Source organism: Panthera leo, chromosome F3, assembly GCF_018350215.1.
Source record: "Panthera leo isolate Ple1 chromosome F3, P.leo_Ple1_pat1.1, whole genome shotgun sequence".
Lineage (NCBI taxonomy): Eukaryota > Metazoa > Chordata > Mammalia > Carnivora > Felidae > Panthera > Panthera leo.
Genome location: NC_056696.1, coordinates 64,624,743 through 64,692,648, shown reverse-complemented (window position 1 = coordinate 64,692,648; position 67,906 = coordinate 64,624,743). Strand labels below are relative to the sequence as shown.

Below are 67,906 nucleotides of genomic sequence, written 5' to 3'. Positions count from 1 at the left end.
GCAGAGCTGGGCCGGGCCGGGCCGCCCCCTCCCTCCGCAGCGCCGGAGCCAAACTTTGTGTGAATGGAGGGGCCCGGAGGGGGCCGGCGGGCGGGGGCGGGGGGCTGCGGGCGGGCCAATGGGGACGTGGAGCGCCAGGCCCGCGCCGCCGGGATTGGAGAGGCCGGGGCGGGGGGCGGGGCGCAGGGGGCAAGGAAGCGGAGACCCAGACAGATGGAGGCGCAGGGCCGAGCGCAGCGCCCGAGGAGCGGGACCCAGACAGACTCCGGGAGGAAAAGGGACGCGAGACGATGGGCGAAGCGATAGGGGCTGCGCTGGCACGATGACAGGGGAGAGGCGGCGGCGGCCGTGTCAGCGACGGGGAGCGGGCGCGGGGGGCGGGCCGGGCCGAGTTAATGAGCTGGAAATGAACTCGGGACGGCCCGGTGGCCCTGCGCGCAGCGCCAAGGGGCTGGCTGGGGCTGGGCTCCGGCGCGCTATCCCTCTGCCGGTCACCGGGCCCTAAGCACTGCGTGAGGTCCCGGGGGCCGAGTGCGCGGACCAGCCTCCCCGCCAGCAGCCCGCCGGGTCCCGGAGCCGCGACGCGGCGGGGCGCGCGGCGCAGGTGCGAGGCGCTGGAGACCGCAGAGGGGGCCAGGTCCCTCTACTCAGGGGGTCCTGGCAGATGCGGGGCATCTGATAAGCGCCCTGAAGAGCGCAGAGGATTCAGGTCCTGGGAGATGATGCGCAGGGCATCCGACGCAGAAGGAACGCAGTCACCAAGTCCCCGGGACACATGGAAATACAAGTCTGCTTGGGAAACGGCGGCACACGGGCCCCCTGGAATAGACAGAGAGCAGGTGGCAGTTCTTCTCAACCCCGCCGTCACCAAGGACTGCTCTCAGTATCCGAATCCGTGCTTCCAGGGGTTCCAATCCACAGGCTCCCGCCCTGGGCATTTATTAAGGAAAGAATCAGTTCCCCATTTTGGTTCATCATAGATATTTAGATATTTAACTATTAATCAGTAACCGGCATTATCATATTGAGTTGATATACATCTTGAAGGAAAAAAAAAAAAACAAAAGCAAAGAAACCTGAAACGTTTTAGTTTAGTTCTGCCTCTAAAAGCCGAACGCTGGGTAAATGTACATTTGAACTAGCCCCCCTGGGGGAGGGAGGTGGGCCGCAAGCCAGGCACCACAGGTGAGGTGTCTGTGTTGGGGAAAGAGAGGACGGTGCCAGCTGGGGGTCAGCTCTGGGTTCCGAGGACAGACGAAGCCCTGGCAGAATTTTAGGAAGATAAATCTGGAGGTGAGCGAGATGGTTTGGAGGGAGGGGCCGGCAGACCGCAATGCCAGAGCCTTGATTCTTTTCTCTTTCTCACCTCATCTGAGCTAACCAGAGCCTGCCCCCTCCTCTCTGCCGCATCCTTCAGCTGTGCCCCAGGACACCGCCCCTCTCTGGCCAGGATCTCTGCAGCTGCCCTCTCACGAGCATCCCCACCTCCAGTTTCCGTCACTCGAACAATCCTGCAGATCGTGAACTCCTACGTTTAAGGCTGAACACCTGCAAGGTACCAGCTCTCTGAAACACAAACCTGACTGTGTCCCTTCCCAATGTAAAAGCCTTCAGTGGCTGCCCGTCGGCCGGAAGTAAAATCCAGATTCCTCGCCGTGGGACAGAAGGCCCGCTACGACTTAGACCTGGTGTCCTTCCAGCCCCGTCCGCCTCCACTGGCCCTGCGCGCCCAAACCTACAGCCGCTCGCTCCTCCAATGCCGAAGGGTTGGTCCTGTGTTCTCTTCGTGTCCTTGATCTCTTTCTCTGTCTGAGGTGGAGCCTTCATCACTGACATCGCTCTGCCTCTCATCTTCAAGTTACACTCAGCTCTCTGTGTTCAGCCTTGGGCTTTCTTTAGAGCATCTCAGTTCCAGCTGCTGGCGGGGATTTCCACTCCGCCCGGACAGGCCCCAAACCGAACTTATCTTCTTCCTCCTCAAGGCTGGCAGCCCTCGTGACTTCTTTATTTCTGTGTTTCTCCTGGTCAATCACATTTTTTTTTTAAGTTTATTGGTTTATTTTGAGAAGGGAGAGACACATGAGCAGGGAAGGGGCAGAGAGAGAGGGGATTCCAAGCAGCCTCCATGCTCTCAGTGCAGAGCCCAATGTGGGGCTCGAGCTCTCGACCTGTTAGATCTCGACCTGAGCTGAAATCAAGAGCCAGAGGCTTAACCGACTGAGCCACCCAGGCGCCCCTCCCTGTCGATCAGATTTAAAAACTGAAACTGATCTCCACTCTTCGCCCTTCCCTCTGCTCCACCCCTTGATACGTCAATTAAGCCACCAAATCCTGCCAGGTCTCCCTTTGCTTTGTTTCTCTAGGATGTCCCTTCTCATTTCGTGGCCACAGCCAGGATCAGGAAGATCACTGACAGCCCAGGCCCTGGACCCACTCTTCCCCCTTCTCTCCATCCTCAAAGGAAGAGACAACCTGTTTTCACCATGTCAGTCCCTGCATCCCTCTATCAACCCCCAAACAGGGTGCCCCTTGCTTCCTGGGCACGGTCCAAGCTCCTCAGCTCGACGCTTTTAGGGTATGCCTGAGAGAGGCCAGGGAGGAAAGAGCCAAGGACGGGAGCAGAAGAGATATCTCGTGGTGAAGGAGAGGTCTCTGGAGGAGTTCTTTCCAAATGGCCTGCACCTTCCCTGGAAAGCGGAAGAGCCATTTGCTAAAAATCACGGTGTGGGGCGGGACCGGGCAACTAGAAAGAGCTCAGAAGTTCTAGAACAGCAAGGGTGCAAGACTGTGGAAAAGTACAGATAGCTCAAATGGAACTGTGGTTTTCGAATTTTAAAAGAGTGACTTAAATGGAGTTTTTGTTCTGAAGTCATGTGTTACAACATATATACACATGTACCCATCGCATACATTCCTTTGTACATACTGTCAAACAACAGTTCTCACTTTCTCAAATCTTTTTACGGAAAAGAGGTCCTAAGGGCGCCTGGCTGGCTCAGTCGGTAGACCATGCAACTCTTGATCTCTAAGTTGTGAGTTCAAGCCCCATGCTGGGTGTAAGGCTTACATTAAAAAAAAAGGGGGGGGGGGCGCCTGGGTGGCTCCGTCGGTTGAGCCGTCAACTTCGGCTCAAGTCATGATCTCGCGGTCCGTGAGTTCAAGCCCTGCGTCGGGCTCTGTGCTAACAGCTCAGAGCCTGGAGCCTGTTTCATAGAAGATACGTATATCACTTGAGATGGGGAAACCGAGGCTCCGAGAGGTGAAGTGGCTTGCCTTGCCTGTGGTTACATAGTTAGAAGGTGTTAGTTTCAGAACCTGAATCCACACGTGTTTGGCTCCAAAGCTCCTCTCACTAGAGTGAATTTGCGTAGGTTAAACGTAATCTTGTCAACAGGCACGCAGGTTAGTATGAAAAATTTGCCACGGTTGTGACATCCATGACCACCACCTTCTCCTGGGACCCATCCGTTCCCCGTGAAGTGAGGACTAATTCTGGACCACCCCTCCGTGGTGGGTAGGGGAACCATCTTTCTCTGAAGACCTCCCCTCTTCTCTCAGTGTAGCCAACTGTCTTCTCGATTGCTCCTTTCAGATTCATTCCTTCTGACTTCGGCCTCGTCTCCTCTTTGACCTTGCTCTGGAAAGAGTGGAGATCATTGATTGCATTGCACACTATGGGGCTCCGAGCAACATTTGAGCTCAACGAATTTCCATCAGTAGTGGGCACCTCGTAGCTGGATGATCCAGACCACAGAGAACCGCGAGACGGAGGGACGAGGCTACATCGCCCCGGTCACTAAAGGATTATTGTTTAGGTATACATACCCCCTCCCTCCGTGAAATGCAGTGTACATAAACCCACATTTATAGGACGGAAGTTGAGGGGTGCTTGATCACATTGCTAACGGAGTCTTCCCAGAATTTCTTTACCTAGGTGGCTCCTCTCGTACCTTTCCAGTTGGGTCCCACGGATTAAAATCCCATCAACACCCAATACACTGTGGTAGTGGGGAGACTACAGGGAATAAAGAAACAACCAGGGACCAGGAGCTGGGATGCCTGGTCTTAATCCTGCCTGAGGACCCATCCCAGACCTGGAAGGTGAGGACTAATCCTGGACCACCTCTAAATGCCAGGACTTTTAAATCCCGAGCAATCTGCACCAATCCTATCAAGCAAGATAGACCTGTTGATGAGAAGGCTCTGATCCCCTAGCTGTGCTGGAAAGAGCCAGAAGGCCAGGATGTGCCTCAGCCTGGGGTGCCCAGTGGGGTCCCCCCTGTCCTGGTGCTGTGCTCTGCTCCCCTCCCCCCACTTGCTCTGACCTCCACCCCCATCCATTGCTTCAATCGTATTCTCCCTCTGCTCTGAGTTTTCTCGGGCCCCAGCTCCCTTGAATTTATGACAATTGTTATCGTTTCTGCCAGATTGGCCTCCCTGCTCCACTAAATTCATATCCTCAACCATCTCCTGTTTTCCCATCATACTTCCTCTCCCACCTCCAAGATTTTACCCAAGAAGTCTCATGATCTCGTTCAAGGAAACCTTCCCAGACTGGTTGGTCCCAGGGCTCCCACCTACAGCTGTACAGGCTGTGGACTGCACAAAGGCACTCACTGAGGGGGCAAGCTGAGAACTGAACGGCATTCGGCTTGCCAATCCTTGCACCCTAACTCAGAGCTGTATCTACTAGAAGGATTCCCCTTTTTATTTTTATTTTTGCCCCAAAGTACCACTTAACTCTCCAAGCCACATGCCATAAGGAATGCACCTGCCCAGAGCGGGCTCCTTTTTCTACCTTGAAACGAGGTTCTTTAGGGACCACCTACGTGGCCCCGGCCGTGCCCCTCCCACCCTCCACATTCTCAAGTTCCAAACCCAGTCTCCCACCATCACCACTGTACTGACATGGTTTACCAACTCCTCGTAAAGTTGCTTTCCCTGTCGGGATACCAGAAAGCTGGGATCTTGCACCCTGGAACCTAAGAAAACTTGAGTCCCTCCCTCTGCTCCAGCTCAATGAGAAACAAGGGATTGAAGTTAGAGACCAGGTGAAGTCCAGGCCCTGCACAGGGGAGAGGGGGGAGGCACCTCAGGAGCTGGGTGGTGGTCAGCCGGACTGAGGCAGGGGGCTGGCTGACACCCTCCGGATGGGCCTGCCAGCCCTGTGACGCCCCCGCCCCCCCCCCACCCTCAGGAAATGGGGCCAGTTCTATGCAAATGCTCTCTTGCCCAGGGGTCCGGTTTCCTCCCTCTGAGCTCCTGGCACAGCAGAACCAACGTGAGCAGCTGCTTGGCAGGACAGAGAAGGGCAGGCTAGCAGTCCCAAGGCTCAGGTGACAGGGCCGGGCCCAGGAGACGGGGATGTTGACTGGGGCTTTAACAGCCCTCCTGATGCCAATCTCGGGCTGAAAACTCGGTATTTCCACTTGGAACAAGAAACGTGGGCAGGAGGGCTGGGGAGAGGAGGGCGGTGTACCCGCAGCGCCCCCTGCAGGCCTCACTGGGTGGCACGAAAACAGAGGAAGGCGGCGCAGGGTGGGGGTATCAGGAGATGCCCCGGATGAGGGTAACAAGGAGAAGAGAGTCGTAGCCAGCATCTGCGGAGCATTTACAAGGTTCCAGGCGCTGCCTCATGACAACCCCCAAAAGGAGGATAATCTCTTGGAGATGGATAATTCTCATTTCTCAGGTGAAGAAAGCGATCAGAGAGGTCAAGTGACTTGCTCGACGTCACCCAGCTAGCAGTGGACAGAGCCGGGACTTGAACCCGGGACACTGCCTCCCGAGATTATACTACTCAGTCACCGCCTTTTCCACCTCCCCAGATCATTCCAGCAACTTCTAAGCCTCCAGTGTCCGTTTCTACATCTTCGCGGCCCCGCAGTGAGGTGGGGACACACGTGGAGGACTGTGGCTGCTCTCTCTGCCTCTGTGACGCTTGGCAACTCTCTTCCCCTTTCTGCTTTAGTGTCTCGTCCCTAAACGGAGAACACCATACCCCTCTCGGAGGGTGTCTCCCGGGGTCTTTAGAGGAGGTGTGCGGCCAGCTCATAGCTGGCGCTCAAGGAATTATCGGTAGTGATATTCGCATTCTGTGTCTGCCTGTCTTTCTCCCCCACTGGACCACGTGCTCCCCGTGGGCAGCGACTAAGTGTCATTTCTGTAACCACCCCCACCTAGCACTGTGCCCAGCACCCGGGCTCTGCGGAAGTTGGTCGCACGGAGAGTTTTAAGCCCTCACCTAGGCTTTTCTCTCCGTTGGACGTTTGCGTTGTTTCCAGACTTTTCGCTAGTAACAAAATACACTTTAAAGCCCTTCTATCTGGGTTGCCTCGTGTGATCCGCACACCCCGTGAAGCAGGTTCAAAGGGGAGGTTTGTCCGCGTCCGTACCCTGTGAAAAGTGGATCGCTGGTGGTTCGAGGAAGGAAGCAACTCCTTGGGTCACGCCATAAACCAGGGACAAAGATTAGAGCCCCTGACCCCGCCTCCCTTCCTTGGGTGGACCTCTTTTCTCTCTAGCGATCTCCTCCTGGATCGGGATGGCCTCTCCGAAAGGGGGCGACATGATGGTGCCTGCCTGAGGGTCATGCCTGCACCCAGAGACCCCTGCTGGAGGTGATGAGATGCCAGCTCCCGGGGGGGTGGGGGTGGGGGGCTCGAATCCCCAGGAGATCAAACGCCTTATTCCCAAACACGCCAGGGCCCGTATTTTCGCAGAGCAAAAAGCTTCTCGGGGAGCGTGCCAGCTTTTTCCTCTTCTCTTTTTTTTTTTTTTCCTGAGGGGGTGAGGAGGCGAGCTCTGAGTTGTCCAGGAGGAGGGACTCGGGCTAAAAATAGCTATGGCGTGTGGCTCAGCCTCTAGTGGTACCCAGGACTGGGGAGGGGAGGGGGATGCTCTAGAGCTGTCGCCAGACTGGTTGCTGTGGAAACAGGAGAGGAGCAGGGGAGCCTGGGAAGTGAGGATGACACGGACGGCCAGCCCTAGTCGGAGCTGCCGCTACGTTTAGGAGGAACAGCGGTGTCCTGTGGCTCCCACCCTCCAGGGGGGCCGGGGAAGGGGTGGTGTCAGGGGCATGGACGCTACCCCCAGGGGTCTCTGCTGCCGGCTACTCTCCTCTCCACGCGCTGTGAGTTGAGTTGCGGGGGACTGGGGTTTGGGCCCCTAAATCCAAGGCAAGCGGGGGCTTGGGAACAGCTCGTTCCTGAGGGAGCTTGCACCAGAGCCCCTTCCAAAAAATAAACCCCCCCTGCTGGCCAGCACGCCGCAGGGGGAGAAAGGGAGATCCAGGAAAATGTGGCACTGGGGTCTTCCGGAAAGGGGTCACAGCATGCACAAGAAATAAGGAGTAAGCTGGAGGAACAGGAGTCTCTGGAGGGAAGGTGCAGAAATCAAGTCTATTTCACACCTTTACTTCCCCACTGAGAAATATGCAGCCTCCGCTCAGGAAGACAGGCGAGGGGACACAAAGTAAGGCTCGCCTAGATCCCTGGGGCGGTGGAAAGCAAGAGAATTCTGGGGGTGATCAGGCCCTGGGGTTCCTGCCCACCCCTGTGCAGAGAGATCTGCCTAAGCAGGCAGATGGGGGCTCAGATGACCTAAGACCCCGAGAGAACATCTGGAAGCCTCCCTGGGGCTGACGCTAGGAAAAGTGGGAACCAGGTACTTTTTTGCATGACTTGGGGTCTCTGAGCCAGTCAGAGCTTAGAGAGAACTTCTAGCGGGCGTCCCTGGCTGCAAGGAGGGAAAGGGAAGCCCATTGTGGGGGGAGGGAAAGACCCTGATCTGCACTGGACCCTGTGTCCCCCGACTCCTCTTGGAAAATCAATGTGGGGGAGGTGTCCCTAACTTCCAAGGCGTCTTTTTTTATTTTTCCTCCTGCCCTCTACCCCAAACACACACACACACACACACACACACACACACACACACACACACAGACTCCAGCCGAACACCTCATTCCAGAACTTAAATTCTGGAGCGCCGGGATTGGAGTTGTATATCCGAGCAGTCTCTCCCGGGGGCCTTGGTCAAACATCCAGGCCATCTGTGATCCTTGTCGCCTTCCTCCTGTCCAGCCGCCCCTCCCCCATCCCAGCCAACCCAGGTTTCCCTGGAGTGGGCGGAGAGAACGAGTCCCAGGAAGAAGGGAAGGTTGAACAGGACCACGTCCTTCTTCTAAAGCTTTCCTTGTAGGGGTCTGGGGCCGGGGGAGGGGCTCTGGACCTCTCTCTCAGCACACCGCAGCCCAGATTGCTCCTGGGGGGAAGAATCTGAAGCGAAATCAGGTGGGCTTCCCTTGGACTGTGAGCTCTGGGCCATATGGTGGGGGGGCTGTGCTTAGGGTAGCCAGTGGGAGGCTGCCGCCAAAGAACGGGAGGGAGCGGGGAGGTAAATGTGGGTGCTGAGTGCTGCACTGGATGCGACTGAACAGGGCTCGAGGGGGGACGGGGACTAGAGGGGTATACAAGCCTAACTCCTCGTGAACTTTGTGCTTCCTCTACCCCGGCGGTCCGTGTTGACCTCATACCCTGCAGCCCTGCTGCCCCTTTTCAGGCCGTCCCCACGGTGGAACGAACCCGGGGGACGTGGGGCTGACACCCATCAGCGATGAGCGGGCGCAGTCCTCCGGGAGGACTGCCAGGGGGAACGTCCTAACGTGGGAACGTTCAGCCCCTGCCCCCTGGAGATGCTGCCCTGACCTTCCGCCCCTTCCACGTCTTCTCGGGCAGCAGCGGGGGGTGGGGGTGGGGGGAAGACGACAGATGTGGGAGGGGGCGGAGCGAGCGAGGGGCGCGGGGGCCAAGGAGGAGGGCTGCGTGCGGGGTTGGGAGGGGGGGCGGTGAACTTGGGACGGGACGGTGGGGGTGGAGGGCACGGGGCCCGCGCAGTCTGGGGCGCGCGCGGAGCGGAGTGGGGGAGGGGGGACGGTCCTCGGGGCCGGGGTCCTTGCCCGGTGGGGGGGGGGAAGGGCAGCGGGCCGGCTCAGGGTGTGAGGCAGCCCCCCACCGCGCCCCAAGGTGGGGGCCGCGGGGCGCCCCGGGTTGGGGGTGGGGCTGGGGGTGGGGATGGGGCGGGGGCCGCGGGGCGCCCCGGGCTGGGGGCGGGGCTGGGGCTGGGGGCGGGGCTGGGGCTGTGTCTGAGGGTGGGTCTGGGGGCGGGGCGGGGGCCGCGGGGCGCCCCGGGCTGGGGGCGGGGCTGGGGGTGGGGCTGTGTCTGAGGGTGGGTCTGGGGGCGGGGCGGGGCGGGGGCCGCGGGGCGCCCCGGGCTGGGGGCGGGGCGGGGGCTGGGGGCGGGGCTGGGGCTGTGTCTGAGGGTGGGTCTGGGGGCGGGGCGGGGGCCGCGGGGCGCCCCGGGCTGGGGGCGGGGCTGGGGCTGGGGGCGGGGCTGTGTCTGAGTCTGGGGGCGGGGCGGGGGCCGCGGGGCGCCCCGGGCTGGGGGCGGGGCTGGGGCTGGGGCTGGGGGCGGGGCCGGGGCCGCGCCCCCTAGAGCCGGCCGGCGGGGGCTGAGGCTCGGCGCTCCCGTCCCGCAGGCCCCCTGCGGCCGCCGCCATGGCGCGGGCCGGCGCCCCCCGCTCCCCGGGCCCCGAGCCGCCGCGCCGCCGCGGCCGCCAGCGCTACGTGGAGAAGGACGGCAGGTGCAACGTGCAGCAGGGCAACGTGCGCGAGCCGGGCCGCTACCTGACCGACCTGTTCACCACGCTGGCCGACCTGCAGTGGCGCCTCAGCCTGCTCTTCTTCGTGCTCGCCTACGCGCTCACCTGGCTCTTCTTCGGCGCCATCTGGTGGCTGGTGGCCTACGGCCGCGGCGACCTGGAGCACCTGGGCGACGCGGCGTGGACGCCGTGCGTCAACAACCTCAACGGCTTCGTGGCCGCCTTCCTGTTCTCCATCGAGACGGAGACCACCATCGGCTACGGGCACCGCGTCATCACCGACCAGTGCCCCGAGGGCATCGCGCTGCTGCTGCTGCAGGCCATCCTGGGCTCCATGGTGAACGCCTTCATGGTGGGCTGCATGTTCGTCAAGATCTCGCAGCCCAACAAGCGCGCCGCCACGCTCGTCTTCTCGTCGCACGCCGTGGTGTCGCTGCGCGACGGGCGCCTGTGCCTCATGTTCCGCGTGGGCGACCTGCGCTCGTCGCACATCGTCGAGGCCTCCATCCGCGCCAAGCTCATCCGCTCGCGCCAGACGCTGGAGGGCGAGTTCATCCCGCTGCACCAGACCGACCTGAGCGTGGGCTTCGACACGGGCGACGACCGCCTCTTCCTCGTGTCGCCGCTCGTCATCAGCCACGAGATCGACGCCGCCAGCCCCTTCTGGGAGGCGTCGCGCCGCGCCCTGGAGAGGGACGACTTCGAGATCGTCGTCATCCTCGAGGGCATGGTGGAGGCCACCGGTGCGCGGGCGCGGGGGGGCCGGGGAGGGACCGGGGGTGGTGCGGGGGCGGGCCGGACGGAGGGCCGACCCCCCCCCCCCCGCCGGGGGGCCGCGAGGTCGGGGTCACCGGGAGCGGGGTGGGGGTGGGGGCACGGTCGCGGAGCTCACACTTGCTGCGTGGCCCGCGCGGCCCCGAGGTCCTCTGGTCCCGGCGACGCTCCTGACCCCGGGAGGGCCCGTTCTCTTTACCGTGCCCATTTTTCAGACGGGACATTGCCCAGCGAGGAGAGGTTGAGACGGGTGTCCATAGTCGCGGGTGTAATAAGCGGATAGGGCAGGGGTAGCCCGGCTGCCGGGTTTGGTGGTCCAGAGTTGGAAGGTGGAAGAAGGGGTACCTTCAGGGCTTTTTCCATCGCTGAGAGGGTCCGGGCCCCTGAACTTGGTGGCCAGGGCCTTCCATGGCTTGAGCTATTCCTGGGCTGGAGCTTAGGAACAGGCTGACAGCTGGGCTCACTTCCGCCTCAGCTTCCCCAGCCAGCCGAGGACTCTCAACTTCCACGGACCAAGGAACTAGATGATCTTAGCATTGCTAGCCCCTTTCCAGAAGGAGCTGTCAACACCCCCTGCCTGGGTGATGTCCGGACCTTCGACTCAGGCCTACATAGTGAAGGGTTTGGGAGCAGGTAGGAAGAGGCCAGCACAGGGGCACAGATGAGGTCCTTCCAGGCCTCGGATCTGGAAGCTGGAGGAGGATACGAAAGCCGCAGAAGGCTGCGGGGTATGGCCTGCGCGGCGGCCTCTGCTGGCTTCCCAGGCTGGTGCCCTCAAACCCCTTTCCTGGCCCTTCCTGCCAAGCCTCTATTGCACCACCCTCCGCCCCCGTGCGCCCCATGGCTTCCTCACCGCCCCCTCCCCCCCCCCCATGCTTGCCCTAGCCCTTGCCCCTTCCCCTCCTCACCCGGTCCCGTTCCTTGCCCCCGTGCACCACCCTCCGCCTCCTCCCCCATGGCTTCCTCACCGCCCCCCCCCCCCACCATGCTTGCCCTAGCCCTTGCCCCTTCCCCTCCTCACCCCGGTCCCTTTCCTTGCTGTCCAGCCACTTGTCACTCGCCTGCCGGGCCCTGAGCAACAGCCCTAAGGAGAGAGGTCCCTGCTGCGCCCTCCCTCCCTCCCTCACAGCGGCTCTCCCCCCAGGGTCCCTTCTGCCTCTTCTTCCCCTCCCCCACTGGACACTTCCTATTCCAGCCTTGGCCAGAGGAGTCAGAATGCCAGTGTCCCCAAGGTGTCTCAGGGCAGTGCTTGCAATGTGGAGAGCCGGTCCCTGGCTAGCTAACGCTCCGTCTCCCGTTCCCCCTTGTCCTGAGGTGGTCAGGAGCTGGGGGAGAGACCCTAGGGGAGGGTCGCCTGCCCTGGTGGGTGTGCCAACCCTCCAGGGAAGACGGGACACAGCCCCAGGGCGAGCAGGACTGGGGAGGGTGGCCTGGAGGAGATCGGGAGGGGAGCTCGTCCGACGTTTCTAGAGAGACAGAGCTGGAGAGGACGGTAATATTTTGGGTGAGAGAGTCAGGATTCAAAACGCTTTTGAAAAGCCAAGTAAAATGAGCCAAAGCCCAACGAGATGACATTTAAAAGGAATAAATATAAAATTCTACATTTAGGCTTTAAAAAAATCACTTATGTAAGCACCGCATTGAAGAGCTGGGGTGAAAAAAGAACCGGGGGTTTCAGTTGGCCACAGGCTTAATGTTGCAGCAGTGTGATCCAGCTTCCAAAAACGCTTATGTAACGTAGACTTGGGCCCTATTAGCGAAAGCCTCATGGCCGGGAGAGAGGTGGTGAGCCCTCTCCATGCGTGGCGCGGGCCACAGCCTGACACGTATCACGCTCAAAGGGCCGAAAGGGGTCCCCTCGGCCATTCAGGTTTGCAATCAAGACGGCAAAATGGGGGGGAGCCAGGTCGCATGAGGAAGGATGGAGGGAGCCAGGGACGTGCATCCTGAAGAAAAGACGTGATGGGCCCCGAGGCTCCTGTTTTCAGATACTTGAAGGGGTGTGAAATGGCCAGCGGCAGAGTTTAGCTCTTATTAGAAACAACCTGTTGGGGGCGTCAACGCTTGCGAGGCGGTGAGCGCCCCATCCCGGGTAGTGGGAAGTAGAAGCTCGATGCCCGATGCCCGTCGTCGGGCTCCAGTGGGACGGCCTGTGTGCAGAGGGAAGTTGGATAGATGGCCCCCAAGGTCAGTCTCAAGGTTAAGCTTCTCTGATGGGGCACGTCCCGCAGGGAGGAGGGGAGAGCGTGGGCTGGGGGGTCCAGAGAGCGAGGGCGGATGCAGAAGAGGGGGAGCTGGGCGGGTACAGGGGTGGAGAAGGGGGAGAAGATGGGCTGGGCCAAAGGGGGGTGGGGAGGGACAGAGAGAAGAGTGTGGAATAGGGTCGTGGAATGAGAGGCAGGAGAGGGAAGCCTGGGGCTGGGATCCCCGCCCCTCCCCCACCCCGGCCACGACGCGCGTCCCTCCCCCCCCCCCCGCAGGAATGACGTGCCAAGCTCGGAGCTCCTACCTGGTGGACGAGGTGCTGTGGGGCCACCGGTTCACGTCGGTGCTCACGCTGGAGGACGGCTTCTACGAGGTGGACTATGCCAGCTTCCACCAGACCTTCGAGGTGCCCACACCGTCGTGCAGCGCCCGGGAGCTGGCCGAGGCCGCCGCCCGCCTAGACGCCCATCTTTACTGGTCTGTCCCCAGCCGGCTGGATGAGAAGGTGGAGGAGGAGGGGGCCGGGGAGGGCGCGGGCGGAGGGGCTGGCGCGGACAAGGAGCAGAACGGCTGCCTGCCGCCCCCGGAGAGCGAGTCCAAGGTGTGACCAGTTTTCCTCCAGACCCCTGTGGCAGGGCCAGACACCGGTACCTGGGAGCTGGATGGCGCGGGCGGAGGAGGAGGCAGGCAAGGCCCCCCCCCCGGGGACGCGCTGAGGCCGGAGAGCCCCCTCAGAATGGCAAGCCCAGAATCCAGCGGACGGCGCGGGGCCTGGCTTCGGGAGGACGGACGGTGGGGACGGGTAACGTGCCAGCCTGTCTGTGTTCGGCCCTCACGTCTGTTCACGGGTGGACGGATGGGCAGAAGGATGGATCTATGCGGGGCTGGATGGGGAGACGGGGGCAGACGGACGGACGCTGGCGGGGAGGTAGACGGACGGACAGACGCAGGTGGCGGGCCCGGGGCCGCTGCTCGGCCCTAGGGCATCTCTGTGCGAATTCTGGAAAGGCGCCCTTTCCCTCCGGAACCGGTGCCGTCCCGAACCAGAGGGCATGGCTTGGGGAGCGGAGTGCGGGCTGGGTTTTAGTCCCCACTCACCTCCCCGGCCAGCCTCCCCGTGCTGCGGCCCACCTGTCTCGCTGGACACGGTGGCCTGAGCTGACCCCGAGGAGAGAACGCAGGGCGGACGGAGGTGGGCCGGGCCGAGGGTGCCCGCCCCGCCCCCACCACTGTGGCCGGAGCAGGAGGGCGGAAGGCTGCGGGGGTGGCTCGGCCGGGTGTGAGTGACCTTGCCCCCACGTGCAGGGAGACAGGGCCCGGGGAAGGAGGAGCAGGGACGGCTATTTTCTGACAGCGGGACGAGATCTCATAAATAGCACTGCAGTGGCAGGAGAGGAAGAGGGACGCTCCGGGGAAGAAGAAGGGCCAGGAGAGGTCTGGAAAGTGAGTTCGCTCGAGCTAGGGTACAGGGGGCCCGTGGGAAAGCGGAGTTTGTCCTGGGGCACGGCGAGCCGGGCGCCACTGGCGGGGTTCACCGGGTGCACGTTGGGTACAGGGCACTGACCCAGCACAGGCGGGGCGGGCGTTCGGAGACCTGGTTCCCGTCCTCGGGACACGGTGTCCCTGAGGCAACCGCACCAGGTGTGGCTCAAACGGAACCCGACCATCTCTCGGAGCAGAGGGCGGGAGGGTTCGGTGATGGGAAAGCTGGGGGCTGAGTAAGGCCCAGAGAACGACAGAGAACGAGTAAGCCAGCACTTGCCAACTGGCGTGTCCATCAGAGTCGCCTGCAGACCTTGTGGAAACGCAGACGGCTGGGCCCCGCTCCCGGAGTTTCGGCCTCGACAGGTGTGGGGTAGAGACCAAAAACTTGCATTTCTAGCAAGTTCCCAGGTCATGCCGATGCTGCTGGTATGGGGGCCACACTTTGAGAACCACTGCTCTACGTAGACTTGGAAGTCACGTCAGGAGGTAGGGCATTTGAGCTGAGGAGGAGCTGAAGGGGAATTGTGGAGAAGCTGAGGGGGAGCCGAGAAGAAACTGAGGAGTAGCTCAGGGGAAGCTGAAGGGGAAGCTAAGGAGCAGCTGAGGAGTAGCTGAGGAGAAGCTGAAGGGAAGCTGAGGAGTAGCTGGGCCGAGGGAAAGCTGAGGAGTAGCTTAGGGGTAGCTGAGTAGCTGAGGTGTTGCTGAGGGGAAGCTGAGGAGTAGCTGAGCTGAGGAGTAGCTGAGCAAAAGCTGAGAGTAGCTAAGGAATTGGTGAAGAGAAGCTGAAGGGAAGCTGAGGAGAAGCTGAGGAGTAGCTGAAGAGCAGCTGAGGGGAAGCTAAGGAATAGCTGAGCAGAAGCTGAGGAGAAGCTGAGGGGAAGCTGAGGAGTAGCTGAGATGAGGAGGAGTAGCTGAGCTGAGGAAGCTGAGTAGCTGAGGGTAGCTAAGGAATGCTGAGGAGAAGCTGACGAGTAGCTGAGCTAAGGGGAAGCTGAGCTGAGGAGTAGCTAAGGAGCAGCTGAGCTGAGAAGCTGAGGAGTAGCTGAGATGAGGAGGAGTAGCTGAGCTGAGAGGAAGCTGAGTAGCTGAGGGTAGCTAAGGAGTGCTGAGGAGAAGCTGAGGGGAAGCTGAGCTGAGGAGAAGCTGAGGAGCAGCTGAGGGCAGCTAAGGAATAGCTGAGCAGAAGCTGAGGAAAGCTGAGGAATAGCTGAAGAGTAGCTGAGCTGAGGAGCTGAGGGAAGCGGAGGAGTAGCTGAGCTGAGGGGAAGCTGAGCTGAGAGGAAGCTGAAGAGTAGCTGAGATGAGGAGGAGTAGCTGAGCTGAGGTGAAGCTGAGCGGAACCTGAGGGGAAGCTGAGGAGTAGCTGAGCTGAGGAGGAGTATCTAAGCTGAGGAGTAGCTGAGCTGAGGGGAAGCTGAGCTGAGAGGAAGCTGAAGAGTAGCTGAGATGAGGAGGAGTAGCTGAGCTGAGGCGAAGCTGAGGGGAAGCTGAGGAGTAGCTGAGCTGAGGAGGAGTAGCTAAGCTGAGGAGAAGCTGAGCTGAGAATAAGCTGAGCAGAACCTGAGGGGAAGCTGAGGAGGAGTATCTGAGCTGAGGGGAAGCTGAGCTGAGAAGAAGCTGAAGAGTAGCTGAGATGAGGAGGAGTAGCTGAGATGAGGAGGAGTATCTAAGCTGAGGAGTAGCTGAGCTGAGGGGAAGCTGAGCTGAGAGGAAGCTGAAGAGTAGCTGAGATGAGGAGGAGTAGCTAAGCTGAGGAGAAGCTGAGGGGAAGCTGAGGAGTAGCTGAAGAGTAGCTGAGCTGAGGAGCTGAGGGAAGCAGAGGAGTAGCTGAGCAGAAGCTGAGGAAAGCTGAGGAATAGCTGAAGAGTAAGTAGCTGAGCTGAGGAGCTGAGGGAAGCAGAGGAGTAGCTGAGCTGAGGGGAAGCTGAGGAGTAGCTGAGCTGAGGAGGAGTAGCTGAGCTGAGGAGTAGCTGAGCTGAGGGGAAGCTGAGGAGTAGCTGAGCTGAGGAGGAGTAGCTAAGCTGAGGAGAAGCTGAGGGGAAGCTGAGGAGTAGCTGAGCTGAGGAGGAGTAGCTAAGCTGAGGAGTAGCTGAGCTGAGGGGAAGCTGAGGAGTAGCTGAGCTGAGGAGGAGTAGCTAAGCTGAGGAGAAGGTGAGGAGTAGCTGAGCTGAGGAGGAGTAGCTAAGCTGAGGAGTAGCTGAGGAAAAACTGAAGATCGCAGCAGGAGGAGACTGAATACAAAGGGCGGGCTATCATGACTGGGAAAAGGGACCCTGAAATGCAGGCTGGCAAGTTTAACCCTGGGGCCCGGGAACTCACCTCTCAGTGGAAACGCCGCAGTGATAAGCTGGAGATGGCGTTCGGGGAAGACGAAGCCGTCAGGAGTCCCGGGGGCGGCGGGGGGGGGGGGGGGGGGTGCTGGGGGGAAAGGGCATCAGTGGCCCAAGACTGAATCCCTGTAGGACTGACTTAAGAGGCAGGATGAACGTGGGTGACCGTTGGAGGGAGAAGCGAGAAGGTCAGACAGCGGATGTGTCTGTGGCCTGTTGTCCACCCAGCTGGGCCAGCCGCCCCCGGAAACGCTATTCCCATCCCACCTCCACCCCCTGCCTGGCGTCATCCGAGTCGCCGGGGGCAGCCCAGCAGGACGGCGAGGGGAGAGCAGGGGCAGCTTGGGACGGGGTGGAGGTGGAGGGGACCTGAGGCTGGCCTCCTGGGAGAGGAGTGTTTGTCCAGGCAAGCGTGCGCTCCCACGACACCGGTCCGGCGGTGACCTCCACCCCTTGGTCCTGGCCACACCCTGCTCCTGTCCTTTAATAAAAGACTGAACCCCTCAGAGGAAAGCACCCCAGTCTGTTCCGTTCCAGGCTGGGAAGCAGGATCCCGTGGGCCCCTGTGCCTCCGGAAAGCCGGGAAGGGGGTCGGAGGGAGCTGCCGGTGTGGGTCCGCTCAGAGAAACGTCTGCCTCACGTCACAGGGCCACCTGGGTCACCACGGGTCAAGGATGAGGTCCCTGAGCCCTGGCCTCGGCTGTCCCCTCAAGAACAAAGGTTGGGGTGTGGGATAGGGTCGCTGGGTTTAATTCGGGGAAACGGGGGGGGGGGGTCTGGACCGGAGGGGCGGGCCGTTTGTATCCAGGCCACCCGGTGACCGCTCAGGGCACCACCGTGCACGGCGCAGGGAGTCAGGGGACCTGGACTGTACTCCCGACACGGTCGCTAATTAGCTCTGGGACTCTGGGCAAGTTATACCCCTTCTCTGGGCCTCAGTTTCCCCTCCTGTAAAAATAACACTTAAAAAACTAGTAATGTCGAGAAAACTCGGTAACTGTTTAAACAGCTGCATTAAAAGAGGTAAACTGGGTGCCCCGAAGGTGCAGGGCAGCTAAGAATTTTCAGATCGGAGACTCTTGAAGCAAAGACAAGTTTGAGGGGCCCTTGGGGCACTGGAAGGGAGATGGGCCAAGGCCTGGGGGGTACAGGCAGGCTGTGGGGGACATTATGGGGGTGCTCTGTGGACACAGGCCCTCGCCTGGCTGCCGTCCTCCCCACCCCCCAGGGGGCTGTGCTCTGGGGCATCTGTTGGGCTGCGAGACAGAATAAGGAAGATCCGGAGGGAAAATGGGAGGAGTCAGGTCCGAGACCCTGAGGACCAAGAATGAGAAGGCAGAGGGGTGTGGGGAGTTCAAAAAAGGGCTCATCAGAAGCCCCTACCCTGCAACATGGGAGGAGGCTGGGAGAGGGGGCCCGGCTCGGTGCACTCACCCCCTCTCTGTGCTCCCCTCCCCGAGGAGGAGCCCCGACAGGGATTGGCAGGGCACTGACAGCTCAGGCAGCAGATGGGACCCAGGTGTCCCCTCCTGGGGTGGGTGGCTCGGCCCACAGAGGCCAGATGGTGTTTATGGTGGGAAGGAAGGCCTGAGTCGTCCAGAATAGGCGATCAGCCCCCCAACAGACCGCCTGGCCACACCCCTCGGCCCCAGGGCAGGAAGGCACGCCAGCCCTGGGTTCTATAAAACAAGTTTATTCACATTTTAGAAAAACTAATTCTAGGACAGGGGATGGTCTCCCCGTGGGATGGGCATAAGATCAACGACAGAAGGCCAGAGCGGGGAGCCGGGAAGGGAGGAGTGGGGGCTGGGGGCCACGGCCCCCACTCTGGGTGGGGAGGTCAAATAAATTAAAGGAAGCGGGGACAGAGGGAGAGGGGAGCCAGGCAGCCAGAAGTGCTCTTGGAGCTGGGCTGGAAGACAGTCCACACCTGCGAGAACTGGGGAGAGAGAGCGCGGGGTGCGCTAAGGACGGAGCCCCGGTGCCCGCTTCTCCCCCAGGCGGGGCCGGGGAGGGGCACTCACCCCAGCACGCGGTGGCGGGGAGGCCGGGGCCAGGGGGCGGGGGGGAGGGAGACAGCAAGGTCGGGGGTTCTTTGCCCTCACCTGGGGAGCAACGGGTCACCGTTTTCGAAGCCTCTTCATGAAGCAGCAGGTGATGGTACCAAGGACAGTGGCGCCTGTGACTAAGGCGACCCCAGCGCCCACCAGCAGGGGCACAAACAGGGTGTCCAGGGCTGGGAGAGAGCGGACGGCTCCGTTCAGCCCGGGGTGCCACTACCCTGCCACGCCCGCGTCCCAGTGCCCTCACTGCCGGGTCGCGGGCCCCCTTCCTCCTTCCTCCATTCCCAGACGGCGCCCCCTGCCCTCTCCTCCCAGACCAGGTTCAGCGGGGATGCTGGGGCCAGAATGGGATGAAAGCGGGTTTTCACGCAGGAGAAGGGGGGACGGGAGCATGAGGGGCACATGGGAGGGGCAGAACAAGGGCCCCGGCCGAAGCGGGGACCGGGCAGGGGTCACTCACCGTGCGTGTAGGGGTACACCGTGACGGGCCCCGAGCGAGCGCTGCCGGCCTGGTACCAGCTGTAGTCGGCATGCCGCACCCAGGCGCTGGGGGCGCAGTGGTACACGCCTTCGTCCTCGGGCCCCAGGCCGTGCAGCCTCAGCCGGTGGCTGCGGGGCCCCACCAGCTCCACGCTGACCGGGCCTCCTCCAGGCCGGACGCCCAGCTCTGCCACGCCGTCCTGGCCCACGCCGCCCACCAGCCGGGCAGGTGCAGGGCTCAGCTCCCCTTCCTCGGGTCGCTCCACCCACCAGCTGGCAGCCAGGCGCAGCCCCGGGGGGCCGCCGCGCACAGAGATGTTGCAGAGCAAGGACGCCGTCTCCCCACGGTACACGGTGCCTCCCGCCAGCCAGGCCACAGCCTCCAGCACCACGCCTGCAGGACGAGGACGAGGACGTGGGGTCAGAGGGGTGTGGGGTCGGGACTGCTGTCCGAGCGACACCCCAGTCCTGAAGAAGAGAAGCGGGGAGACCGAGGCATGGCAGCAGCCGGGGCGGAGCAGGGAGGGATGCACAGAAGCAGAAGGAAGAGGTCCCACCAGCCCTGGACCCTGGCCAGGCCCCAGCCACCCCCTTACCTTCCTCCCGCACGTGCACCGGGAGCGGCCGGGAGCGGGCACTGGCCGCTTCTCGAAGCCGAGCCCCAGACCCTCGGACGTAAGCCTTGGCCAGGCAGCGGTAGGTGCCTGCGTCACCTGGCCTGGCAGCCTCCAGCCGGAGCCGGTAGGTTCTGGACGCCACCTTCTCCATGGCGATGTGCCGGCCTTCATAGCCGGGGCCCAGGCTGCCCACACCCTCTGTGTCCAGCTGGGCCACCAGGCGGCCGGGCCCAGGGGCCCCGGCAGGGGCCATCTCCCAGCCCACGGAGTACGCAGCGTGGCGGCCTGGCGGGGGCAGTGCCCCGGACACGTTGCACAGCAGTTCCAAGGGCTCTCCGGGGCCGATCCGCCGTTCCCCGGGCCCCACGGCCACTGCCAGCTGGCTGGCTGCAACACAGGACGGGGAAGGGGCGTCACGGAGGCAGCAGGGGGCACAGAGCTCCTGACTCCCCACCTGTAGTTGTCTCCTGGACAGCGGCACTGTCACAGGGTAGCACCGTGGCGCCCACCCGGGGCCTGACTCTCGGCCCTTGGCCATGGCCCTCCCATCTCCACACCCAACTTTGGAGCAGAGAAAACCCACCACGGGAGGGAAGTGATGCAAACGGGACGGCTCACTGGGGAAGACGGGCTCCCTGGAGTCGGGCAGGGACCGTCCGGTGCCCGCCCTCGGCCACGGGGCCCACTGCGACACCACAGCCCCCAGCTCCCACCGTGGGCCCGTGGCACTCACACAGCGTCTGCACGTCCACGTGGGCCAGGACAGCTCTCTTCTCCGCGATCTGGGCCCAGCTGCCGTCGGGATCCTGAATCCACTCGGCAGCCGTGCAGTGGTAGGTGCCCGCGTCCTCGGCCTGGGCGCCCCCCACCACCATGCGGTAGCGCTCGGCCCCCTCCTTGCCCAGCCGCAGCTCCCCTGCAGCCAGCCGCTCGGCATAGGGAGCCCCAGCCTCCACGGCCAGGTCGGGCCGGAGCCCCACGACTTCCTGCAGCGTCGCTCGCCCTACGGGCGCCTCGGGCACCGCTCTCCCGAAGGACACGGCCAGGTGCGTGTGCTTCTGCGTGCTCGTCCGCGCCAGGCAGCCCAGCGCCAGCTCCTGCCCCTCGTGCACCGTCAGGCGAGGCGGTGAAGTGGGGGCCTGGCGGCCTCGGGGCCCCGGGGGGGTGGCAGACACCTGCAGCGCATCTGGAAGAACTGGAGAGAACGGCCGGAGTGGGGGAGGGGCCGGGAGCCGGTGGCCGTCGTTGCCGTTCCCCGTGTACCACCTGCTTCCTGAAATAGACCGTGGTGAGCTCCTACCGGGCCGGGTGATCTCTTCTCGAACCCAGTGGTGCCAGGGACGGTGCTGGGCACCCCACAGGCGCTCAATAAATACTTGTCAAAGTTCACAGCCCAGCCCGTCGCCTACTCACCCGTATGTGTGGAGCCGACCCCTGTCTGAACTACAGAAAAGTGGCTCTGTCCTCCTTCCCAGAACACAAAGAAATGTAAGAGAGCAAGAATGTCACGTGGCCTCACTCCTCCTACCCTACCTCCACTTCCTCCCCCTCCGCCCCCAGATCTGGACCCTGGAATCTCCAGGAATGGCCTCTATTCACCCCAGCAGGCTCCCCCCACCCGGGAATGGAGGGGACTGGCTCCCCCTTTTCCCCGGAGGTAGCTCCATAGAACAGGAAGAGCCAGCAGCTGGAACGAAGAGACCTCGGTTAGAGGCCCAGACCGGCCACCGGCCTGTGGGCGATGTTGCGCGAGTCCCGTAACCCCTTTGGGCCTCAGTTTCCCCAGCTGCAAAACCTGAGGGGTGGTTAGACAGGTCCCTCCTGGCCCCGACGCTGCGCCTTCTGCGTGGGTGGGCCTCGCCCCCCCCCCCCCAGGGCCGCTACCTCTCAGCTCCACCTTGCCGCTGTAGCTGCCCAGGTAGCGGGTGTCCGTGGACGGGGTGTAGCACTCGTAAATGCCAGCATCCTGGGCCTGTAGGCGGGCGATCCTGAGCACCACGGCGTCCCCCTGGAGACGCTGCACCTGCACCTCACCGGCCGCCACGCGGGGCCCGAAGACAGCGTAGGAGAAACGGGCATCCCTGGTGCTGACGATGCCCAGCGCGGCCTCTGGGGCCTCAGGCCTGTAGAGGAACCACTCGAAGTCCTGCTGGGCAGGGCCCTCGTAGCCACTGACGTTGCAGGGGATGGAGACGGCCGTGCCAGCCACGCGGTACAGGGGCCCCTGTGGGACCAGCACCTCCCGGGCGAAGCACTCGGCTCCTGTAGGGAAGGACGGGAGATGCCGGAGATGCCTGGGTCCCCACCGCATCGCCCACTACCAGCCCCGCTCTTGACCCCTGCCCAATGAAGGACCGGAAACCTGGGGAAGGCTGGGACCCAGCTGGGACCCAGGGAAAGGAGGCCGGGAGGTAAGACACCTGGATCTCGAGTTGGTCACAGACCCGGGTTTGCCTCAGGACCCAGAAACACCCCATTTCCGGCGGGTCAGAAGTAAGGCCCCTACGGGCAGAAAGAAGTCTATCTGCTTCCGCTCCTTGATTCCAGCTGTACCTGGATTCCCTCCCCCATTTCCTCGCTCTCGTGCGTTCTGGGCCCGGTCAGCGGAGCCTTCCAGCTAAGGGACTCAGTCCCCACGTCCCTCTCCTTTGTTAGAGGGGAGCTGGCAAAATCTTGCTTAGAAGGGCGGGTTGGCTCAGCTGTGTCACCTGGACCAGGGGACTCCAGACAATGGAGCCAGTGGCCCAAGCAGGACAGGGCACAGACCCAGTCAGTTCTCACCACACAATGCCCTCCCCGCCCCGTCCAGCTGTGCCATGAGCTCACTGCTTCTCCCATCCCACAGGGCTGCCGAGGCAGCTGAGGCTTATGGGGCAAGAACCAGCCTCTGCCCTGGCCTCTGGGGGCAGAAGATCGCTCCCCCAGCCCCACCCCCAATCTTCTAGGCTGACCCAGTGGATGCACAAAGCCCCCCTCCCAACTCCCTAACAAAAGCCTTCATTTGCATACGGTGTGCATTCATTTACATAAGGTTCCCTCTGTGTTGGGAGGGGCAAACTCTGGCCGCCCCTTCCTGTCTTTCTCTCCTCAGACAGGCCAAAATTCTCTTCTTCCCCATGCTGCCCCCACCTCCGGGCCCTACGCTGCCCCCAGCAGATACTCCTGAGGCCCTTGGAGGGCTCTGCTTCTTCCTTCTCTCCTTGCATCCATCCTTCCGTAGCCCCACTGGATAAGATCACAGAACTCCAGTAAGGAGGGCTGGGCCAGCCCCCTGCCTCCATTTCACACATGAGAAATGTTCAGGCAGAAGTATAATGTCTTGACCAAGACCCTACTATCCTTAGATGGCTTCCACGGGTCCCTGCAGAGCGACAAAGCCAGAGAAGAAAAGGGGGAAATCCTAGCAGAGGCCCGGGGAGACTGACCTCACTAACCAGAATTCCCATCACTCCCAGGGGCATACCCAGGGCCTTTCTGCAGAGGCTGGAGAAAAACACCAAGTTTGTGGTCAAGCTCTGCTCTCTGGCTCCTCCAGAAGCTGGGCTCTTAGCCCTTTCCTGTGGCTGAGTCCAGGGAGGAGGGAGGCACTTGCGGTCGCTTGGGTTCAGCAGGTTGGGTCCCGGCCCCAGCCCCGTGCCCCGTGTCCCGTGCCCAGCTGCATGGACACATCCCTTGTTCTCCCAAGCTGGTTTCCACACTGGAGGAGAGCTAAGAGCTTCCATTCTGACAATGAGTGAGCCTGTGACTCAGGAGGGCCCTACCCTAGGGCATTTCATAATCTAGGTGACGGTGGAGACAGCTGAGCTGACACCTTTGGGCCTCCGGGCAGACTCTGCTCAGAAGGGCCCCCTCCCACCTTCCTGGCTCCACAGCTGCTGATGCTTGGAGATCCCCATGGGAAAGTCAGCCAGCCGCCTTAGGAAACCAGCTGCCAGGCAGCTCCCTTCCCAGCCAGAGCGGGGAGGAGGGGCAGACACCTGCTTTGGGGTCCATCGGATCTGGGTTCGAATCCAAGCCCTAGCGCTCACTAGATGTGTTCTCTGGGGCAAGTCACTTCACTTTCCTCATCTTCGGAATGAATGGAAATACCCGCACGCAGTGGGCAGGCAGATCTCTGTGGTCTCTTCCAAGTCTGTGCCCCACCCCTCCCCACCTCCTCTGGGCCCTTCCACTCCACGCTGCCCACTGGGGACAACGGGCCAACTGCTAGGCAACTGGGCCCCACAGCAACTCCCTCCTGCCTCCCACCCAGGGCTCCAAGGAGAGGCCTCATTCTGTTTCCCCAGGGCCCAGGGACCTATGCAGCCAGGGGCGAGGCTCTGCTTGGCACAGCGGTGGGGCTCTGGTCTGGAAACAGGCTGCTGGGGCTACGTCGTCAGCCTGCGCCTTGACTATGGCAGCTTTGAATCCGGGTGGCAAGGCCACCCCCACGCGGTGCTCTTTCTTGCTTCAAGGGCTTGAGTCTCCCCAACATCTGTACAGGCAGCCTCCCTGTCTGGAAGCCACGCTCCTCCCCAGACAAGCTCCTAAGGGAACCCTCCAGTTCAGGCCAAAAACAACAGCACTGTCAGGGCCCTGATGCATCCACCCAGCGGTGGCCAGAACACCTCGCCATGATCACCCACCCCCACGGATGCAGGGTGCTTGGAGATCCCAGCATCAGTCCACGGAGCCTGCTTTCCCCTGAGGCGGGGAAGGTGGGGGGACTAAGGGGGTGTGACCAGCGGTGGGGGGGCTACAGAGTCAAGTGCGACCTGAGAGAGAGAAAGTGGGCAAAGAGAGACCCAGCCCCGCGCGGAGGCGGCGTAAGAGGCGGAAGTGCCCCAAACATCAGATGATGAAGTGGGGCGGAGGGGAACCATCAGGGGAGACTGAACTTCAAAGATTATGGGCAGAACCGGCCCCTGGGCCTCCAGCCAACTCCGGGCAATTACGAAGACGGGCGAGCACTGCCCACGCAGGGAGGGCACTCAGAGCTGGGCCTGAAGTTCAGGGTGAGGCGGAGGGAGACGTAGCATTTGGGCGCAGAGACCCCAGGACCTGAGTACGCCGACTGAGAGGTGGGGCCGACCCCGCGGCCTGGGGGTGGCACCTCGGTGGGTCCTCAGTGGGCCCCAGCCCGGGGCCTAGAGCTGGGGGTCTGGCTCGGCGGGCAGCTGGGCGCCGAGCTCGGGGAGGCTCGAGGCGCCCCTGACGGAGAAACGGGTGCGAGGAGCCCCGAAACGCTGGGGAGGTGGGCCGGGCCGAGCGCCAGGTGGCAGGCACCTGCCGGCAGGGTTGGGGGCCGGGGCGGGGGCCGGCTTACCCAGCATTAGCAGCAGCAGGAGCAGCAGCAGCGGGAGCCGCGGCGAGAGACCGAGGGCGCCCATCCTGCGCGGCCGGCTTTGGGGAGGCTCCGGGGGTCGGCGCGGGCTCTGAGTGGACGGGGGCTCGGGGGGCGCATGCCCGGGTAGGGGGGCACGAAGCGGAGCAGCGAGGCGCGGGTGCACGCAACGGAGCCGAGCGGCGCGGGCGCTTCCAAGTCCCCTCCCTCCCCCTTCCTCTTCCTACCGCTTTCCCTCCTTCCGCGGAGACCATTCCCGCCCCGCCCCGCCCCGCCCCGCCCCAAGCCCCGCCCCAAGCCCCGCCCCAAGCCCCGCCCCAAGCCCCGCCCCGACCCCGCCTGCCCCTGGCCCCGCCCCGGAGCCCGGGCTCCACCCCGCCCCTAGCCCCGCCCCGCCCCGATCTCGGTCCCAGCCCCACCCCAACCCCTCATCCCGAACTCTCCCAGACCCCGGACCCTGGACCCGTCCCGTCTCCGCTCCGTACCCGGACCCTGGGCCCCCTCAGACCCCGGACCCCGGACCCGCTCAGAGCCTCCCAGACCCCGGTCCCAGAACTAACCTGACTTCTGACCCCGGCCCCGCTCCGCCCTTCTCGGTCCGGGCTCCGCCCCAGCCCCGACTTCAGCCCCGCCCCGACGCCGGGACCCGGGCCCGACCCGCCTACCTGGGTCCGGGCTCCGCCCCGACCCCCGGCCGGCACCAGGGGGCGGCACTTGGGCTCAGCCAAATCCCTACCCCGCATGGTCCCACCGCCCCGCACCTTCCGGCCTCTCCCTGAGAGTTGGGTGAGGGGGCCTTGGGGTCAGTCAGGTGACCGGCCACGCACTTAGGATCCAATCACTTGCCGTGGGCCGTTAGGCCTCGCTGCAAACCCTGCTCAAGTGAGGATGGGCGGGACCCAGGAGTTCCGGAATGCGGAGGGCCGGGGCTGAAGGGCGCAGCGAGGCCGCACAAGGTCGCGGGAGACCTGTTTGCCACCCCCTCGGGGCAGAACCAGAGGGAGTGGGTTAGGAGGGTGCGCCGTCTGGGCGCCATCACTTCCTGGTTGGGGATCCCGTCCAGTTGGTTAACTTCCTTCACCCTGTTTCCCTGGTGGCACACTGGACTGAGACGACATCCACCCCAAGGCGCTTTTGTGACGATTAATTGACATAATGTACACGAGGTTCTTGGCACAGATGACACGGAATAGGAGATAGGGTGTTTATGGGGTTTAGTTTTCGTTTTTGAATGATTATTTAAACCGCTTCCTGAGAGAGGTTTTGCTTAGCGTTTATAGGAGCAGCGAGGCGATTGCATGAAGGAGTCTGTCTCCAGCGAGGAGAGCTGGACTCCGCTGGCACTGGGAACGGTGGGGCCTGCCCAGGAGGCGGGAGGATGGGAAGAGGGTCTCTTCCCAGCCACGGAGCAGGTGGGGCATGGGCAGGTGCAGGAAGGATGGGGCCAGGTAGGAGAAGGGACAGCCAGGTCTGCAAAGCTTAGGCTGTCAAAGGAGGCGTCCCTGGGAAGTGACCCCACAGCCCATGCCCCTCCCAGTCCCCACGCCCTCCCAGTCCTTTTACAGAGGAGGAAACTGAGGCCCCAAGAGGGGAAGTGACAGAGGTCACACCAGATCTTCCCTGGATACAGTCAGTGCCTGGCTCAGAGGAGGTGCTCAGTTGAAGCCACATTCAGAGATCAGAGAAACTCTTTAGCAGAATGCGGATCTCACCAAGGGACAGCCCTCCCTCCCAAGACTTCCAGGACTGGCCCAGGGTGCCTGTTTCCTCCCACTCTGAGATATTCACAGCCTGATTTCTCCAGATCCATTTCACCTAAATCCATCCCTGGGTGGGACTGAGCTATGTGAAAACGGAAAGGCATAGGGAAGCTTTAAAGGAAAACCGCTCTCCCTTTTGGGGGGGGAGCAGAGTGCACTTACTCTGCCTTCCTGATGCTTGAGAGCTGGGAGACGTTGCCCATCCGATCGTCCCAATGCCGTTTATGGGATGCCTACACAGTAGGCCCTCCCGGGTATCGTTTCTAGTCTTTACAGCATATTTTGCCAGATGGTGTCATTTAACAGATGAGAAACTGGAGGTTCAGAGAGGTTAAGCGTTTTCGCCAAGGCCGCACAGCTTTTAAGTGGCCAGTGTCTGATGAGCTCAGGCCTGTCTGTCCCCAGAGCCCCAAATCTTCCCACATCCCACTGTCTCCCTTCTCAAGCTTCTGCAGCCTATAAACTTAGTCAACAAACACTGACTAGGCCAGGCCTGGTGCTGGGCACCGGAGATGCTGCGACAAGCGAGGCAGACCCAGTCGCCTGCCTTCAGGGAACATAGGGCTGTGCCTGGGAGACAGGCCATAAGCAAGGAACAACCCACCCCCAATGTGAGCGTTATGAGAGGGGACACTCGGGTTGCTGAGAACATCCTATGGCTTGGGGCTGGGAGGGAGCCGGCGCAGGTAGATGCTGAGGGCAGGACTGCTGTTCCCGGTGGGGCTGAAGCCAGAACCCGTTTCTTCCGCGAGCCCCTCCCTGGACCGGGAGTTCCGGAGGCCGCCAGCAGGGGGCGCCCAGGGCCCAGGCCCGAGTCCCGCTTATGTAACCGGCAGCGCTGAGGGGGAGGAGAGCAGGCCCAGCACCGGGGCGCGTCGCGCAGCAGACAGACGCCCGCACCCGCCAAAACACAGAAACGCAGCTTCGTACCGAGGCAGACGTCACTCACACGCCGCGACAGAGCGACGCACAGACACATGCACACAACACAGGCGCCCGCGCTGCGGGGGAGGGACACACCCTGTAGGAGGGAGAGTGCCCCTGTACCCTCCCCGGGTGGCCCCTAAAAAGCCACACAGGCCCACCTGACTGACGCCTTGGCTGATGCTTGTGGAGCTGTGAGTGGAGAAAGGAGGAAGGCCGGCTGAGACAGGAGGGAGGGGGCCTGGGATTGCAGAGAGACACGGGGGAGGGGTGCACCGGTGGGCGTGGAGGGGGCCCTCCACCCTGTGGCACCACCTGCTGCCCACGAACCCCACGAACAAGGGGTTGCACTGAGTGTCGTCAGAAAATAGTTGAGATCCGTGATCTGCCTTAAAACGACTTCTAATCCGGGGGCGCCTGGGTGGCTCAGTCCATTAAAGGTCGGACTCTGGCCCAGGTCACGATCTCATAGCTCGTGCCTTGGAGCCCCTGGTGTTGGGCTGTGTGCTGACAGCTCGGAGCCTGGAGGAACCTGCTTCGGATTCTGCGTCTTCCTCTCGCTCTGCCCCTTTCCTGTTCATGCTCTGCCTCTCAAAAATACATAAACGTTAAAAAATTCCTTTTTAAAGACGACTTCTAACCCGACGGAGGTGTCACACATTATGGGCACAACTACGAAGACGTGGTTTTCTGAGAGGCACGCTCAAAGACTGGACGGTTAACGTGTCTTGACCCGTGCCAGGCGCGTGATTTAATCTCACTTAGTCCTGGCCGGAACCTTGGGAGGTTAGTGCTATTATTATCCCTGGGAGGAAACTGAGGCGGACGGAAGTACAGGAACACGTCCAAGGTAAATGGATTGGTTACTGTCCAAACGCAGGTTTGAGCCTAGGATTGTTTGAGGTATGGAACAGCCTGGGCTTCTGACCCCCCGTGACGTGACTTCTTGAAGGCAAACGTGGACCCAGCACTCACAAGCACAGACCCAGCCGTGGACACAGGCAGCGCCTTGAAGATGTGACAAATGCATCAAAGACACAGAGACGCATACCCGGCAGACGTCAGACACAGGGAACGCCACATACACACACACACACACACACACACACGCACACACACACTCGCACACACACGTAGTCCTTAGCTCACACACACTCTCTCTCTCTCTCTCTCTCTCTCTCTCATGTGTACAAATCCCAGCTCCGTGGAGCTAAGGGTCACACAGAGGAATGTCCTATGATCTATGTGTGTTTATAAGGCCGTGACCGTACCGCCTGATGAGCCGTATTTTCCCACCCTCCAAAAAGGGAAACTTCTCTCTGCCGACTTGCTGGAGAGGCTCAGGCAAAGAGACAAGACAGAGCTAGAGCCAAAACGCCCCTTCGCCCCAGCTCGCACCGAAACGAGAGGCTTCCACGCCGGGACCCAGGTGCACGCCCGCAAAACCGGAGTCATCTCCCGCACCCACACACATGCCGACTGGACCCTCTCCCTCCTTCCTCCCCAGCCAGGCACCCCACCCTCATGAGGGACTCCTGCACTAGCCTGTGTGTGTGTGTGTGTGTGTGTGTGTGTGTGTGTTCTCTGAACCTTCCTCTTGTCCTGGCTGAGCCCACACTCCTTCCCCGGCTCTCAAACCCTATGCCAAAGGTGTAGACAGCTGTTCAAGAACAGAGGGGCCCCAGTGCCACTGCTGGCCTCAGCATGACCTGGCCCTGACTCCCAGGGAGGCCCTGCCATTTCTATACCCAGGATTAACGCCAGCTGCCACCCACTCCCGAATGCCAAGGATGGATCCCTTTGAGCTGGAATCCCCTCGCCCGCCCTCCCTGGCTCCCCAGTCCGGGAGTGCTGGTTGCCTGGGCTCCTCCCCCTCCCCAGAGGCTCCCTCTCCCCCTCGCCCAGCCAGCTGATGGCACAGACATCCCGGTGGAGGGTAGCCCAGAGCTGAGGCAGCCCCCGCAATGTGGCAATGTGTCGCTGGTTCCCCAGCCCAGCAGCCTGGGGGTGGGGGAGTGGGGAGCGGATCAAGGGCAGAAGAAGGCAGCGGTTTGCTAGACAGAGATTTGTGGGCTGCGTCTTGTAGATGAGCCTCAGGGGACAGGAGGTGGTGAGCGCCAGGTGGCTGCCTCTGAGTCATTGAGGTTGAGCAAGGGACAGATTTGGAGAACAGGTCATTGATGAGTTTGTGCACACCCAGCTCTGAGCGAGATGGGGAGGAGGCAGCAGTTGTTTGCTAGTACTTCCTGTGCACCTGCTTTGTGCGGGGCTCCCCGCTAAGCACCCTGCGCTCACTCAGTCCTCTGGTCAGTCCTCCCAGCATTCCGCAGGGCGAGTGCTCTCGTGGCCTGTTTTGCAGATGGGAGAGGAGGCCCCGAGAGGTTATGTAAGTGACCCAAGGTCACCTAGCTACATGGCAGCACTGAGATTCAAATGTAAGCTTTTTGACTCTGGAACATTCTTCTTCCTCCTGCTTCCCTAACCTGCACACTTATTCATATTACACACAAGCATCAGTGCATACGTATTGTATAGGCACGCCTCTACAACCTTTTGAAATAGCTTTTCGGGGCGCCTGGGGGGCTGCGTCGGTTAAGCGACCGACTTCAACTCAGGTCATGATCTAATGGTTTGTGAGTTCGAGCCCCGCGTCGGGCTCTGTGCCGACAGCTTGGAGCCTGGAGCCTGCTTCGGATTCTGTGTCTCCCTCTCTCTCTGCCCCTCCCCCCACTTGTGCGTGCGCTCTCTCTCTCTCTCTCTCTCTTTCAAAAAGTAAATAAATAAACATTTGAAATAGCTTTTCCACCAGTGCAATCCCCAGCTCTTAGCGCATAGTGGTGTTCAAGAAATGTTTGCTGAATAAATGGATGTGGCTCAGGAAAAGGGGAAATCAGCAAGAGGGGTGTGTGTGTGTGTGTGTGTGTGTGTGTGTGTGTGTGGCGGTGGCCGAGGTGGCCCTGGGAATACAGGAAGCAGGTGGGTTTCACACACACAGAACCTTCTAGAACTTGAGTGGTATTAGAGGCTCTCTTCTGACTCTGGGCCCCAGCCCTTTAAAGTGCCCTCGGTGGGGAAAGAGAACGGAACCAGGATTCAAGGGTTCTCCGAGGTGGAAGGGGTCTCAACTCTTCCTCTAGCCAGAGGATAGGGAACATGAAGAGAGATCTGGGAAGCGTGTGTGGGAACACACAGCCACCGAGCCCCCCGCTTGTCCCCATCCGCTGCCCAGGTGCCCGTGTTCTTCCCCCTCCCCCCCGCCCCCAGCCCCTCCCTCCTCCGCCAGGCACACCTGGACTCTCCAGGGACCCGGCTGAAGAGAGGACAATTGCCCTTTTCCCGGTCCAACCGAAACAAGGGTGGACTTTTTCCAGAGGCCCTCCGTTGGGAAAGCGGAGAGAAAACAAACCCAGAAATAAAGACTACAAAAACAAAGAAGCAGATGGGCCAGCGGGGCGCCCACAGTCCCCTTGCTGATGGGCCCCCCTCCCCTTGCTCCCAGCACCTCTGCTCTGCGATGCCGGTTCCCACCCGGCCTTGCCGTTCCGGGCCTGTTTCTGTCTACCTCTCCATCTTGGCCGCGAGCTTCTCAAGGCCTCTGCTGTGGCTCTACTTGGCTTTGCCCGTGGGGGAGAGCCCAGCACAGTGGCTCACAAGGAGTCGAAGCCCCAGACATTTACCAAGTAATTGAGCCAGCAGGGCGGGGAGGCGGGGTGGGGGGGGGCAGTATGTGGGACAAGTAGGTGAGTGAGAGAGAGGGAAGCCCGGGCTTCCTCCGGGGTGGCCAGATCGCCTCCAAGGAGGGCACCGCCCCTGCCTCTGGAGTTTGCCTTCCCCGGGTCACTTGCATCCACAGGTTGACGGAAGGCTTCTCCTCCTGTCTCAGAGCCCGAACCTGCCATCCCTCAGGAAACAACCCAGGCGGGCTTCGTGGGCAACCGGGAAGGGCCGGGTTCTGTCCTCTGGGGAGGGAAGGGTGCTGGAGATGGGATTCAGCAGAAGAGGGCACGGCAGTCCCGAGGCCAGGACACGGAAAAGCAAGGCCAGAAAATAACAAGCTACCAGGCACTGAGCATTTGGAGTCTCAACACCACCCTGTACTTAGGGCTGTGAAGGAAACCTAAGCTCAGAGAGGCGGAAAGTTTGTCCAGTGAGCGAAAGCTTTAGGATTCCCTCTCCAGGCATTCTGGACCACGCTGCCCCGCGGCCTCTGCAGGGGACAGACCATCCTCCCACGAGGGAGCTGGTGTTTGGGGTGGGGGGCGGCAGCAAAAAGAGTGCGGGTCCAGCCAGCTGGCAGGACCGGGTGATGGGGTGAAGGCCCCTGCGGGTGGGCACTCGGGCCCTGGGCGTTGGTGCTGAGGATGTCAGCCCCTGAGCTAGATGTCCCAGCGCGAATGTGTGACTTCTCTCCCAAACCAGTGCCTTCCTTCTGGACCCTGATTTGAGTTAACTTTGTGCCAGCGTCCCTCCCCCATCTGCAACCTTCCTCCCTCACGGTGACGTGCCATCAGTCGCCAGATCCCGAAATTCTACCTCCCCAAGATCTTTCTCATCTGCTCTCTCCCCTCGTCATTGCCACTGTCTTGTCGCACACCCTCACCACCTCTTGGCTAAATTATTGCCAGAACCTCCTCCTTGTCTCTCCCTTTCAGGGTAACACCCCCGCCCACGCACACACACATACCCCGCAGTCAAGTGAGCCTTCCCAGACCACTACGCCCCTGCTCAAAATTTGGAAACGGCTCCATATTGCTGGTAGCGATATGTCTCAAACCTGCTGGGTGGTAAAAATACAGATTCCCACTCCCTACTGCCCTCCTGTGTCAGAATTTCCAAGAGATGTGCCTGTTCTTCTGTATTTTTAAAAAGCACCCCAGGTGATTACTACCGTGAGAGCCTTTTAAGAAACACTGGGATTTAGAACTCCCCCCGGGAAATGGCGCCCCCACCCATCTCCGGTGTGGGCTCTCGTGTTTCTTCTTTGTCCCCCCCGGGTGCTCCAGGCCTCGGGGCCTTCGCCCACATGGTTCCCTCTACGGCCCGTGCTCTGTCTGGTTCTCCGAGCCAGATCCTCCCTATCAGCCAAGGCCCAACTAGAAGGCCACCTCCTCCAGAAGGCCTCCTGATTCTGCCGGCTGAGAAGCACCCTCCCCCTTTTCTGAGTTCCCACCGCCCTATAAACCAGTGGCTTCTGCACGAGCCATCCCGGGGATCCTTCTCGGCGCCCTGACAGCCCAGAAGGTCCTCGTGCAGGTTCTGGAACAAGCCTCCCTGAGTTTGAGCCCCAGCTCTCCTAGTTGAGTAAGCTCTACAGGGTCCTTGCGCTTCTGTTTCCCCCTCCAGAAAACAGATTCGTTACGAGGACCCAATTAAGTAACGCATGGAAACCGCCAGAGCAGTAATATGGTGCCTCAGTAGCTGTCACTCTGACGAGCTAGAGAGCCCAGGGACAGGCCGGCTTCCGTGGCTTTCAATCCTGCCGCACACGCAATCATCTGGGGAGCTTTTAGAGGACACTGATGCCTGGGCCCTCCCTCAGACCCGTTTAAATATGACCGCCGGGGGAGAGGGCCAGGCGGGAGACAGTAACACAAGGGTCGGGGTGAGAAGCCCTACCCAGTCAGCCCCTCACTGTATTGGCAGGCCAAGGTCACAGCAGTTAATGGCGGGACCGGTCCTGCGTGGCGAGCCTCTGCCCTCACCCCAGTTCACCCCGAGCTGGAGCAAATGAACAGGAGTCCCCGAGGGCTAGAGGCTGGCCTTGGGCAGAGCCAACTAAGGTGACTAGGTGGCATGAGACTTGGGCAGAAGGGCCGTGGGGGCGGGAGGCTTGTCCACCTCGGCTGGCACAGTATCGGGGCATAGTCTCCACACAGCACCTTGCACGGCACCAGGCAGTCGGCACTCAGCAAACGTTGCTTGAATGTCTGAATGATTCGGTGCCCGGAAAGCCAGCAGGTGCCACCGGCGGGGTCCTGGGGGCCACTCACATCCCCCAAGAGGCAGCGGGTGCTGAGAGCACCCAGGCGGGAGCGCAAGAGTGATCGTGTCCTGGGCTTGCAAGAGAAACCAAGGCACAGAGGAGGCCGGACTCCCGGAAGCCCCCAGGAGGGCGGGCGCCTTATGTGGGAACAAGGCGGTGGCCCCGTGTGCCAGATGTTTGCAGGGCATCCGGTCCTGGCCAGGCCTCCGGAACACCACTGGGGGCAGGCAGACCAACAGAGTTGTATCCTGGGCCAAGCGGAGGGGGCCCTGGTAAAGGAAGAAGGAGGTAGGAAGGAGGGGGCTGGGGGCCGAGCCAGGCTGCCTCTTGATAGGGGGAGCAGGGAGGCGGGGTGCTCTGGGCCAGTGGCCGGGTCAGATCTCGGGCCAAAGCAAACCTGCCTCAGGGGGCTGGAGGGCCTCTCCCTCCCTGTCCGGATGGAATCAAAGGCAAACAGGAACCCTAGAGGGCCCAGCTGTGACCCCTGACCCCCAAACTCAGCAAGGCCCATTAACTCCATGCGCCCCATCACCCCTAACATATTTTTCCAGCACAAAGAATCTCTGGAAACAGACTAATCTGGTATTTGCTGATCAAATGCCAGCCAAGAAATGTCAGGTTGCTGCAACCGCTCCCTGTCCCCACCAGCCCTTCCCTCCTTCTCCCCTTCCCTCCTTCTCCCCAGTCCCACCTCACATGGGGGCTCTTTGTAAGAAACCAGGTAGCCCACGCCCAACCCTGAGCCCTTCCCTGCCTGTGTGCCGGCAGTCAAAGGGATCACCCTCATTTCTGCGGGTCACAAAATAGGGGTACCTACCCCCTCGGTTCCCCCTCTGAACCGGGGTCTCCAGGTGGAGGGTCATCACACAGATATCACTGCAAATAATTTCTCCCGTTCACCTGAGCTGAGCCATGAGCCCAGGAGGAGGGGACCCGGAATTTGGCGACCGTCAGAGCCGGAGAGGGCACCTCAGATTTTCCAGCTCTCCTCGTTATTCAGATAAAGGAGCAAGGCCAGAGTGGGGTCGCCTCTGGAGGGCCGGCACGGACACCCAGAGCTGTCCAAACCCAGACGTCAGTGCAGAGGGCAGAAGGAGGTGGGACAGGGACAGAGGCAGAGGGACAGAGGAACCTTCTGGGTGTTCCTTTCTCCGTTTTCTGAGTTCTGTAGAATAGGATTTTAACAATACAAAGGATCATAAAGATCGTCTGGGGGAAAGATGAAAGACAACAGAAGCAAGGAGACACAGAGAAAGAGGACTGCAGAATCTATTTTGAGTAGATTGGGAAGAAAGACCAGAAGAAAAGAGAGGAGGGGACATCAAGGGAGAGACGGAGGGAAGATCCGACACCGGCCTTGTGGTCCAGCAGGGAAACTGAGGCAGCAGCAGGACTCAGACAGGCGCTCTGTGGCTCTGAGCCCAACCAACCTTCCCGCCACAAGGCCACTACAAGTCGGGGGTGGTGGGGAGAGGGCTGGGGAGGAAGGAGGGTGAGAGGCACCTTTCTGGGACACTTGCCATGACCGCTCCGGGCCTTTCCAGGTCCCCCGTCCCTGCTGTCAGCCCAGGCCAGCCTCCCCCTGGAAGGAGAAGATTCCATCCATTCCCAAGAAGGCCCTGGGGGGGGGGGGGAGTGGGGGACAAGCCCGGTGTGGGGGACAAGAGCACGGGGCCCTGAAGAAGGAGGAGACTTGCAGGGCACGGAGGAGGGAGAGCAGGGGAGGTCCCCGGAGAGGGCTGGACGCTGGGGGAGGACAGCTGAGCTGGGCCCGCATCGGGACTGGGGCAGAGAAGTGGGGTGAGGGGCGGAGGAGGGGCGGTGGGGGTGATAGAGCCTCCCCAGTGTCCCTCCCTCCCCCCTCCCTCCCCCACCCTCTTTCATGATCTTGAAACAACCTTCAAGTCTGGGCTGGAGGCCCCAGGAGGCTAGTCACTTAGGAAACAAAACTGTTTCTGGGAGACCTTGACGGCCCATCTGCAGCTGAGTGGCCTCCCCAGCCCCTCGTGCACGCACACATTCTCCCAGGGACTCTCACGTACACCACGCACTCCTGCTCACACACCCCGGAGGTCAGCACATGCCGGGGCGCAGGCACTCGGGCTGGACTGACCACACAGGCGAACCAGGGCCGGCCTCTCCTGTCCTCTGGGGTTCTTCCTTTGGAATTTCCATGTGCTACGTTCGCGTGGCCCCTTTCCCACACGCGGGGCCCCACACGGTCGTGCCCCTCAGTCACGCACACACATGCACCCCCGCTCCCCACGCTGACCGAACAACTGGTTCAGGACCACCCATCCCCACGGACCTCTGCCCTCCTCCCAAACCCACTCCCCAGCCAGGCCCGCGCCCCCCCGCCCCCCCGCCCCCCACCGCCGCCTACTTTCCAGTCCTTCCTGATCTCTGCTCTGTCCGTCTTACTCCCAAACTGACCGCTGGCTCCCTTCACAGGCACCGCAGCTCAAGGGACCAGGCGTCCGCACCGCACTGGTGTCCCGGAGTCTGAGGCCCGCACTGGAGGAGAAGGAAGTAGGCTCCCAGGGCCGAGGGAGGGTGGGCAGGGACGTCTGAGCAGGAAATGGAGCCGGGGTGTCCTGTCCAGCCTTTCCTCTGTCTGAGCCCCAAATGTGTGAGCAGCACCGCCCTGGGGGCCGCACGCCAGCCCCGGTGCTGGGTATATGGCCCCAGCTGTATGCGCAGAGGGAGGGCACGGTCCTTTCCGGTATGGGCCTGGCCGCAGGGACCGGAGCCAGGCCCTTGGAAGGACTGGGCAGCCCTGGGAGGTGCCAGCAGGGGTGAGTGTGGGGGAGTGAGACTGAGGCCTACGTGTCTGCAGGCTCGGGCCGGTTTTCTCTCCCACCTCACCTTGCGTCCTGGGAGCGCGGGGCAGAGAGAAGGAATTCGGAACCAGCAACTGAGGAACAGGAGCCCCGTGAGCCCCAGGGGGGGGTCCCCTCGTCTCCCCGCAGCCCAGGCCAAGACGGCCCTTCAGCTGCCCCGCTGCCCAGCGACCCCCGCCACCTGTGGGCCACCCTTCCAGGGACTTCTGCCCAGGGCCGTCCCTCCTCATGTCCAACCACCCGCCCTCTTGCTGTGTCTGCAGCTGCCTCCCTCTCTCCCCTTGAACTGGGATCTGCTTTTCGCTTCCTGTTCCCTCCAATGCCTGTTCTCCCCCAGGCCCAACTTCAAGGTCCGCCGAGGGGCCTGAGGACAGAAGGTGTCTGTCCCCATCCTACCCATCCTTCCAGCTGTAACCCAAGAGGAGAAGGACAGCGGAAGCGGGATGTGACCTTCCGGATCCCTGAAATGGAAAATCCCAAGCGCGGGCCCGGAGGGGGCCAGTTATTTGGGGAATTCAGGCATGAGCACTGAGCCCTGAGAGTGGATTTGCTGGCACAGAGGTCCGTAATCCCTCCGGAGGGAGTTCCCTCTGGGGCCAGAGAGGACCCAGCCCAGCGAGCGGGCACATCAGGCCTCTGGAGCCGAGGCCCCATCCTCTCCCTCCTTCCCTCCCGGCTTGTCTGGGCTCGGGGCTCCCAGACCTGCTCTCCCTCCCCCTGCTGGCTTCCCTCCACTCCCTGTCTGTGCCCAGAGAAATGGGGACACTCCAGGAGAATCCCATCCTCTGCTCCCGGATGGCAGGGCCAGGATCGTTTCTTCTCTATCTGCCCCTCGCTCTCTTTGCCCCCCAAGCTTTGGCTCTTCCATTAAAATGTGAGGCAACACCCCCAGACCAGCTGGTCTGGTCCCAGCTCCTCTCTACCCCTGTTTCCTTCTGGTATAAGTTACAGACACCCCTTCCGGCCAGGCCAGGCCCCCTCCCCACCCCCAGGGACTTCTCCCAGCTTCCCCCCCTGCTTCCCTGTGGAGGCCTGTCCTGTGTGCTGCCCACCTGTCCTCCCTCCGTCCCTGGAAGAAGGAAACAGCCACCTCCTTCCTGGTTCTCGAGTCTGGCACGTGTTATTGTGGTGACCTCCAGATGCCTCTGAGAAGCTCAGTCTTTTCCTCTCTTTTGACCCACCTGCCAACCCCAGGCATAGATCCAGCCTAAGGCCTCTCAACTGAGAGTGAGGGAGTCGTGCATCCCTTCGGTAGCAAGGGGTCAACACGACCCAGAGCTATTAGCATGGACATCTGCGTGGCTGGCTCCAGGCCTGTCCCCTCTGCGTCCCTGTCCTTTCCCCAGTCGCTTCCCTGGCCCCTGGAGTCATGATTCTTAAACTCTGGACAGGTTTCACCTGGAGGGCTTGGGGATTGTCTTTCCCCTCGAGGGTCCCCCCGGGTGCCCTGGGTTCCATGGCTGACTACTTTTTCCGATGTCCGTGCCCCTGCAACCTCTCCAGTAGAGGGAACAGTCTCTCTGTTTCTTTCTCTGGGAGGTTGGGTGCAGACTCCAGAGCCCCGGGTTCTGGTTCTGTTTTATGCACTCGAATTGTCTGTGTCTTTGGGCCTCAGTTTCCCCCTCAGGAAAACAAGAGAAAGGGTGGAACCACGTGGTCTCTGGCATCCTGGGATGCTGCAGGGACTGTTCCCCACCCCCCTCCCCGGCCTGTCCCCAAGGGGCACACTTCCAGCCCCAGCCTTGCCTCTCGCCTCTCTCAGTGGAGGCTGCCACAGGCCAGGGGGGGATGGGGGGAGCCGACGGGGGCACACAGCAGGACAGATGGACCGTCCCTGGTCCACCCGCCTGTTGCTTAAGGGGCGGGAGGGGAGGAGTCCTCAGGGATCCTGTTTCAACAAACGTTTCTTTCCCGAGGAGGGGAAGGAGGGGGAGAGGGGGAGAGGGACCTATTTAAAGCTACCCTGTGGCTGACTGCCTGCTCTGTCTGTTTGCCGGGGTCTCTGGCCGTCCCAGACCAGAGGTGTGAGCTTGGAATCCTCTTGGTGACCTCTCCTGTCTAGTCCCCCCAGCCACTCTGCCCCAAGATGGGCCGTGGGGTAAGTATTCCCAAAGAGAGGGGTCACTCTGTAGGGAGAAGGAGGGCTCTGTGGAGGGTAAGGGAGGCTAGAGGGAAAGAAGGATGGGGTGAGGAGGGGTGTGAGGGGAGGAGCAGAGAGAAGCCCAGCTCTGGGGCAGCGTGAACTCGGACTGACAGTCTCTCAGGCTGCCAATGTGTCCACGGGTCCACGGGTCCACGGGTCCACGGCATTCGGGTGCCCAAGTGAACTCCTCTTCACTGCGCCCCCCAGATTAGCCCCGCAGCCCTCCACCCTACCCCCATCTCTATCTCTGAGCCTCCCCACCTTCTAGCCAGACCCTCCTGGCCTCCCGGCCCAACCGAACTTGGCACCGTTAATGCTGCCTGCCTCTGCTACCCCCCGAAAATATCCATGCCTCTGGGAGTCCCGGGCTGAGAGGATGGGGGTCCAGTCTGAGGTTGGAGAGGCCAGGAGGGCTGGCTCCCGAGTCACCAAGCGGCCCCGACACCAGCTCCAGGGTCCCTGAATTGCCAGCAGCTGGGAGGGCCGTGGGGCAGAACAGCGATGCGGGCCCCAGCCCCGGCCCGGCACCCCTCCCGCTGCCCTGGGCTTTGAGCACTTTCCCAGAGCCGCCTGTACCCCCTCAGCCCACCCCTGCCCATGACATTCTGCAGCCCTGGGAATGCCAAGGGGGGAAGATTAACAACCGTGGAGTGGGGTGGGGGGGGGCAGGGACGGGGCCCTGAATTCTTGGAAATGCAATTTCCATATGGAGAGAAGTCACCCAATCCCTTTACACACTGTGCCTGGCTGCTTTCCTTTTGTGGAATCCTGGCTGGAGAGAAGGGGTCTGGGGAGAAACAGAGGAGGGTGGTGAGGAAAGGGGGTGCCTGTGGGGAGAAGTGGGGGAGCTTCTGGGCCCAGGGAGGGGTCAGGGAAGGACATGTTATTGCACTGAGCTTAGCAGCTGGGAAAACTCCGGGCTTGGACGCCAGGGTTCCCGAGCTGGGGTAGGAGCTATAAATAGAACCAGCATGTGCGCGCGCGTGTGTGTGTGTGTGCGGGTGTGTGTACGTGTGCCTGTGGCACACGTGTTCTCCACAGGCCAGAGCGGATGCAGATACTCATGGGCGAGCACCTGGGTTTCCATCTCAACAGGCCAACTTGCAAACAGGCCCGCAAGCATGTGTGAGCGTCGATGTCACGTTGTGTGGATGAGGGAGGGTCTGCGAGGAGCTGCCTGTGAGCTGTGGGGGTCACCGAGCAGGAAGTCACGCCCAGGGGAAGCTACCCGATCTGAGGACCCTCAGCTGCACTGGGGAGAGGGGAAGCTACCCGCCATGCTCCCTCATCCCCCCACCCCACGTGGAGAGAACCAGGGGAGGTGGCCCTCTCCCCAGCTCTACCTTAGAACACGAGGCCCTGCTTGGGAAGCAATTTGACCTTGACTTCTTCAGCTGCCGAGGGTCTGTGCCTCTCCCCCCAGCATCCCTGGAGCCCCCCGCCCCCCGCCCTCCACCCCAGCAATTGTGCACAAGTTGGGGAGCAGATCTGGTTCTGCTCGGAGGGAGAGATTGGGCGAAATCGGGAGTCTTAGGGCTGGAGCTCAGAGTTCAACCTGCCAGGAGACCCCGTGGGAAGGGAAAGCCCCCCCTTACCGCACCCCTGCTACGATTCCTTGTGCCTCCCGTCTCTTCCCCCCCCCCCCCCCCACCGTAGCGCCACTACAGAGCGAGGCCTAACCCTCGCCCTGCGCCCTGTGGCCGTGAAGGGCAGCGTGGGAGCTGGGGGAAGGGACGGAGGGAGGGAGCCCAGCCCGCTCCCGCTGCCACCACGAGGCTGCAGTGGGGGGAGCGTGGCTGATTTCCAGCTGCCCCCACTCTGTCCCAGCCTCTGGCTCTCTCAGAAAGAACTCTCTGTTCTCCTTCAGCATTCAAGACCCAGAGAGGGGGACTTGTCATTGGGGGGGGGGGGGCAGCGGAGAGGGGGGGTCCTCGCTTCCTCTCTTTCTTTCTTGCCTGGGCAGCCCGCTGGCCCCAAATCTCTGCAGGCTCCTGGCTGCAGGGCTGGAGATCCTTGCCAGGACGGGTGGGGGAAGGGGCAGAGTGTCCCAAGCTCTGTGCCTGCCGTGGGTGGGAACCGAGGGGAAGGGGGTGCTGCGTGGAAGAGCCCAGCCCGACCACCGTGCGACACGCCCTCAGGTGCATGGGCACTTTAACCTCACAGATGCCATTTCACGTCTGAATGTACAGAAATTCTCTGGGCTCTGCTCTTCTGCCCCAGCCCCACCCCCACCGCCACTCTGCCCAGGCCCTGTTCCTACCCCTGAAGCTCTGGAGGGTCACCTTGAAGATGGTCTGGCCTCATCTCTTGTCTCTGCTCCCTTTGCTGCCTTTCGTCCATTCCCCAGTTCTGTTCCGCCAAGCGGACCTGGTGAACCCAAAGGACCTCAGTCCATTCAGTTAAATGAGCCCTCTTTGGTCTTCCGGGCCGGGAGACGGAGAACCTTCCGCGAGCCCTTCCCCTCTCCTGTGGGCTGCTTCAGTCTCCCCAAGACGATCAGCCTTCAGGAAGCCCAAAGTGTGCTTGACTCACGGAAACAAACGAATGCAAGGTGGACAAGGGCGTCCACCTCGCCCTGAGCTCGCTGCCCTGCTCCTGATTTCACCGGGCCCTCTGCTACGCCTCCAGGTGTTGGATTCATGAACGCCTGTGATGAGGGCAGCTGTCACATTCCCCAGATGGCTCCTGACTCTTTGATGGGGGGGGGGGGGGCGGGGAATGCATGATCCCAGCAGTGAAACTGCTCTGTGTGAGGCCGTAATAGATACAAGCCTTTACACATTTGTCCAGGACCCGTGGAGCGGACACCGCAGGGGAGCCCTGATGTACACGGTGGACCCCGGGTGATAATGACGTGCCAGCGCAGGTTCACGATTGCGACAAATGCGCCACTCTGGCGGGGGGGGGGGGGGGATGTTGACAGTGAGGACAATAGCACGTGTGGGGGCGGGGGGGATGGGAGAACTCTGTGTACATTCTGCTCAATTTCGCTGTGAGTCTAAAACTGCCTTTTAAAAGAAAAGGCTGCCTTTTAAAAATGCACACTATCCTGCAAAACAGGACAAGTATGCTGGCTCCAGATGCCATCCAGGGGTCCAGTCTTTACGAAAAAATGAATTACACCGTAGCGTAGACAAGCTCACTCCTGAAAGCCTCGCACGGTCTCGGGGGCCAGTGGAGAAGGAGGCAGGGGACAGAAGTCAAGCCTCCCTCTAGGACAAGGACACGTGGCCCTGAGGGATGTGGGGGCAGGGGAGGGGAGGGAGTGGGAAGGCAGTGTCATGGCCCCCCAGCCCCTCCCCCATCATCCCAGCCAGCCCCCCCCACCCCGCCCCCGAAGGAGAATCGCCCAGCTCTTCCCCAGAAGCCCCTGTGAGACCCCGGAAGCCTGGCGGTGGTGAGAACACCACAGACCATGCAGAGGAAGGGGGACACAGGCTCACGAGGCTCCAGTTAAAAATGTTCGTGTGATTTCACGAGGGTGGGGTGGGGGGGGGACCCCAAGAATGCAGGGACCCGAGGGTTACACACGTTTAGTTTTAGATGTAATCTCAGAGACGATTTCCTGTATTTTGGACAACGGGGCCCAGTTCCTTCATACCCGGTTGTGCCTTGGGGCCTCACGTTGCGCGCACTCTTGCTCAGCAGCGGGCAGGCCGCCGCCCAGCCGGATGGAAAGGGTCCCCGGCACACCTCGTGTCCCCGTTCCCCGGGCTCACGCTGACCCTCCAACCGTTGGCTCCTCTCAGCGGGCGCATCAGCCCTGCTCGTACCATTTCCAGCCCCACCCCCTGACCCTATGCTCCCCATCTCCTGCAGACCCTTCCCTGCCCCGACCCCAGCCCTGGCCACTGCCTTCCAGAATCCTAAATAGCTTTAGATGGTAGCTTTTTAAAGTTTCTGTTTTGTTTAGTATCCGGCTGCGGGGTTCGCTCAACAAACAGAACCTTAGCCAAAGCCCAATAGTAAGCAGCTGAGAGCGAGGTCCTGAGTTCTGAGCCCCTCGGCCTGAAATCCCCACATAGAGCCCGCGAGCCCGCCCCTGGTTTGCAAACGGAGCGCCCGGGGTCCCCTCCGCCCTCCACCCTTTCCTCCCCCGGGATCATCACTGCCTTTGGGCCCCCTGCCCCCAGCCCGGTGGGAATAGAGGCTCTCGCCTCTGGCCTCCTTGACTCTCTGGGTTCTCCCCCCGCCCCCCCAGGCCGGCCGTGAGTACTCGCCCGCGGCCACCACGGCGGAGAATGGAGGCGGCAAGAAGAAGCAGAAAGAGAAGGAGCTGGATGAGTTGAAGAAGGAGGTGGCCATGGTGAGGGCCGCGGCCCCCCGAGGGCTGTGGAAAAGGGGTCCCAGCGCACCTGCAGAAGGCTTTGCCGCCCCTCCCGTGCCCCCCGCTTCAGCCCCGAGCCCCTCGGCGCTCACAGGCGTTCTAGACACGATGCTCAGCCTCCTGCCCCCGAGTAACTCGACTTCCCTCCTCAGGACGACCACAAGCTGTCCTTGGATGAGCTGGGCCGCAAATACCAAGTGGACCTCTCCAAGGTGAGCGGCGGGGCTGGGAGTGAGGGCGCCAGGCAGCCCGTGGGTAGGAGGGGCCTCAGAGCTGGAATCCTGTCCTCTGCACCCACGAGGAAACTGAGGCCCGGAGTCCAGTGACCACTGGGGCCCGAGCCAGAGCTAGAACCCGGATTCCCTGCCCTTCTCCTGGGAACCCAGAAGCCAGGCCCCCGGGGGCACCCTCCAGGCGGGGCTCGTCGTCCGCCCCAGGCAGCTCCGATGACACGTGTCTCAGGGGAAGTGACCTCCGTGAAATGCTAACCCCTCACTGCCCTCACGGTAACCTGTGCGCCCCACGGTGCACGCGACGCCTAACGTCCACTTCTCTGATCCTCACAAGACCTAGGGGTTGGGTGCTGTAGACCTGTGTGTGACGGCAAGGGCTCTCGTGGAGGGGGACGAGCTTCCCACCGTCACAGAAAATAGCAAGCGGCGCAGTCAGATTACCAAGCCCACCATTTTGAAAAACAAAGCGTCAGTGAAAACTGTAGTGGGTGCGTACCTCCTCCCGGAGGCCCTCCCTGACTTCCCTTTTGAAAATTCTTCGCCTTTGCCTTTCTTCTTCTTTTTTGTTTATTTTTGAGAGAAAGAGACAGAGAGAGAGAGAGAGAGACAGACAGACAGACAGAGAGAACACGATCGGGGGAGGGGCAGGGAGAGAGAGAGAGGGAGACAGAGACAGAGAGAACACGATCGGGGGAGGGGCAGGGAGAGAGAGAGAGGGAGAGAGAGACAGAGAGAACACGATCGGGGGAGGGGCAGGGAGAGAGAGAGAGAGAGGGAGAGAGAGAATTCCAAGCAGGCTCCACCTGTCAGCACCAAGCCCCACATGGGGCTCGAACCCGCGGACCGTGAGATCGTGACCAGAGCCGAAGTCAGACGCTCAATCAACCAAGCCACCCAGACGCCCCTCTTTATTTTTCTTAAGGGTCTGGCAGTGACGACTATTTATCGTGTATCGCTTCACCAGGTCATAAGCTCCACGGGGCAGGGACTTCACGGGTCACGTCCAGCTCTGGATCCCCAGAGCTGGCGACACAGCCCGGCACGTAGTAGGCATTCAGCTCACACTTAGGAGAGCGATGAGTGCACAGATAGAAAGACAACCACGTGGCCCCTGTCCCCAAGCCGCTCAAAGTCTGGCGGCAGGAAAGAAGGTGATGCAGAATTCCCACGCCCCGTGTGGAGCGCGGTTCTAGAACCGTGTGTGGGCGACACCGGGTGCAGAGAGAGACGTCTGAACCAGCCTGGCGCTCGCGGAGCAGGGCCGGGCGAGCCTCTGGGGGAAGCGACAGATGGCTCAGAGCCGTGTGACGCAGAGGGTCAGCACACCGGCCGTTTCTCCTGGCTGAAAAGGGGAATCTGAAGAAGACAGGTGGTGGGAAGAGCCCGTTCAGAGGCCTCTCCGGGCAGCCTTACCCAGGCTCCCTCCGGAGGAGGTACCACGGCCCTCACCAGCAAGTATCTCAACCCGAGGACGCCCAGAGTGGGGGCCACAGTCTGAATCTTCCTCGGGCTTCGAGGCCTCCAGCGCTCACTGCAAATGCCACCTCCCCGGTGTGACCTCTCCTGATGGTCCCCCACCCCTTCCGACCGGGTGGGATTTTTCTCTCCACCCGGACGTTGTTCCCCTGCCCGGGAGCAGGTGCAGGGAAGCGGTGAGGAGGTGCTCACACGCCTGTCCGTGCCTCCCTCAGGGCCTCACCAACCAGCGGGCCCAGGACATTCTGGCTCGGGATGGGCCCAACGCCCTCACCCCGCCCCCGACCACCCCTGAGTGGGTCAAGTTCTGTCGCCAGCTCTTTGGGGGCTTCTCCATCCTGCTGTGGATCGGGGCCATTCTCTGCTTCCTGGCCTACGGCATCCAGGCCGCCATGGAGGATGAACCATCCAATGACAACGTGAGCCTGCACGCCCGACCCCTGGGCCCACCACCCGTGGCTCTGTCCTTCAGGCCCGAAGCCCAGTAGAAGCGGGGGCAGGGAACAAGGCCCTCACATCACAGCCCCGCGGGCCCCTCTGCCCTTCAGGCTGAAAGGGGGTGAGGCTTCTTTGTATATCTGTAAGCACACACACGCACACACATCCGTGAATGAGACAGCCCCTCCCTGTCCTTCCCACCTCCGTGGGCTTGTCTGCATCCCTGGGCGTCAGGTGGAGAGGCCTGGTCCTGGGAACTCCCTACGACCCTCCCGCCCCTTCCGTTTCTTAGGAAGGAGCCTGGAGGGGGAGGTTGGGGAGAAGGTCTTCTGCCATTCCCACACCCGGTCACGGACAAAGGCGGCCCCGAATGCCCACCTGAGGGGCAGCTGGCCTTCCCGGGCTGGGAGAAGAGCAAGTCCCTCAAACCTCTCTCCTTCCAGCTCTACCTGGGTGTGGTGCTGGCAGCCGTGGTCATCGTCACCGGCTGCTTCTCCTACTACCAGGAGGCCAAGAGCTCCAAGATCATGGATTCCTTCAAGAACATGGTGCCTCAGGTAGACAGCCGGACGGGGCTCCAAGGGGGGCCACGGGCTTTCTGGAAGCGTCCAGCTCCTCCCCCTCAGCAACTTGCGCTCTGAGACGGCGCTGTGGGCGGAAACACCCTCCCGCTCTCCACGCCAGGACCTAGTTTCGCTGCTAAGGGCGCAGGTGCCTTCTCCTCGAGGGGTGGAGGAGAGGGGGGAGGCCAGCACGCAGAGGAAGGTGCTGGCGGGCCGGGCGCGTCGTGAGATGCCTGGGTCCCCCCTCCGCAGCAAGCCCTGGTGGTGCGGGAAGGAGAGAAGGTGCAGATCAACGCCGAGGAGGTGGTGGTGGGAGACCTGGTGGAGGTGAAGGGCGGAGACCGCGTGCCCGCGGACCTCCGGATCATCTCTTCTCACGGCTGCAAGGTGAGGAAGCCGCCAGGTGGCGGCCCGGAGGCGCAGGCCCTACAGAGCTGGGGTGGGGGCGCCCAGTTAGAAGCTGCAGGTTTGGGAGACCCAGGCCCAGTGTCCACCTGCCCCCCGCGCCACCCGGCCGAACCCTGCCTCCCGCGGAGCGTTTGTGGATCGTCTCCTCGTGGCTGTGTGTCAGGCGTTTCTTGGACATCCACTTTATGCAATCATGTCGCGGGCATTATTATGTGTCAGATGCTTTATTTACATCCACTTATGCTACTGTTTTTTTTTAAGTTTTATTTATTTATTTTGAGAGAGAGAGCATGAGCAGGGGAGGGGCAGACAGTGAGAGAGAGAGAGAGAGAGAGAGAGAATCCCAAGCAGCCTCTGCCCAGTCAGCACAGGGCCCGATGCGGGTCTCGAACTCACGAACGGTGAGATCGTGACCTGAGCTGAAATCGGGAGTCGGACGCTCAACCGGCAGAACCCCCCCCAGGTGCCCCTCCCCCACAGCTGCCCCTTTAACTCTGCCAGGCGAGTGTTCTCGTGGCGTGTGGCCGCAAGGGCGACCGTGCACGACCCTAGGCGGTTCCACTTTCTTAGCCTGTGATGTTCGAGGAGGTGCCCCCTACAGTTGTGTAACACAGAGACTCTGGTTACACGCCCCATTTTACAGATGGGTAAATGGAGGAGGTTTTGTTGGTTAGGTAACCAGCCCAAGGTCACGTAAGAAGCGAGAGCCAGGATCCCGAACTGGGGCACGGACAGTAGCTGAGTAAACACGTGATGAGGGCCAGGGTAATGTGCCCATCGTGTCGCGGAGGTTGAGCGTGGTTGGAGTCCGGAGACAGCTGTGTGTGCACACGTGTGTCAGCCCGTCTCGTGCGCACACGCCTGCTTCCTCCGCAGGTGGATAACTCATCTCTAACAGGCGAGTCGGAGCCCCAGACCCGCTCCCCCGAGTTCACCCACGAGAACCCCCTGGAGACTCGTAATATCTGTTTCTTCTCTACCAACTGTGTGGAAGGTGAGAAGCCGGCCCCGTGGGAGCGCCCCCGCCCAGCACCCACGGAAGGGTCCGAATCCCGAACCCCCAGGCAGGGCTGGGGGCTGCGGCCTTACCTAATTCTCGAAAGTCCTGCCTAAGGCAGAGGGAGGAGACCGAGGGGTCAGGGAGCCCTGAAGAGCAGAAGCAGTCCGTTCCAGACCGGTCCCTTCCACACACACCGTTCCACACAGGACACGCACAGACACAAACGCACACGATTCACAGCACGCACCATGCCCCAAACCAGCCTCGACTCCGAGAAGTCTTCGGTTGGACTGACTGGTTCCATTTCTCCTGATTCGGGGACTAGTTGCTTCCCTGTCTCACCCTTGCTCTGACCAGCACGCAGGCTGGGGAGGATCGAGCCAGGTGAACACCAGGCACCCCCCTCAGTTTGCCCCGTGCGCCCCATCTCTGTTCCGGGTTCTGGACATGAACCAGGGCCAACGGGAGCTTCCCGAGGTGCCACCACGTAAAGGCAGGAGCCCAAGCCTACCGGAAACCCCTCCCTCTGTGGCCGTGCCCCCTCGGAGAGAGCCCAACGGCAAGAGCTGGTGGGGACAGAGGCCTGGCCAGACCTGGGGCCTGGGACAGGCCGGAGGTGGCCGTGTGCCCCCCCCCTCCACTCCCTTCCTTCCCGACTCACTTCTCCCCAGGGTATTATGTCTCTCTGAGCCGCTCCCCTCCTTTAGCAAATTGGAACTATAATGCAAATCGCCACACGTTAAATATCTTACATTTTTAATGTCCTGAGATTCTGAAACGTGCTCCACATTTGCCGCAATTGGTAAAAATGCCTAGTAAAATACTCGCGTTGCTTACTCTGAAATGGGCTGTGGAGAAAGGACGAGGAATGAAGGGAGCTGACGTTTGTTGAAGGCCTGCTACGTGCCAGGCCCCCGTCAGGTGCAGCACAGCACCGTCCCTTTTCGTTATGAAGGCAACCCATCCCTGGGCGGGAAGTCAAACGGGAGTGCAAACCCACGCTTGGCCGGCTCCTACCTGCGTGCTCTTTCCTCATAGCGCTCGCCCTCCCTCTCGCTCTCCCTCTCTCTCTCTTCCTCTGGAGAGGCAGACCCAAGGGTCTACCCGTGTCTGCCTAAGGGTCGGTGACCGCCTGGCTCCTTCTGTGTGGTCCCAGGCCCAACGTTGAGAGAGAAAATCTTAAGGCCACACGGAAAACCCGTAACAGGTGCTTTCCTCCGTGCCCGTCGTATACTTCCGGATCATAACAAGCCGGAGACTGATTTTACCGAAATACCGACGCTGTTTTTATTTCATTCATTTCATTCTTCCTCCATTTGAATTCTGGGTTTACCCGCAAGGTCTCCCCTCGGGGCCCAAGGACAAGAGGAAATGAGTTGCGGTTGGCGGGGGCTGGGACGCGTAGTCTGCGAAGGGGGAAGACGGCCACCCACGGGGGGTACGGCCTCCTGGGGGCGGCCCGCGGGACCGGAGTCTGAGGCTCGTTTCCTCTGCAGCGGCCTTCCTTTTCCAGTTCCGGGCTCCCCTCTATGTTGCAGGCACGGCCAGGGGCATCGTGATTGCCACAGGCGACCGGACAGTGATGGGCCGCATAGCCACGCTGGCCTCAGGCCTGGAGGTCGGACGGACACCCATCGCCATGGAGATCGAACACTTCATCCAGCTGATCACGGGGGTGGCCGTGTTCCTGGGGGTCTCCTTCTTCGTGCTCTCCCTCATCCTGGGCTACAGCTGGCTGGAGGCGGTCATCTTCCTCATCGGCATCATCGTGGCCAATGTGCCTGAGGGTCTGCTGGCCACTGTCACCGTGAGTGGGTCAGGCTGAGCGCCACCCGGGGAGGGTCTCGCCACCCTTTTCCTCAAGGGGCTTACCGTTTCTCAGCGATGTTTTCGCTTCCAGCCCCCAAAGTCACTTATCAGATTCCCGTTTAATGGATGGCTCAGAGTTGGAGCCTGAAAAATCTCGGGAAGGACTGCGCCTCGGCTCGCCGTCTCTCTCCCGGGGGCGCGAGGCAGCCACCCTGCTCACCCCCGACGTGCTAGCCGCTGCGGGCTGCGGCTCACCCCGGCCAACCGTGCCATAAAGCCTCCCCCAAAGGTCACCGGTGACTAACTGGCAAGCCCGGTGCCCTTTCCTCAGCTCCCTTCCTTGACTCTGCCGCGGAAACGGGTACCGCTGTCCACACCCTGGAATTCTCCCCTCCACTGAGCACCGCGACGCGTCACTATTCCGGTTCTCCTCTGCCCCCTGCGTGGTCTCCTCCTGCTCCCCCGACCCTGATTCTCAGGCCTCGAGCTCTGCTCTCCACCCCCACCCCAGGCGCCACACCCCATTCTGTGCCAGCGGCTGTCACACCCCTTCGCCCAGCTCTGCGCTGGCCCGCTCTGGACTCCGGCCGCGCAGCCTCGCTTCCCCGAACGCACCCCTTGGTCTCAGCCCGGCACGTCCGAAATCGAATCCATCCGCCACCGGCGTGTAGATCCCACCTGGTGTTGGCGGAGCGGGACCCCTGGTCCGGGGCGAGGTCACCACACGCCGGGCTCCAGGCTCAGCCCCGCTTCCTCCCCTCCCTCTCCCAGGTGTGTCTGACCCTGACCGCCAAGCGCATGGCGCGCAAGAACTGCCTGGTGAAGAACCTGGAGGCGGTGGAGACGCTGGGCTCCACCTCCACCATCTGCTCGGACAAGACGGGGACCCTCACCCAGAACCGCATGACCGTCGCCCACATGTGGTTCGACAACCAGATCCATGAGGCCGACACCACCGAAGATCAGTCCGGTGATTGGGCGCTCCGAGGGGGCGAGGGGCCGGAGGACGTCCAGGGCGCCCGCGTGGCCGCGAGGCGGGGAGGGGGCAGACGAGGGACCTGAGCCGCGCGCCCGCTTCTCCCTCCCTGCCTCCCAGGGGCCACTTTTGACAAGCGATCCCCCACGTGGACGGCCCTGTCTCGGATTGCCGGTCTCTGCAACCGCGCTGTCTTCAAGGCCGGGCAGGAGAACATCTCCGTGTCGAAGGTGGGGCGCCTCCGCACCTGCCCACCTTGCTGACGCCCAGCTCCCCCTCTCACACCCTCCGACAGCCTTGGGGTGTGGGGGGGGGGCTTGGGTGCCCTCCTCCCTCGGCCCAGGTGACCCCGAATTCTCCTCCGGCAGCGGGACACAGCCGGCGACGCCTCTGAGTCAGCTCTGCTCAAGTGCATCGAGCTGTCCTGCGGCTCCGTGAGGAAGATGAGGGATAGAAACCCCAAGGTGGCGGAGATCCCCTTCAATTCCACCAACAAGTACCAGGTCCGGTCGGGCACCAGCACGGGGGCGGGGAGGGGGCCGAAATGAGGGGGGCGCGCAAGACCTAGGAAGGGTGGGAGCCTCGGCCGCGTCCTTCACCCCGGCCTCGTGCCCCAGGAAAGCCGCGGTGACCCATGTCTGGTTGCAATGACCCCCTCTGACTTCCAAACTTCCATTCCTCACTACAGCCCGTCGCCCTCCCAGCTCCGGCCCCAGCCTCCCAACCCGCCCAGCGGCACCCCTGAAATTGCCTTGGGGTACCCCTCAGGCCGCAGGCACCTGTTCAATGCCAAGAACTCCCCGCCTAAGCACACTGAGGCCAGCCTGGCGGCAGGTGCCGCCCCCCACGCCAGCGCAGTGCCTGTCTTAGCTGGTCTGGGCAAACATTTGTTAGGTGAATGAATGTCCTAGGGGAAGAGGACGCTCAGTTTACAGGGCTGGGACGGTGAGGCCCCAACTCGCCTTCACACGCAGAGGCCCTCCCTCTGTTGACGACGGTTGATGGATCAGGGGTTATCTTATTAGGGGAGGTGTCCTTAGCGGCCTCTGCCGTCCCAGGACCAGGGACGCGTATGGCCCCCTCTGTAACCACCTGTCCTCCCTCCAGCTGTCTATCCACGAGCGGGAAGACAGCCCCCAGAGCCACGTGCTGGTGATGAAGGGAGCCCCGGAGCGCATCCTGGACCGGTGTTCCACCATCTTGGTGCAGGGCAAGGAGATCCCTTTGGACAAGGAAATGCAAGACGCCTTTCAGAACGCCTACATGGAGCTGGGCGGGCTGGGGGAGCGCGTGCTGGGTGAGAGGCCAAAGCCGGGAGCGGGGCCCAGAAGGGTGTCCGGGCCTCACTGGTTTCCCCGGGGCGGGGGCTCTGGGGACAGCCAGGCGGGCCCCTGGTCGCACTCACTCTTCCCTCCTGCCCGCCTCAGGGTTTTGTCAGCTGAATCTGCCGTCTGGGAAGTTCCCTCGCGGGTTCAAATTTGACACAGACGAGCTGAACTTTCCCACGGAGAAGCTCTGCTTCGTGGGGCTCATGTCCATGATCGACCCTCCCCGGGCTGCCGTGCCGGACGCCGTGGGCAAGTGTCGCAGTGCGGGCATCAAGGTACGCCCTCCCTTCCTCCCCCCCCCCCCCCCCCGTCCTCCAACGCCGAAGGTCAAGGGCCTGCAGGGGCTGCTGCCTCGCGGACACCCAGGCCACGGGTGGCCGCCTTCCCACGGACCCAGAGGGGAAGCTGTCCATCTGCCTGGAGCTCTCGCTCTGGTCCCTCTTGGTCAAGGTAACCATGCACATCGCCTCCCTCTCTCATTCTACTCTGATTTTGAGCCCATCTGGCACTCGTGCTTCGGACACCTGGCTGTCCAACTTCCCGACTAATGTCCACGCTCTCTAGCATTTGGGGTGGGATTAGCAGGCTCTTGTGGGCACCCACTCCCTCCCCACGCCCCCAGCGACTGGCTCTCGTCCTCATCCCCCAAACACACCCCTCCTGGACCCTCGTGTCCGACTGCAAGTGCTCCCCAGGGGCCACTCCTTCCTCTGTGCCTCGTTCGTTCTTCATTCTGCAAATATTTATCGTTTACCCCCTGCGGACCAGGCACTGTTCAAGGTGCCCGAGTTCAACAAACAGACGGAAACCCTTTCCGCTTTCCTGTCTCCGAGACACCCTCCTCGCCAGCCCCTTAACCCGTCTCATCGCCAGTCATGGTGCCGCGGCTGGCTCTTCCTTTTCCGGCGTCTCGGCTAATTCCCAATCAGTTCAAGCCGTCGGTCCACTGAGGGCCAGGCGCTCCGCCAGGCGCAGGCGTTCTAAGACGAAGGAGATGTGGTGCCTGGCCTCCGGCGCTCACGGGCTCCCTGGGGAAATAAATGCCCCTACGGTTAGTCACAGAACACTCTGAGAGCTGGGGTCGTGAGCACCTACCACGGGCCAGGTACTCGCATAACGCAAACCGCCGGTCATGTGAATCAGGCACTATTCTCAGCGCTTAACCCGTATGATCTCATTTAATCTCCGCAAGAACCTGATGCGTAAGCACCGGTTTTTTTCCTTTCGAACAGAAGAGGGGAGCTGAGGCACGAAGGAACGTGCTCATAAGTGGTAGAGCCGGGGTTTGACCCAAGGCAGCCCTCCCTTTCCTAACTACCACACTGAAGCGCGCGCGTGTGTGTATGTGTGTCCGTAAAGGGTTTCTCAACCCCGTAACCGCTCTGTCTCTGAGGGAGGCGTCGTTATCCCCGTTTAAAAATAAAACAAGCTGAGACTCAGAGGGGGTAAGTCGCTTTCCCGAAATAAATCTGCCAGTAAGGGCCGGATCAGGTATGTGAAGCATGGTACACGGTCTGGAAAGCCATGCTCCTGCTGGTGAGGCTGCCTCTGGCCACGATCGGTGCCGTCACGGAGGCCGGGGGACGGATCCCCCAGGGAACTCCGAGCAGGGAGCAGTTAATTCTGCTTCAGAGAACTGGACAATGTTTTTACAGAGCGCACGATATTTGATCTGGGCCTCGAAGGCTGGAGTGTCTTGTGAGGCAGGGAGAGGAAGGCTGTCAAGGTCAGAGGCAGTGCGTGCCCTGATGGCGTCAGCCTGCACGTGGGGTGCAGGTGTGGGGGGAGGCGAGTGGCACAGGAGACTGGGAGGTTGGGCCGAGGCCATTTGGAAGGACTTTGCCTAAATGCCCGACTTGGGCTTCATCCTGCAGTCCCCAGAGAGCACAGGCGTCCCGGCTGATCCAGCTCTCAGGAGGCTACCCGTGCAGAGGGTCTGGATCTGGAGGAGGACGGGAGGCAAGGAGGCAGGGAGAGAGGCCACTGCCATAGTTCAGGCAAGGGGTGAGGCCCTGAACCAGGGCGGTGGCAACGGGCTGGAGGCGAGGAGTCACATGAGAGAAATGCTTTGAGAACATAGTGACCGAGCTGGACATGGTCAGTGAGGAAGATGCAGGGACAAAGGGACAGAATGCACAGACAGGACCGTATCGAGACGGGGACAGAGGGCAGGCTTGGCGTGCTGGTGGGAGTGCATGATGAGCTCCCTTTTGGCCTTCAGTTGGAAGCGTCCATGAGACGCCCGGGAAGAGACATCCCCGGGGAAGCTGGCCTCAGGTTAGAGCCCAGGACAGAGGGTCGGGCCCGGAGAGCAAGGCTCACCAGCACACAGGTGCAGCTGAAGGCCGGCTAGTCCGTTGCATCGTTCTGGCCGGGAAGAGAACCGGGGTCAGGGAAGGGGACAAGGATGGAACCGGGGCCACCAGTCTTGAGGCAAGGAGAGAGAGAGAGAGAGAGGAGCGAGTGAAGGAAGGGAGAGGGGGGCGTCCCAGCTCACGTGTGCTGAGTGCCCACCTGGCGCCATTTACCCTTCACGACAACTTTGGAGGGTGGGGCTCGTCCCCTCCTTGGGCCGAGACGCGGTGAAAAGACGGGTCCGAGGAGTGACACTGGGGAGGGCCGGTGTCCAAGCTCAGGCGGTGTCCATCCGCCTCCACAGCCGCCTCTTCCGCTGCACTTGGCGGCCACCCTGAGGAGGCGGGAAAGAGCCGGAAGAAGCGGGGAGGGCAACCGGGAATAATGGGGTCCATGCAGACAAGCAGGTCTCAAGGAGGGGGTGGTGGCCAGTGCCGAATGCTCAGAGGAGTCACGCGGCATAAGGACCGCAAGGATGCTGTTGCCTTCAACTGGGAGGCCCACGTGGCCTTCAGGGGGCAGGTGCAGGGGCTAGCGGGGGTGCAAGAGAAGGCAGGGGGCCTTGAAGGGGCTTCCTCCCCGGGGTCTGTGACATTTGCCCTCAGACCCGCACGTGCAAATGCTTGTTCATCCGGCTCTGATCCGCTCACGCTCGTGACCGAGAGCCTCGTCACCGGCCTCTCGGATGCCAGCCACCCTCCCGAGCAGTGCCGTCCATTCTGCAAGAATCCCCTTCCTCCCCGTGGAGAAGGGGTGTCAGAGGCAGATGTACAGGCAGACGAGGGCCGGGAAGGGGGGCTGTGCCCCCTGCATCCCTCCTCTGCCCTGCTGGATGGCCTGCAGCCACGGAGTGGGCACTAAGAAAACCGTCTCCTACTCCCGGCTCCCAGGGGCCTTGAGTCACAGCCCCTTGTAAGCCTTTGTCCCTCACCGGTAGATGAGGGGGTCCTTCCAACCAGGACGGCCTCGTATCCCGTGAAATCCTAACTCCTAAACGGTCTCTGAGGCTCCTCTTCCAAGAGACCCTCGTTAATTTGTTACTCTTCGTGGAGGCTTTCCTCCACCCTGGTGAAGTATCTTTGATCCCTTAAGTACAACTTGTCACCCACCCAACACGTGCACACACACACACACACACACACACACAGTTGCACCATTTGGGCTGGGATCTGTGAATCCCACCGTCTGGTGGTCCGGCCTTTTCTGACTTTGGGAAAGGAATGGGTTGGGAGGGGGTCCGAACACTGCTGTTCTTTTCTCTTTTCTCCGTCCTACCAGGTGATCATGGTGACTGGGGACCACCCGATCACAGCCAAGGCCATTGCCAAAGGTGTGGGCATTATATCAGAGGGCAATGAGACTGTGGAGGACATCGCAGCCCGGCTCAACATTCCTGTCAGCCAGGTCAACCCCAGGTGAGGCGTTCCCAGGAGCCCGTCCCCCATCAACCCAACCTGTCCCACAGAGCGCTCGAGTGTCCCCGGGGGCATTTGGATAGCTCCTCTGGGACTTTGCAGGCCTTGCCTGGGACACCTCAGTGACGGCTGCTCGGTCCTGAATGTGTCCAGGCTGTGCCACTGACTATGTAACCCCGGAGGTGTCACTCTACCGTCCTGAGCCTCCGTTCCCTCAACTACAAATTTAGGGTGCTGTCTACACTGCAGGGTGGCCATGGGGGCGAGAGGCATGTAAGAGAACTAGCACGTTGCCTAGCAACGACTGCTCGGTGAGGATGCCGCCTCTCTTCCTCAAAGGGAGAGATGGGACAAGGAGGCCACCCATGGAGACAGGGGGAGGAGGCCCACGGCCCTGGGAGCCCGACTCGGCGGGGGCCCTGCGGCCCAGCGATGGGGGTGCGGGTGGAGGCAGGAGGCTGGCAGGGGCGTGGGGACGCAGGGGGCTCAGCCACCTCCGTCCCCGCCGTCCAGAGAAGCCAAGGCGTGCGTCGTGCACGGCTCGGACCTGAAGGACATGACGTCGGAGCAGCTGGACGAGATCCTCAGGAACCACACGGAGATCGTGTTCGCGCGGACGTCCCCGCAACAGAAACTCATCATCGTGGAGGGCTGTCAGAGGCAGGTGAGGACGACGGGGGCGCCTCGGGGGGCCCCGCCCAGCCCAGCCCCAAACCTCCCCGGGCCGGGAGGAGACTCCCGAGAGCACCCTGTCTTGAGCCCTGAGACGGCCGCCAGTTGAGGCCCCCCGAGAGTTTTAACGTCTCAGGAGGAGCCGGAGAGGGAAGGGCCGGGCGCGAGGACCTTTAGAAACAAGCGATGACGGGAGCAGAGTGAGCTTTGGGACGGGTCCCGACGTGTCACAGTGGTGAGTTCAGCCCCTCTGTGCTTCGCCCAGGGGGCCATCGTGGCGGTGACGGGGGACGGCGTGAACGACTCCCCCGCGCTGAAGAAGGCTGACATCGGCATCGCCATGGGCATCTCGGGCTCCGACGTGTCGAAGCAGGCCGCCGACATGATCCTGCTGGACGACAACTTCGCCTCCATCGTCACGGGCGTGGAGGAGGGTGAGGGGCCACGCGGGCTGGGGTGGCGTCGGGGACGCTAAGCCGGCGCTGGCTTCCCAGGCCTCTGGACCCCAACGCAGAGCCGACGCGGGACCCCAGGCACCCGCGCGCCGCCTCGGCTCCCCTCAAACGCGCATTCCCCCTCTCTGGGGAACACGGGCCACCGTGCTTCGAGCGCCTGGGCGGGGAGGGGGCCCTCCCGTCTCCCTGACGCCCTCACCACCTCCCACAGGCCGCCTCATCTTTGACAACCTGAAGAAATCCATCGCGTACACCCTGACCAGCAACATCCCCGAGATCACCCCCTTCCTGCTCTTCATCATCGCCAACATCCCCCTGCCTCTGGGCACCGTGACCATCCTCTGCATCGACCTGGGCACAGACATGGTGAGGCCGGGGGTCGGAGCGGGGTACGGGCGAGGCGATCGCGGGCACAGGGGGGTGGAGGAGGGCAGCCAGGGCACGTGGCCAGGCTGCGACGGTCGAGGGAACAGAAGTCCGAGACCTGGACCGTAACAGCGTCTTAATAACGTTTGCTGAACTGCATCAGAGGTTCTTCCTCACTGACGGTCCTGTGCACCTGTCGCCTCCCTTCCGCTGCCCTCTCCCCCCCGCGCGCCCCTCACACAGGTCCCGGCCATCTCCCTGGCCTACGAGGCGGCTGAGAGTGACATCATGAAGCGGCAGCCCAGGAACCCTCAGACGGACAAGCTGGTTAATGAGAGGCTCATCAGCATGGCCTATGGACAGATCGGTGCGGAGGGGCCCTGGGGCCCCGGGGGGACCCCGAGACAAGTCTCTGCCCAGCTGTCGGGGGAGGAGCCCCCCGCGAAATCCCAGGCCGGGGACCAGCCCCCCCACCCAGGGGTCGGGGACATCCATCTCTGGCCTCACTCTGCTTCCTCCTCTGACCCAGGGCCTGTCTTTGCCCACTCCCCGCAGGGATGATCCAGGCACTGGGTGGCTTCTTCACCTACTTCGTCATCCTGGCAGAGAACGGTTTCCTGCCATCACGGCTGCTGGGAATCCGCCTGGACTGGGACGACCGGTCCATGAACGACCTAGAGGACAGCTACGGACAGGAGTGGGTGAGTGGGGCCGCGAGCGGGGACACGCGGGCCGGGGAGGGCGGGCTCAGTGCCGGCAGGAGTGGTCCTCGTGGCCCACGGGGGCTGGGGGCGAAGGGCGCCTGGTGCCCGGGGCTGAGCGAGTGCCACAGCACGCTGCCCTGGGCACCTGCCCTCGCCTCTCACGCCACCCCACCTGCCCGCCCCCCTCCCAGACCTACGAGCAGCGGAAGGTGGTGGAGTTCACGTGCCACACGGCCTTCTTTGCCAGCATCGTGGTCGTGCAGTGGGCCGACCTCATCATCTGCAAGACCCGCCGTAACTCGGTCTTCCAGCAGGGCATGAAGTGAGCGCCCCCGGGCCCCCCACACCCCACCCCTCCCCCGGCAGAGTCTGCTCTCTTCCTCCCTCCTCCCGTGTGCCTCCTCCCTCTTTCCCTCCTTCGTCTCACACTCTAGTGACACCCAGCCCTAAACACGGGTGCCCTGTGCTCCCCCCCCCCACGCCCAGGAAGCCCCAGTTTATGGCACCCGCCCTGTGGAATTGCGTTATCCTCATGGGGGGCTGGGAGCTGCTCGGAGTCAGGTTCGCTGCCTTCTTAGAGTGTGAGTTATCACGTGCCCGTCATCGTGCTGTGACTCAAACACATTGTCTAACCTCACAATAGCTCAATGAGATAGGTGCTATTTCCAATTTATGGACCAGAGAACCCAAAAAGTTTCCGTGACGTGCCTGAGGTCACCCAGGCGGTAAACGTTCACCCGGGTCCGCTTCGAATGCCCAAGCTCTTGGCTACTGCCCTGGGTGGCTCGCCTGTCCCTCTGGCACCTGCTCGGTACTCAGTAATTACTCTGTGACTGTGGCATGGACGGTGGTTCGTTCTGGAGGCATCACCGCCATTCTCTTCTGCAAAGAGTGGACGCGATTCCCCAAGTGAGTTTTGAGCTAATTTCTTAGCGGGGGGGGGGGGGGGGGGGGGGGGGGGGGGGGGGGAGAGCGAGATGCCAAAACCTTGGTGAAGTTAATAGGCTTGAGATCCCGGGGAGAAGAAGGTGGAAGGTCCATTGGCTAAGTCAAGGTCACACGGCGGAAGGAGAGTCCACCAGCTGGATGGTGCGGTAAGGGGAGACCGGGAGCAGAAAATCGAAGACATGGGGTCCCGCTGTGGGGATCACATGCTGTGCTGCACACAGGTGACACAGGAAGGTGGGAACACACCGCCCAGCTGCCTCCAGCCCTCCGAGAGACAAATGGAAAAGAGAAGGGGGACTGATGATACCAACGGCCACTGGCCAGCGGCTGCCCCACCTGGGGTCCGGGGTCCTGGGGTCCTCAGTGATGCTGGCTGCAAGATTCCAAAGCCTTACGGAGATCACCCCCCTACGAGAGGGCTGTTAGGCTTCCTGAAGTTTCACTTTTAGGCAGAATCATGGGTGTGAAGGGCCATCCGTGATCCCACGCTCACAAGAGGCTCTGTTTGGAAAGCGTGTGTATTTCCAATGTTAAATGGGGAAATGGTATTCATTACTTATTAACAAATGTAGCCTGAGAGACAACAATCCATTAGAACGTGGTCAAGAAAGAATGGGAAGGATCCTTTAGTGAGTGGAAAGCTTGGGAAGTACGAGCCCCGGCCAAAAAGACATGTGGTGCGTGAGGTTTTAACAGGCTGACCAGTAATGCAACCGCACCCTGCGAACGTTCCAGAGCTATCCCGTCCCCAGCAAGCCTACGATATACGGGTCGTATCTCCATGTCTCAGGGAAGGAACATGAGGCTCAGAGAGGTTCCAGAACCTCGCTTACAGCCGAAAGCTAGTAAGTGGGAGAGCTGAGACTAGACTCTGCTGTCTGACTCCAGAAACTGTTCTCAGAACCTCGCTCTATCCTGCTTTTCGGTTCCAAGACCGTGGGCACATTTCTAGCATTTCCTTTCCAGTGAGTGGACGCCTTCCTCTCTGCTAAGTGCTTTACAAACGTTCTCCTCTTTATGGGATCTCGACGAGCAGCAACTACCGGGGCCGGGGAGGCCCTGAGAGTGTGAAAGACGTACACAAACCCTGAGGCAAAGGGCTTCCAAAGGCCCTTGCTAGGCAGACGCACTGACGCAGACCGCAGGCCGGGACCCGTGACAAGACCATACACTGCGGGAGGGCAGAAGGAAGCTTGTGTTGACCACAGCATCTCCAGCATAGAGCGCATCAACCCACACACTGGAAACGTTCATTTAATGGATGAATATGTGTGTTCTGGGCAACAGTCGGAGGTGAAATCCGAAGGCAGAAAACGTAAAGAGCATCTCCTTTGGTTTTGTGCAGCCTGAGAAGGGGGTGTTTGAAGACAGAGGGTGTAGGGCGACGTCTGTGATGGGTCCCGGGCATGCCTCTGCCCCTTCCACCACCAAGGGTCTCCCTGGATCTCCCCCCACGTCACCCCGCCTTCCAACACCGCCTCCTTTCTTTGTCTTTCCAGGAACAAGATTCTGATTTTTGGGCTCCTGGAGGAGACAGCGCTGGCGGCCTTCCTGTCCTACTGCCCGGGCATGGGTGTGGCCCTCCGCATGTACCCACTCAAGTGAGTGTGTCGTCAGAAGGGCCCCACAAGGTTCTGGTCCCCAAACCCCACTTTCTGCGACCGCCCTGGGATGCCCCTGACACTCTCCCGTTTCTTTTTTTCCTGCAGGGTCACTTGGTGGTTCTGTGCCTTCCCCTACAGCCTCCTCATATTCATCTACGATGAGGTCCGAAAGCTCATCCTGCGGCGGTATCCCGGCGGTAAGCCCCCCGACCCTCACCCCTGCGCCCCGCCGCTGCACCCCACTGCTGGCCACCCTGCCCCGGGCTCCACGCCCAAAGCATTCCTACTGCGGATCCTTGCTCCTTTTCCTCATGTCCCCCAGATCCTGGGGCCCCTGGTCCTAGGAGCCCTGAGCCTGCTGAACCCCATTACTGCCAGGCTTGGGCCCACCTGACACACAGGTGGCCCTCAGGCTACTCCTTCCACCGCGACCAGAGAACAAAGAGTTGGGAGGACCCCTCCAGGTCACCTCGTCCCGCTTCCACACTTTACCGAAATGGAGAGGTGCCGAGGTGAATTTATTTGTCTGGGGTCATAAAGCAAGGACCTGGCTCTAGAACCCGGCCTCCTGATTCCTGGGCATCGACCAAGGTTTTTGTTTTGTTTTGTTTTTCCCAACAAGCATTTTTGACCACTTACTGGAAATTGAAAATGGATGGCCCACAAGCCAAATATGACCCACGGATATCGTTTGGTCTGGTCTGCCCTTTGCTGGGTGGGTGTGTTTTTTAATTGGTCCAATGACTGAAATTTGGAGGCTTTCACGTAAAATCCAAATTTCCGACTTCTGAAAAACCATGAGCGGCCAGCCCCACGGCCACATCTCTGCACGGCCACAATGGGCGCTTGCCCTTTCGAAACTCATTTGTTACCCCCATGGCCCCTGAATCTTCACCCCCAACCCACTCTGTGCCCACCCTGAACTGTGCTAAATACAAGCCTCCCTAACCCCAGGGCCCCAGCTCCCTGATTTCTTCCCCTCCCTTTCCACCCTCCTCAAGACTTCCCTGGGCCCCTGCACCAGGCCTGTGCTGCACGTGGCCGTAAGCCCCCGAGCCCGTGGAGACAGATCTCTGCCCCCCACCCCCGTGAACTCACACCGCGCCCCCCCCCCCATCTCTCCCACAGGCTGGGTGGAGAAGGAGACGTACTACTGAGCCGTCTGAAGAAGGACCAGGGTCAAGGGCGCCTGGAGGGGGCTGGGGGTGGTGGTGCAAAAGGACTGGGAGGTGTCGGGGGAGGGTCCGGGAGGGAGAATGAGGCCACTCAGCAGGCTAAGTTGGGGGGAATGGGTAACTAAGCTCGGGGTGATTGCCTTGCAGACCTAACTACAAACAACCGGGTTAGACCCCACACGTCAGGGTCCTTCCCAGATCCCTATCCACGCGCTCTGCTCTGTGGTCCACTTTTTCCGAGGAATTAACGGCTACCCCAGCCCTCCCTGTTCTGTCCCTGCACACCCACCTGCCATTACAACAGTTCAACACCCAAAGGCAGGGACCCGTCTGAACCAGGAGGAGGGGACCGTCTCAGATCACCAATGTCCCTTCATCTCCCCGGCCTTACCCCACTGTCCCTTCCACCCGTCCTTTGCTTCCTGCCAGACGCTGCCCCCTGCCCCCGCTGGGGATGAGACGCAGTTCCTCCTGGTGAGTGCCAGGTGTGGGGCCGGAAAGGGAAGCTGGCTGCCGAAGCCACCCATCCCCCCAGGCAAGGCTGGTTAGGAACCTCTAGGGGAGAGCTGGGCAGGGGGTTGGGAGGCGGGCGGACGGACAGATACGGTAAAGGGAGCCGGGGAAGAGAGTGCCAAGGACAGGACAGCTGATGTGTGGCATCTCCAGCCCTGCGTCCTGCCCTTTTAAAGCTTCCTGCCAGCTCACATGTCGCCAGGGTGGCAGCAAAGGCAGGCCAGCTCGATCCGGAAGCTCCCTGGGATCCCACACCCGTGCACCAGGCAGTCCCCACCGACCCCCGGCTTGTGTCGTCTGGGCCCTGGGGCCCGGGTGTCCCAGATGCTCCAGCTCTCTCTGTCCCATGCACCTGGTGACGCCCTCCCTCCATGCTGTTCCCAGAGGGACAGCCGCCGGTTCATTCCCTGCCCCAGCCACCCCCTTCCCCTTTGTGCCCATCCTGATGAACCGGCTTCATTCCAGGAATTCCCTGGCCATCAGCGGGAACCAGGGTGGAGAACTTCCAGAACCTTCCTGTCTTCCGGGGACATGCAGAATGAGCTTAGGTCGTGAGCACGGGCAGAAGCTCTGGACCACGAGAGAGCAAATGTTAGGAGGGCTGTTCCTCCCGGGCAAACTGCTTTCCCGCTAGTGATCATTTCGCCCACTTTCCAAGATGGGGAGTTAGTTTCAGGTTCCTACGGGAGGTCCTTTTCCTTCCCTTACCACCCCCCCCCCCAACTCCAAGACTAACAGTCTTGCTCTGCATGCGCGTCTGCCGCTTCTCTAAGCCTGGCCTAGAAGGCACTGGGAAGTTCCTGTAGACAGACACCCAGATGAACCGAGCAAGAGACACCTAAGGGGAACGGAAGGCCTGAGGCAGAAAGGAAGGCGGCCCAGAGACAGCCTCCCCGGGGGCGCTCGCCCCGCTACACTGGAATGTCACTTGTTCAGAAGCACCTTAGAACAAGTGAGTCACGGCTTGGGGCTCGGAAACCTGACTGGAAGCCAGATGAATTTGGGCCTGATTCACCCGAGATGTGTTGACTGTGCACAAAGCTTATCTTTGCACAATCAACAAAAAGGGCACTTGTCTAGCAAAGTAAGGGCATAAACCACATCGCTGGGGGTGGCCTGTTTAGTCTACCTAAAACAATACTTTTGAAGCACTTTAGGAATATCTATGTAGAAGCAGCGCGTGCCTGGGCTAATTATCATCAGTTCTCATGTGTTTGTTAAAGAAACATTTGCAAGACCTTTACTTGGTGACCTTTTTGTAAGACATTAGTTTGACATACTCCATGTGTACTTGAAAATAATAAAGTTGCATTTCTTTACGGAAGAGGAATCCCTTCCACGGCTCAGGTTTCTAGACTGAGTACTTGCCTTCCCCCCACGCTGTGGCATTGAAAGGTGTGCGGGACGTGGCCTGTAGAGGAAGCCGGAAGCCGTAAAGAGCGGGAAGGAGATGGGGAGAGGAAGGAAACGGTCTGGGGGCAGGCGATGTCAGCGGAGAGGGCCAGAGGGGAAGAAGCCAGGCTGCGAAATGACCTGGAAGAAAAGCCAGTAGAGGCCTCCGTCCTCGTGGCCGAACATACCCCGAGGGCCACAAAAGTTTGTCCAGAACAGGGAAGGACCTATGAGTCTATGGGGGCCCAGATCCTCAAGGCCACTTCTGCTTTCTCTGTTCCAGACCAAAATCAGGCCGCCGTCAGTCTGAGGGGTGGGGGAAGGGGATGGTCAAAACCAGTGAACAGTCGATACTGTAGGCAGAGCCCTGGTCCGGGTGCTGTTTAGGGGACGGAGGGAAAAGTGGCTGCAGTCCTCGAAACTGGCCTAAGTAGCCGGCTCTGGAAGCCTTCGTGGGCGGGGTGTGACGGGCAGTGGGGAGGGACGTCTGTGTGCTGCAGGTGCAGCGGCCGTTGGGTGCTGGGCATTCCTCCCCGGGGTCCCCGGGAATGGGACAGGAGAAGACACCAGCACTGACAGCCCATGCCAGGATCCGGGAACGGGAGTCGGAAGTCCGTGCCTGCCACCTTCAGCTCCGCGGGCGTGGTGACAGTGACGGTGACCTTAGCGGGAGTATTACCCCGCAGCTCACTCCGTGCCCTGACCGTGTCAGACCTTTGTTTGCACGGTCTCGTGTAACCCTCCCTCCGGGCCTTCCCTCTTGATAGTCCCGCTGCCGGGAACACGCTTCCCGTCATTCACATGCCTGGCTTCCTCGCCTCGTTCAGACGGCTCCCCAAACATTCCCTCCTCGGAAAGGCCCGCACGGAGCACCCCAATAAAATTACGCTCCCGGGACCCCTTTCCCCATTCTCTTTGCTTTATTCATACATGCTTGCTACCTCAAGTTTAGGGAGACGATATATAGAAATGTATGCCCACAATTCAAACACACGTAAGATTTGGTTTGCTCGACCGACTCCGGCATGCACTCGGGGATATTTTCTCTTCTGTCCACCACCTTTTTCTTTAGCACCTAAAACCATGCCTGAAACATATTGGGCAATGAAAACAGATTGGCCGGGTGACTGAAAGAACCCTCAGGATCCAGGGAGATGCACGCTGCTGCGATCTTTAATTTACAGAGGAGAAAATTAGAAGGGTTGGAAAGGTCAGATTACGTCTTCAGAGTCTCCAGGATGGTGCGTATCCGAATCAGGATCTGACTCTCCGCCAGCGTGGCCCCCAGGGCCGGCCCTCTGAGCCGCCACACCACACTCTCTCTAGCCCAGAGGGCGCCTGGCCAGCCCGGTGGTTTAGGGAACCGTGGAGGCTTCGGAGGGAGTCAGGGATTCGCGCGACACGAACGTTGGTGCGGTAGGGGCTGGGCAGACACGGGTGACTAGAGAGAGCCAGGCAAAGGGAGAGGACTCGGTCTTAAAGATGCTGGAGGGGGTTAAGAAGAAAGATACCGAGACTGAACAATCCACTAGAGGATTTAGTCCAAGGTGAGAGAATCTTAGCCCTGGAGGTAGTTGGGGCTGGAGGTTAAAGCCAACCTCCGATCCAGGCAGAAATGCTTTCCGCGGCATTTCCTTTTTATCCACAGAATAGGAAATGTGATGACTCACCCAGCAGAGACAGACGACAAGCTAAATATTCATCATGCTAAGAAGGCAGCAAAAAGATAGGAAAAACTGAGTAGATCGATATCAAAGGAAGACATCTGACACAAAATGAGTCTTTCAAAAACATCCTCAACTCCAGTGTGAATTCAGTGGAGAATTGTTTTCCAAATTCCTTCAAAGAGCATCTTTAGATTACTTCCACTGTACTAGAATATGGGGGGGGAAATGGGCATTGTCCAGCCTATTTTGTGAGACAAACACAGTTTTGACAGAATTTAATAAAACATATCTTTGATGACTCCCAGCAAATCACAGAATGCAACTGCACCACATTATATGTTAAACCAAGAACTAACATGCCCTAGACAAAATGATTAGATCATCAGCTCAAAAAATGTTGAGGGGGCGCCTGGGTGGCTCAGTCGGTTAAGCGTCCAGCTTGGGCTCGGGTCATAATCTCGCGGTTCGTGAGTTCGAGCCCCGTGTCGGGCTCTATGCTTAGAGCCCGGACCCCGCTTCCGATTCTCTGTCTCCCTCTCTCTCCTCCCCTAACCCACTCGCATTCTGTCTCTGTCTCTCTCAAAAATAAATAAACATTAAAAAAAAATGTTGAGAAAGCTATCAGTAAGATTCAGCATCTATTCTGGATTAAAGTGTTGGAAGGAAAAGCATATAGGATGACTAATCATGCTCCGAGAAGACAGGAAGTGATGTAGTAAAAGTCTGGAAAACTATAATCGTAGCAACTATAACAAAAGCAATAGCAACATTTGAAATCCTGAATTAGGAGTTTATATTTAAGTGGTCTAAATATAGACACCAACCAGAAGAAATAAAAACTTATTTCAACACAAAACAACAGGAGCAAAAAAAATCACAAAAATCCTAGAAGCAATGAGTTCAAACTTACAGGGTACGAGATATCAATTTTTTAAAAAACTCCCGTGTATCCCTAAAATTAGTGAGATAGAAACTATAGTACAAACAGCTTCCGTACGCAAAAGAATCAAAACCAATTACACTCAAGATCCCATGTGTGTGGGGCGCCTGGGTGGCTCATTTGGTTAAAAGTCTTCACCTTGGGCTCAGGTCATGATCTCGCGGTCCGTGGGTTCGAGCCCCGCGTCGGGCTCTGTGCTGACAGCTCAGAGCCCGGACCCTTTTTCGGATTCTGTGTGTGTGTCTCTCTCTCTCTGCCCCTCCCCTGATCGCGCTCAGTCTCTCCCTGTCTCTCAAAAATAAATAAATGTTAAAAAAAAAGGTTCCACCTGTGTGACATATGGCACTTATTAAAGAAACTTTAAAAGCCCAATAAGAGTAACAAAGGCATGAACACGGGGCTTGCTAAGCATCGCTGCTGTCTGGGAGCCAGAATGCAGGAAAGAGAAACAGAAGTTGCTACAAAGACTCAATCCAATATCAAAATCCTGTCTGTATTTTTACAAAACACGGCATGTTGGTCGTGACATTCGGCTGCAAACGTGGTCAGGCAAGAACGTCAGAGTTTTTTATAAGTAATTATGAAGCCAAGAAGCTGACAGCCGCGGTGACCCTAGCAGACCAAAGTGACCACTATCAAAACCCTGTCACATCGAGCTCAAACCTGAAAGTTCATCATTCGTTCGACATATTTTGGGAACTGTTTGTGGACCAGCCTCTCTGCGCTATTCTGGGAACTGGGTATACAGCCAGGAAGCAGGCAGGAAAGGTCCCCCCGGTCACGGTCACGGTCACGGTCAGGGAGAAACAGACAATTAACAAGTCAACGCATAAGTGGGCAGGATGATTTCAGAGGGTGGAAAGGGCGGTGCAGACCACAGGGACGGACTGTGGGCTGCACGTGTGGTGGCCAGCTATTTTGGGCCTGACAACCAGAAGGCCTCTCTAAAGAGGTAGACTTTTGAGCCAAGATCTGTGGAACAGAATGGGGTTTCCAAAAATAATTTCGATTGATTACATGTCAATCGAGTTGCTTTGGGGGGCACCCTCCCACGTGCAAGGCTGGGCTGAGGGCGGTGCCCACATGGATGGCGCACAGGTGCACTTGGCAATTTTAACTTCAATTCGATCCTTGCTGTCAAGGGTCTTACGAGCTACATTACACGCAAAGACCGGGTAAGACTGTTTGTAACGGGTATTCCAAAGGGCTCCTACAAATCCATAAGAAAAAGGAGACAGTGGGAAAGCGGGGATGTCAAGAACAATTCACAAAAAGAAACATGAAATCCAGGGGCGCCTGGGTGGCTCAGTGGATTGGGCGTCTGACTTCGGCCCAGGTCGTGATCTCACGGTTCATGAGTTCGAGCCCCACGTCAGGCTCTGTGCTGACAGCTTGGAGCCTGGAGCCTGCTTCGGATCCTGTGTCTCCCTCTCTCTCTGCCCCTCCCCAGCTCATGCTCACACTCTGTCTCTGTCAAAAATAAACCTAAAAAAAAAAATGAAAAAAAAGAGTAGGATTATTAAAAAAAAAAAAAAAACATGAAATCCGGAAAGCCAATTACCTCATGAAAAAATGCTCATAATAACGCAATGCAAATTAAACTACAAGATACCAAATTTCACCAATTATAATGGTGACAGAAAAGGATCAAAGTCACCCAGTATAATCCCACACCTGCCCGTCATTGCTGGGACATAGAGAGAGGAAGAGCCCTTTTCAAGAGGAATCTGGCAGATTCTGCTAAGATTTTAGATGAGAGGATCCAATCCTATGACTCAGCAACAAACTTCGATGCTACAGAAATTGAAACTTGGGGGCCTAAAGGTAACTATATACAAGGATACCACTGCAGCCATGTTTCCAGTGATGAAAAAGAAAAGGAAATTATCCTATACACGCACGAGTAGCGGGAGTGATCGGATAGACCGCGGTCAATACGGAACATGGAATGCACCACCACCATTAAAGACCGAGTTCAACTGCACAACAGATTGGCAACCACAGGGGACTTGAAGGACTCTATAAAAATTAAGAATACATTTCCTTCGAGATTCTATTTGTATAAACAGAAAAAAAGCCTGGAAGGATTGCACACACTGTCAACAGCAGTAACACCACCAGTGGGGGATCTAAGTTTGGAGGCAGGACAAGGGGCGGACCTGTAGTTTTTATTTGGCACTTTTTTTTTTTTTTTTTTTTTTTTTTTTTTTTACTTTTTGAATGTTTATTTTTGAGAGAGACAGAGTACGAATAGGGAGAGGGCAGAGAGAGAGGGAGACACAGGATCTAAAGCAGGCTCCAGGCTCCGAGCTGCCAGCACAGAGCCCGACGCGGGGCTCGAACCCACAAGCCGGGAGATCGTGACCTGGGCCAAAGTTGGGAGTCTCCACCGACGGAGCCACCCAGGAGCCCCTATTTGTGCATTTTTAATCAGGCCGCAAATAAAACGAACAGTAGTTCACTCAAGCTATTTCTTGAGCACATACTACACGTCAGACAGAGTGCTCTACACAGAGCACCTCACTTGAATCCTTACTTTTGCCGCCTTAGTTAGATG

General features: G+C 60.5%; 3 protein-coding genes across 3 annotated transcripts; 2 read left to right on the top strand and 1 right to left on the bottom strand.

Moving 5' to 3' along the window:
- The first annotated feature begins 9,554 nt into the window (after nucleotides 1-9,554).
- KCNJ9 (potassium inwardly rectifying channel subfamily J member 9) lies at nucleotides 9,555-13,520 on the top strand. Its single transcript, XM_042926451.1, has 2 exons — nucleotides 9,555-10,401; nucleotides 12,913-13,520. Exons 1-2 carry the CDS (start codon nucleotides 9,555-9,557, stop codon nucleotides 13,242-13,244), a joined length of 1,179 nt encoding a protein of 392 aa, XP_042782385.1. The 3' UTR covers nucleotides 13,245-13,520.
- Nucleotides 13,521-18,129: 4,609 nt separating this feature from the next.
- IGSF8 (immunoglobulin superfamily member 8) lies at nucleotides 18,130-25,187 on the bottom strand. The gene is made up of 7 exons (XM_042926450.1): nucleotides 24,918-25,187; nucleotides 21,497-21,874; nucleotides 20,346-20,807; nucleotides 19,592-19,999; nucleotides 18,976-19,389; nucleotides 18,558-18,688; nucleotides 18,130-18,391 (listed from the first exon to the last, which is right to left on the bottom strand). Exons 1-6 carry the CDS (start codon nucleotides 24,979-24,981, stop codon nucleotides 18,573-18,575), a joined length of 1,842 nt encoding a protein of 613 aa, XP_042782384.1. The 5' UTR covers nucleotides 24,982-25,187; the 3' UTR covers nucleotides 18,130-18,391; nucleotides 18,558-18,572.
- Nucleotides 25,188-38,411: 13,224 nt separating this feature from the next.
- Nucleotides 38,412-62,677, top strand: LOC122212464 (sodium/potassium-transporting ATPase subunit alpha-2). Its single transcript, XM_042926449.1, has 23 exons — nucleotides 38,412-38,540; nucleotides 42,787-42,891; nucleotides 43,065-43,124; nucleotides 44,837-45,040; nucleotides 45,503-45,616; nucleotides 45,875-46,009; nucleotides 46,907-47,024; nucleotides 48,569-48,837; nucleotides 49,611-49,809; nucleotides 49,936-50,045; nucleotides 50,184-50,318; nucleotides 50,923-51,112; nucleotides 51,243-51,418; nucleotides 54,777-54,913; nucleotides 55,427-55,577; nucleotides 55,851-56,019; nucleotides 56,252-56,406; nucleotides 56,650-56,773; nucleotides 56,962-57,107; nucleotides 57,302-57,432; nucleotides 59,558-59,659; nucleotides 59,768-59,859; nucleotides 60,791-62,677. The coding sequence occupies exons 1-23, from the start codon at nucleotides 38,529-38,531 to the stop codon at nucleotides 60,817-60,819; spliced, it is 3,063 nt and encodes a 1,020-aa protein (XP_042782383.1). The 5' UTR covers nucleotides 38,412-38,528; the 3' UTR covers nucleotides 60,820-62,677.
- Nucleotides 62,678-67,906: the final 5,229 nt, after the last annotated feature.

Coding starts and splice junctions, on each gene's coding strand:
- KCNJ9 (XM_042926451.1), top strand. CDS start 9,555: ATGGCGCGGGCCGGCGCCCCCCGCTCCCCGGGCCCCGAGCCGCCGCGC. Junction 10,402..12,912: donor GGGCATGGTGGAGGCCACCG/GTGCGCGGGCGC, acceptor CCCCCCCCGCAG/GAATGACGTGCCAAGCTCGG.
- IGSF8 (XM_042926450.1), bottom strand. CDS start 24,981: ATGGGCGCCCTCGGTCTCTCGCCGCGGCTCCCGCTGCTGCTGCTCCTG. Junction 20,808..21,496: donor CGGCAAGGTGGAGCTGAGAG/GTAGCGGCCCTG, acceptor CGTTCTCTCCAG/TTCTTCCAGATGCGCTGCAG. Junction 19,390..19,591: donor GGTGCACGTGCGGGAGGAAG/GTAAGGGGGTGG, acceptor CTCGTCCTGCAG/GCGTGGTGCTGGAGGCTGTG.
- LOC122212464 (XM_042926449.1), top strand. Junction 50,319..50,922: donor ATTCCACCAACAAGTACCAG/GTCCGGTCGGGC, acceptor TCCTCCCTCCAG/CTGTCTATCCACGAGCGGGA. Junction 57,433..59,557: donor GTCTTCCAGCAGGGCATGAA/GTGAGCGCCCCC, acceptor TTGTCTTTCCAG/GAACAAGATTCTGATTTTTG.